This window comes from Thunnus albacares, chromosome 10, assembly GCF_914725855.1.
Source record: "Thunnus albacares chromosome 10, fThuAlb1.1, whole genome shotgun sequence".
Classification (NCBI taxonomy): Eukaryota; Metazoa; Chordata; class Actinopteri; order Scombriformes; family Scombridae; genus Thunnus; species Thunnus albacares.
In genome coordinates this window covers 29,158,037-29,230,125 of record NC_058115.1, presented here as the reverse complement: position 1 = coordinate 29,230,125, position 72,089 = coordinate 29,158,037, and positions in this window count along the sequence as shown.

Here is a 72,089-nt window from a genome sequence, read left to right as displayed (position 1 = left end):
GAATTGTAATAACTGACTATTCATCTATGGCCACCATCACAATTTTAGTTTGTGTAATACTTTGCTTTATGACCAAATACCTGCAAACCTAATGCCATCCCCATCAGCCTCAGTTGTGCTTTGTGTTTAGTGCTAATTAGCAAATGTTAGCATGCTAACACTCTAAAATATGGTAAACATTAAACATGCTAAACATCAGCATGTTAGCCTGCTGATGTTTGTATTTAGCTCAAAGCACTGATTAGAACATCATTAGAGAGGATTGTGTGGATTGCAGCCTGTCTTATTTAAACTTCAGACATTTAATTTGGTTTGCTCTTTGCTCTTTGTTGAAATGAGTGGTATCACCATGATCAAAACAGCTCTCTGAAGGTTGTAGATGTGTATGAGTCTGGGAAGGGATTTAAAAAGATCTTCAAACAATTAGAAATCAACCATTCCACTGTCTGGAAAATAATTTACAAGTAGAGAACGTTTAAAACAACTGCCAACATGGCCTGGTGAGGCCATCCTATCAAGTTCAGCCCAAGAGCAGTCCGCAAGATGCTTCAAGAAGTCTCCAACAATTCTAAAATGTCATCACGGGACCTAAAGGTAGCTCTTGCCACAGTTGATGTCAAAGTACATGCATCTATCATCAGAAAGAGACTGCACAAGTTTGATTTTCATGGGAGGTGTGCAAGGAGGAAACTCTTGCTGTCAAAAACCCCCCCCAAAAAAAACCCATTAGGGCAAGACTAAAGTTTGCCAGAGAACACCTAGACAAAGACCAGGACTTCTGGAACAATATGCTTTGGACAGATGAATCCAAAGTTGAATTATTTGGGCACAGTAACAGACATATTTGCCACAAACCAAAGAAAGCATTTGAGCACAAGAACCTCACACCAACTGTGAAGCACGGGGGTGGAAATGTCATGGTTTGGGGTTGCTTTGATGCAGCAGGGTCTGGCCAGCTCACCAACGTAGAATCAACCATGAATTCTTTATTGTATCAGAGGGTGCTTGAGGAAAATGTGAGTCCATCAGTCCAAAAGTTGAAGTTGAAGCTGAAGCAGATGTGGACCATGCAACATGACAATGACCCAAAATATTCCAGTAAATCCACCAAGGAATGGCTCAAAAGAAAGAAATGGAGAGTTCTCGAATGGCCAAGTCAAAGCCTGGATCTTAATCCTATTGAGATGCTGTAGGGTGATTTGAAACGGGCAGAGCATGTGAGAAACCCCTCAAACATCACACAGCTGAAAGAATTCTGCATGGAGGAGTGGGAAAAACTTTCCCCCAGTCGATGTCAGACTGGTAGACAGTTAAAGAAAAAGCCTAATTGAGGTTATTTCAGACAAAGGGGGCAATACCAGGCATTAGGTCATAGGGTGTCCTAACTTTTTCCCCAGTAGGAATTGCCATCTTTGTTCATTTTTTGTCAAATAAATGATAAAAGTTAAATTTGTCAAATCATTGTTTCTGGATCAATCACATTTATCTATAGATACTGTTTTGTTGAAAGAAGATCAAATATTGCTATGTCCATATTTCTTAAAAAAATAGTAAGTATTTCATGAGGTGTCCTATTTTTTTCCACATAACTGTATATGTTTTGTTGTTAAATGAATGTTGCGCTATTGTAAAATGATCAAATTCAAGTTAACGTTGTAGTGTAACATGTGCTCAGTTTGCATTAGTTATTTCTACATTTGAGCACTGTTGTATTGCCAGCCTTTAGCAATATCATTAATAAATATTACTTCAGTCACAGATGCAACTGGATTATCACTTCAGTGGGAAGAGGAATGCAGCAAAATCAGGCTGGGAGAAGTATATTTGTGGAGTTAAAACACTGATATTATAAATGGTGATGGCAAATAAAGCTAATTCTGACCTACAGGCAGGACTGGAGGGTCAGGTGACTCCCATTCAGGCCTCTAAGAAGTGGGATAACTTGAAAACTAAATGCAAGGTAAAGCAAATCAGATGGCTGGGCAGTGTGGTGGGCTAGTGTCTGTGGATATTATCCTTAGCCACAAAGTTGAATGGCTAGAAACAGACTATGCCATTACTGGTCACTGTGTACTCTGCCTCAACTGTCCTTTCAGTAACATTCTGTTATCCATGTGTTAATAGGAGTTGAAGAATCCACCAATAGGCACAGGCACAGATAGGGGTGAGGCAACAGCAGTTACATGGTCATGGTTTAATGCCATGCATGAGGCACTTGGGGAAAGTCCATCCATTCAGCCTCCCACCCTCGTTGCCTTATGCTCGGTGCCAGACCATGGCCAGACTGCTGCTGGAGCCTCATCAAAACTTCCTCATATCTAATGCAGATAGTGAGGGGGAGTCTGTGCCATCTACCAGCTCTCAGCCACCCACTAAAAGACCAAAGAGGGGTGGGGGCATGTTAGCCTTCCTAAAATCCCTGGCACAAAAAGGAGGAGGCCAGGGATGCTGCTCTATATGAGCAAAATGAGCCCTTCCTTGCCCTTTTTGATGACCTCGTTAAAAAAAGAAGAAGAAAAAAGAAGAGAATGGAATAGTACTGACTAACACATTGTTTCAATCCACAAACAAAAACCTAGCCCACTTTTAAGAGCTGTCCCTGACCACTGCTCTCACCACTGCCTAAATCACTGTACTGTGCAAGCCTCTTCCTCCCACCACCTCTTACAAGATGGCCAATAACAATAGATGTCAGGATCTGCTTTTCAGAACTGTCAACTCAAACACGAGATTTCTGCTGTACATGCAACATAATATATGTTCTTTACTGTGATGCGCATTGAAGTTTTTTCAATACTAGGGCATACCTGGTGAGTAAAACATAGAAATACCCGACTTATTCCTGTGAAATATACAAGCTAAATAGAATGACCACACAGAAAAAGGAGTCTAGGAGTAATGAAACCCATGTAGGCTATAAATGCAGAACATAGTCACCATGTTGTTCTATTTACTAAATACTTCCATTTACATTCAGACACTACATTATTATTATTTTGAATAGTGTGACCAGTTGGATGCCCCTTTACCACTGGAGAGTTAATGAATTAAGTGTTTCTTAGGCATTCGATGGTCTTTGCATCTCTCACAGAAGATAATAAATATGACAAACACTGTGTTAAAGAGGGGGTACATTCTTGATTTATTAATGTGCAAACCAAAATGTTGAAGACAAGTTCTTGAATTATTGACTGAAAACAATATTTAACACAAAAGCCATTTATTCACAAAATGAAATAGTCATGTTCTTGCAGAGGTGAGGGACACTGGTTTGGGGCTGATTAGGGCTGGGTCTGATTAGCAAGAGTGAGCGAAGCCTGTAACCTAAAGCTTGGGATCCCTCTGACCGTAACACTTGTGAATTCTCCTTAACATCGTTCCTTGACCTTGTGACATTTGAGTGGTTAGGAAAAGACGTACTTTTCAACCGCAGACTTCAGAAGTAAATCTGGAAACAAGTCAGATTCTCTAATAAGCATGAGTGTAATTACAAAAACAGGGTTGCCAACTCTGAGTACCTGGATTAAGATTTGATGCCATCAAATCACACGTACATGCATGCACACACGCACTTAATTATGTGCACATATTTGGACTCACTTCCACCCAAAGAAGTACCCACAATTTCACAATATTAGACATGACTGACTGGTGACTGAGGAGGTTTTGGAGGCGGATAATAAAAGAGACACAATATCACTCAAATTCATGCAGGGAGATAGGACACTCGCTACTTTTATGGCAGAGGTGGTCCTGTTTACTAAAGGTTGTTGTAAAAAAAAAACAGGCACCCCCCCCCCTCTTTTCCAGAACACTGCCTATCCCAGAGGCATACATTTCCCTGTCTTGACATCATTTTTCCCACCATGCCACACTCTAAAGCCCAGTTACTGAAGTCAACAACCTTTTAACAGTTTAAGAATACATCATGTTAATAGAGTTGTTGTGTAGTGTTAGTACCTGTATTAAAAGCTCTGCAAGTCCTTTTATAGCAGGTTTCAATCTTGTTCTTTGACTTTTGTTAGTGGGGATGCTCTTTAGTTTACATTTAGATAACAGATTGTGCCTTTAAAAATATTTACCAGAAGAGTAATTCATCTAGATACAGCTGTAAGTTCCTTACCAGTTTTCCTGCTTTTGTTCATGTCTCTCCATCACCTGACACCTGGGCTGCTTCTGTGTTTCTCTTTCCTCCTTAAACTTTTTCTTTATATCTTGTATCAGTTCTTTACTTTCCCCTTGTTTGTAATGGTGTCTTTCAATAACATTACATCCTGCAATTCTTCCTCAATTCTGTCTTCTCTCTTTTGATTCCTTCATTCACTCTGAAAATGTAAACAGCCTTCCTCTTAAAAGTCTAACAGAGCATAAATATATGGTGTTAAGTACAGTAATTGTGAACAGACAGCACACAATGAGAATGCATCAGCAGTCAAGCTATCCAAACTATCAAGCTAATGTTACATTACTATAAAGTAGGCTAAAGCAGCAACACCAGATGAACTGGACGATTAAAACAACACTAATGTCAATTTTAAAAAAAACTTTACCTCCACTTTTTTCTGAGGCGTTTTTGCTAGCTACTTACTTTGTGGTCCTTTGTCTGAAATTATTATTTAATGGAGCACATGTCAGTTAATGTCACAGTTCATCCTCTGAACTCTGATTTGTCTGCCTGACCCAGCTTCAGGAGTTTGTTTGTTTTAAACACCCACGTAGCATGGGTTAGTGGTGGATTGTTGGTTGCTCCTTGTTAACAGTAACAGCTGTCTCCATGTCTCATGAGGATACAATGTTCAAATAGAAAACAAAACTAGTGCTCCTAGCAGCTACAACAGAAACTACGGTATGAAGCCAGTCTCAGCTAAAAGACACTATTTCAGAAATTGAGAGGTGGCTCCACTACAGCCCTGTGTATAACTGTAAAATATTTCTCTTGGTTTAACCATTACTCTATACCAGAAAGACTTTGACCATAATGCATTCAACTGTTCCTCTCCCTGTTGCTGTCGCAGTGATTTGGCATGACGATTGTGTAGCCTACTCTGTCGCTACTGTTGCAGCTGTAAAACTGTGAATAAATTGTTTTTAGCATCACACAACCCCTGTGAAATGACTCTTTTCACTATCAGAATTTGATCCATTCGGTCTGATAATATTTGAAAAGTCTAGAAAAGCTGTCCCCATATTTTATCCCCATTCAAGTTAGCAGAGAGCTAACCAGAAGTTAGCCAGCTTGGCTGGCGGAAGTCTCTGGTACGCATGCTCTGCCCATGAAGCATGCGCAGTATGATTTTATCCGGCCAGCACAGGAATGTCAAACATGACACCAGATTACAAACTCTGGTATACTGTGAAATATAGAGAGATTTATCTGGCAGCGATAGGCTTAATCAGCATCATGTTAACTTGTTTGGCAAAGGCTTGAATGTAACAGACGTTCATTTATATGTAAAAGTTCCGCACTGCAGGTTTAAAGCGCTTTTTAGACCCTTAAAGTACATCTCGCTGAACGGCCTCCTCCAATAATGTCAGCCACACCTGCTAGAGATATTTCATATCAATTACTGGACTGATACGTTACAAGAAAGCTACGGTTTAGATGTCCATGTGTAATACATGTCAAACACATGCACAACACACACATAACGTATGCTCACATGTGAACATACACACACACACACACACACACAAAAACACCTGTCTAGCCATCACTATTCTAATACTTCCAGCTGTACAGCTGCTCAAAGTCTCATTGTCAGCTTCAAGGCTCGCTTTAGTTCCATCCATTGTCAAAATATCAAGAGAGTAATGCAGTGTGGACAGGGTGAAGTGGTGAGGTCACTTTTTCAAAGCTAACACTTGACAAGATTTTATCCTCTGCCATGTAAATTTGACACCTGTTTAATCTGCCATTCACAACTCACAGATCCTACATAATCTCTCTGGAGTGAAGGCAGCACCGTAACGTAACAGCTTCCAGACTCAACCAGTCTCTACTTGGTATTTGTCAACAGCTTGTAATGCCAACCAATTATAGTGTTTCTACGTACTGTATGTTGTTTTCTGTAACCAATGACATTGCAATACACTGTTGTGTCTTGAAACCATCTTAAAGGATATGGCTAGCAATGTTTTATATTTTTCTTATTGTCAACAAATCTCATCTGCAGAGTCAAACCAACAATGAATTGATCTCCTTAAAAGTATTGTGTCCAAAGCCTCATATATCTTATTCCTCCGTTGTTGACCAAAAACTATTGGAGGTACACTGCCTCCCCTGAAATGAAAGCACTTCCACTAACTTAAGAAGAAATACACTTACACTTAATGAATATATAATATCGAGCTTCAACTTAATCACCACATACATTCACTTTGTGGTATTTAAACCAGAGCAGCATGTCATAAAAAGAAAATGGTTTCTTTGGGTTGAGTTGAAGTTGGGTAATGTACAGTAGAAACAAAAGGCTCTATCAGTCACAGTCAGGTGGGGATCGCTGCTGCAGTGCTGGTAAAAAACACCACGCTGAAGTTAGTTTAATCACCATGTTTTACTGAATTAAGTCTGCATTGAGTTGAAGAGCACTTTTGGAGAAACGCAACCTGACGTCATGCTGCGGTGGCGGTTGGAAGGACGGCTAGAAAGTTAGATGGCAAAAAGTGGAGTTTCCAACCGTGAGTGTCATCTTTTTAATCATCAGTTGGGACATTTTTTAAAAACCATAACGTGGTGTTTACTGTTGCCATGACGATAAAGGTTGCCTTACTGTAAGGAAGTACTAACCTCGTTTCAAGTGATCATTTTAACCCAAACCATGATCTTTCACTGGTTTTTGTGCCTAAACCTAACCAGACCACATCATTTTCACACCATAAAACAATTATTTTTTAATGGTTTTGTAACGGTTTTGGAAAGTGGCATATTACGGTTCTATGGGTCGTTCTGGAGTGAAGGTACAAACAACCTACGTGGTCGTTTAATTTGGACGACTTGTTGGTAATTCTACATGACTCTTGGACTTTATGCCTAACTTATTAACCATAAGAATCAATGTTAATAGTGCAGCAGACACTAAATCCTACAGGCTCACAGCTAATACAGACAGAGGTTTTTCTGTAATTTGTCTATTCTACAGACCGTATTCTCCTTGCTCAATGTGGATTCTAATTGCAATATTTGCCTGCCAGAAATTTTAAAACCAGCTGAAGTTTCATTGATAATGAAAGTATCATCAGAGAGCCATGGCTGCTTCAGTGCATTCTGGTTGATTTGTTGGCTCACTAACAGGAGCTCCAGAATTAATTTATTCCCTTTATCTCAATGAATGCCAAGAGTCAAGGGGTTCCACAAGGCAGCCCGTGTACTGCAGCATTTATTTATGTTTTTTGGAAGACTCTGCAGCCATGAGACAATCCATCATGCAAGTTTTATCTGTAGACAGAAGAGTTTGAGGTTAAAAAAAAAAAAAAGTCTCATCCCCCCCTGTTGGCTTTGCACACTACGCCTAAGTAGGCCCACGTTTGGAAAGCACACAAAATCTTGATAATGTGGTTTGGAGCGGTTGACATTGGGTCTATGCAAAAACAATCAGTGTCATTAGTGGGAGATAGTCAAAGCCACTGAGCACCCCCACCCCCTCCCCCCTCCATACAGACCCTGTGAACCTCTTCATTGCGTTTTTCCTAAGACTTTCGTGCTGAGAGACCAGACCCTGGCACATCACAGGCAGAGAGGAAACATTTGAAAGGATGCTGTAATATTAATCAGATGTGGCTCAAATTATATGCGCAAATAAGATCCTAAGTGTTTTGTTTTACCCAGCTCACAGTATCTGAATGGAGGTATTCAGACAACAAACCAAGTGTCAGAAATGTAAATAACAACAGGAAATATTTGTATTGACTCTCAAACAATTTGATATTCTTTCAAAATGGCTGTTTCGTTACCACGCAGTTATTCAGCTGCATTCTGGACCAGCTGGAGAGTTTTTAGATAATAAGGAATTGCAATAATTGAGCCTAGAAGTAACAAATACATGGACTAATTTTTCTGCATCTTTTTGAGACATGATGTGAAAGGGCCATCCTTGAAATTTGTTTTATGTGGGAGTTGAAGGACATATCTTGATCAAAAATAACTCCCAGATTGCTTCCGGTGGTGCTGGAGGCCAGAGTAACGCCATCTAGATCTAGCTATATAATTAGATAATGCGTTTAAGGTGTTAAGGGCCAAGCACAACAACCTCAGTTTTGTAGCAGAAAATTGCAGGTCATCCATGTCTTTATGCCCTTAAGCCATGCTTGGAGTTTAGTGAACTGATTGGTTTCATCTGGCTTCACTGACAAATATAATTGGGTATCATCTGCATAACAATGAAAATTTATGGAGTATTTCCTGATAATATTACCTAAATGAAGCCTATATTAGGTGAATAATATTGGTCCAAGCACAGAACCTTGTGGAACTCTGTGTTTAACTTTTGTGTGCATGGAAGATTCATCGTTAATGTGTACAAACTGAATTCAATCTGATAAATAGGATTTAAAATAGGATTTTGTGGAAAGACTATTAAATGTTCAATTTCGATACCATAAGTCAGAACAAGGTTGAAGGTGTGGTTATGCAGTGAGTGGGTTTTATTTACACTGAGAGAAGCCAGTTGAGTCTAATAATGAGATAAACACAGTGCTAAGGCTATCATTATCGGCATCCACATGAATATTTATGTCACCTACCGTAATTACTTTATCTGTACTAAGGACTGTGTTTGATAAAAACTATGAGAATTCAGATACAAATTCAGAGTATGGGCCAGGAGGATGTTACACCATAATAGAATTGGCTGTAAAGTTTTCCTGGTTGGAAGTGAGAGTTATAATTAAGTTTGGGTCTGGGGTTGATTATTAGGCTTGAGTTGAAAATGGCTGCAACTTCGTTTCCTTGGCCGGTGTCTCAAGGAATGTGAGTATTAATATGACTGGAGGGAGTGGATTCATTTAGGCTAACATATTTTTCATGACACAGCCAGATTTCAATAAGACAAAATAAATCAATATGATAGTCTGATATTAAATTGTTTATTAATACAGCTTTAGATGACAGAGATCTTAGGTTTAAGAGTCCACATTTAATTCTCCTATTTTGTTGTACTATTGCAGTGGTGGTGGTTAATTTTTTATATATAACTCCTTTTCTGTTTACTTTAGATTTAATGGATTTAAGCGGTCGGGGGCCAGACAGTTTCTATGTGGTTTTGGGTGGGTAACTGTTCTTATGGAAGCGCAGGGAATCATGTAGGACTGCAGCTCTGCCTCCTGGTCTCAACTCTGGGTTGTCATGGTTTTGGTCTATTAATAAACTCGGTCATATTTCTAGATATGAGAGCAACTCCATCCAAAGTGGGATGCATGCCGTCTCTCCCATCAGACCAGATCTTCCCTAGAAAGTCTGCCAGTTATCTATAAAGTCCACGTTGTTTGCTGGACACCACCGCGACAGGCAGCTGTTAAATGATGACATGCGGCTATACATGTCATCACTGGTCAGATTAGGCAGGGGCCCAGAGAAAACTATGGAGTCCTACATTGCCTTTGCATATGTACACACCGACTCAACATTAATTTTAGTGACCTCCAATTGGTATAATCGGGAGTCATTACTGCTGACGTGAATAACAATTTTACCATATGTACGCTTACTCTTAGCCAGCAGTTTTAAATTTGTTTTAGTGTCACCCGCTCTGGCCCCAGGAACTGTTAGAAATGTGAACTGGTTGGTGGTAAACCATGGGCTACCTAGGGCTATGCTTCCCTCAGACATTCACCCAGCCACCCTGGCTTCCTGGCTGCTCTGGAACCATCGCGGGCATAGGAGCTATGCTAGCTCAGCACACACCGGCTACTGTGGGCTGGCGAACTAAAGTAGCTAATGATTGTTTTTCATGGTGCAGAGCCGTGCTTCCAATTCACAGAGCCTCGCCTCCAACACTGCAAATAAACCACATTTATTACATGTACTATTATCACTAAAGAAGACAGAGGTATAGCTTAACATCTGACAAACTGAGCAAGAAAGAGCAGGAGAGTGAGAGGGAGGGACGGAAGCCAAAACTAACTGCTAAGCTAAGCAAGATGCTAAGCTAACTGCTGAGCTAAAGTAAAAGTAATGACTAAAGTGTAAAGTAAAGTAACAACTGTGGGATTAGCGTGAAAGTTGCTTGAGCAGAACTAGTGTAAGTTTAAATGTACAGCTGGTGATTATCCGCAGTAATGAAGAATATAGTAAAATTAACTGAGTTGAGAGCAGCAAAAACACTACCAGTAACACAGTCGGCAATGCTTACCGCAGCACATCAGCCGTGACGTGATTGGTCACACTGATCAAAAAGATGTGTTTCATTAACCCAAGACAAATAATTGATACAAAAGTTAAGGATTGTCCCTCTTAACTATAGAGAGCTGAAGTCCTGAGCTAGCCTCTGTTTCACCTGCTTCTGTAACTCGATGTGGTCTTTCTGAGAAAATGAATTGTGTTTCTGGGGTTCACTGAATTCTAAGACAAATTCTCATGCACAGCACCTACTATTAGAACCCTTTGTGATTTCAACAACGTCAACAATTACTATTTGAGCATACAAAAAAGAAAAAGCTACAGTTCCCATGAAGATTTAACAGCCCAAGTACTTGCGTTATCATAACTTGGTTTCATCATCTTTTAATATTCACTAGCACTCACTTGTAAAGTACTTTTCTCAACATTTTGGCTGACCTTTCTGCTGCCTAAAAACTTCTAGACCATTCAGCTCTGCAATAAAAAACAAATAGTGGTATTACAGATGGCAACATAGATATCTAGAGTATCAGAAATAATGCCAAGTTAGCAACAAAGGCTTGTTTCTGCATCCCTCTAATCATTGCATTATTGTGCTAAAAGTCCTGCTCTTGACTCAACTTTTTTTTGTGTTTTCTTGCAAGTAACAAACACTTTACTGTAGATCTGATGTGATTACTTGTGGTAAAATATACAGGTTGGGACAATTTACTTAACATATTAGCTAATGTTGCTGGCAAATGTAAGCAAGCTACCAAAGTCAGGCTGTATTTATTAGCTTGTGTCTGCTACCACCGCTAATAATACTCTTAGAAAAGAATGAGATCACAAGTATCTTTAATTTTGACTCTGCTGTTACATGTGGTTTAATATGTCTGACCATGTTTCACGGACTAGTTCTCTCAATCTGTTCTCTCCAACTGGGGAGAAAGCACGATAAAATTTGAAAAGAGGGCGGCGAGTCAAAGGCCTCAAACTAGGCATGAGCTGTAACCAACAGCTTCTCTAAATATCCGGATGTGTTAACCTTCAGAAGTACATTTGAGTCACTAATTGTGCCTTTCATTATTAGCTAATGTCTGATGTACTACTTACATGTAACAAATGCTCTCATTCAAGTAATTACCACAGATTCAACATGAGATTAAGATTAAATTCCTGGATAAGAAGATCAAAAGTAAAAAAGGGTCAAAAGGTGCAGAGCTGTTGTAAGAAATTATTCTACTTTCCCTGCAGTGATCAGCTACAAGCACAGTAGAATGGAAAAAAAGGGTAGACAAGAAATTCTAAGCAAACAACAACAACAAAAACATACAAATTTATGCAGTTTATGGACTTCAGGAGTCCAAAATATCACTAAAATTAATAACAGGATTAACTAAGGATCAGACGTACTACTGAGGATTATCATTATTTCAAAAATAAGGTAATCAGCTTTCCCCCCGGGGTTATCTGATCTAATTTTGTATTAACTGTTTATTATATCATCAAAAGCAGCTGCTGCTAATGCAAGCCTTTTAATAACTATTTCATTCCTTCTTTGCTCTTTCTTCTCTCCTACCAAAGTAATCCAGCAGGAGCCCTGATTAGAAACGGATGCTTCCTAACTGTTTTTCCCCCCTTTCTCTAAGTTGAGGTCAGCAGAAAATGCAAAGACGTAACACGAAAGACTTCTGACTTGATTAGCTCGCACTGACGGGCTGGACTCGATGCCTGCGTTTTGCTAATTGATCGTACCGCTGTTTTTGTTGTTAATGCCAAGAGAGTTTTGTTTGTTCAGATCACTGCAACTCTCACAATGCCACGTGTGTTCGCTTTGACTCGAGCTTCAGATTGGGCCATGGGAAAATATGGTTCCCCAGAGCTGGTTGAGCTCTGCTGCTCTATGTGTCATGGTGGTTTTAGGGGAAGGAATGTGTGATGTGTATTACATGCAAATATTCTGGTGCACTGACAGAGTTTTTCAGCCTCAAAAAGCCTCTCTCTCTAACAACCCTGCTCAGATTCGATTTTTCTCTCCAGTTACTGGAACATATTATAAGTGGTAGTTATTTATATTTATCACTGTGATTTTACAGTAGTCGTATCCTTGTACCCCGAACAGAGTTTGAAAAGCCATTTAGAGAGCATGATGAGATTTAATGGCCAAGCAAAAGAACTTTTAAAAGATTTCTATGTGAGTTGGGGACTGAAGTGATTGATAACTTGTGAGTGAATAAATAAATGAATGAGTGAGTGCTACGAATGTGTTAGTATGTGAATGAAAATGTGTGGATAAGGTGGACCAGTTGTAAATTGGTGTTGGTCCCTGATTTATCTGACTAAGTTCCTGCTCATCTGTATTTGAATGTTATTTATTCATTTAACATTAGGTGTTTTCAGTTTGCCTACTTTTAAATACAGCTTAATTGATTTGTGATTGATTGTTTTCAAGACTGTTAGCAATTGTTGCCGACTTATTTTTCATAAACATAACATCTTAGTTTTTTTTTTAAAGCCCTGTGAGCCAGATATGTGCTGAGCAGGAAGTTTTACAGGTGAAATGTAAACTTGTAAGCATTTCTGTGTCTCAGTTTCTTCTTAATTATCAACCAACATATATGCATACACCGATATATCTGCAATAAGCTAATATCAGTTGATACATTGGCCCCAGCCATACTGTCAAATTAACTTTTTCCCCTACTGTATGTGTAGCCGCCCACTAATGATTACATGATCGTTAACACTGTGAAACCACATCATGGTTCTGTTTATATTCTGTGTACTGTAGTTAAAGCAGACAAGTTAAAATGCTCTGAACACTGGGGTAAATTTAGCAAAGCGAATGAAAACATAGCTTCAACTTGTTGCGCGTAACAGGGATAAAACTGGCAACCTAATGGAACAATATGCCACATGTTGAGTCGAGCTGAGTGGCCAAACAGCTCCAATACCCAGAATAATGTGACAAGATAACGATCATAACATAAAACAACTCAAAAGTTAGTAGGTAAAGTTAAGTCAATGTTATTGATACATCCCAAATTCACAAATCACCTATTTACCACAAAAGGACTTTTCATTCACTTGTACCACATATGACACCCTATATCATTAGATCCTTAAGTTGGATAAGGAAAAAAAAAAAAAAAAAAACATCCCCCCCCCCAAAAACATTTACATAGACAGGCATGTAATATACTGTATAAATATAATATTAACTTTACAAAGCAACACCTGCATCATCAGTTCAAACACTAATACTCAGCAATTCTTCCTTGTGGTTTTTCCTGCATGCCTTTCACATGCCTTTATCAATGGTCAAGATCACATGAGTATGACATGATCACTTGGCAAAAGAAAGTAAAAATAGAGAGATGTTAAGCACTGGTGTGCCTATTCATAAACTTTAATCTGACTAACATTATGGGAGTACCACCAATAGTAGCACCAGTGAGTGTTATTGCTAATAAGGAAAGTTTGATGACTGCTGAGTGAGTGTCTGAGTGTGTCAGTAACTGACTTGCTGAAATGGCAGGTTTTATCGTTTTAGACAGCTTTCAACTTCACAGTCAACTCCTCTGTGTATTGGACCAACAAGAAATCTGAGCACCATAGCCTGCAGACGACCTACACACACACACATACACACACACAATAAGGCCTATCAAAAGTCGAGGTATAGGGCCTCATCCTGTTACAACTCCTGCCAACAAGAGAGCCAATTCATGCTGGCACCATCAAAGAGAACTACAGCGGCAGGTGAGAGTATTAACATTCTTTGGTTAGAACATGAGGATGTGTTTATTCTCCTCTGCATGTCTAATGACAGCATCTGGAAACCTAAAATCCACTGGAGCAAACTCTGTTCTTCCTATTTCTGTTCAGTCAGTTCTCACATAATTGGGATAGTAACATTTGGCAATGCTTAAAAGTGCGCAGGAACACACCTGTTTGTTTCATTATGTCACAACCGGTCAGGCACTTAACAGCCGTGCAACAGCTAGCCTATATTTTTGTCACTTGTGAGCATTATGCCCTTTTCCATTGAATCACATGAAAAAGATAATGAGCATTACTCAAACAGTAGGGTGTTTTACTCAAAGAAACCATTACGTACAAATAGCCTGTAGTCCGTAGCAACATTAGCAACCATTTGCAACTGATCATAACAAAATCACAAAACAGTTAGATCCTTTCCACCAGTGAAGCAAAAAATATTTGGTCTAAGGGGGCCATTTTATTTCCTCTGTACAATCTCCATTTTAAGACATTACTACACTGTCAGATGTAGTTAGGCTTTGCTTTGAGCTTGTTGGTAGTATGTTAACATGGCTACAGTTAGCATGTTAACTACTACTGGGTGTCAACCACGCTGATATTTACTGTAGCAGGTTAGAATATCAGAACGCTAACTGCTAACATGTTACCATATCAACGTTTAGTATGTAATAGTCTGAAGGCTATATTTATCCTGTCATGCATTGGGCTGGCATGTTAAAAACTACTGGGTGTCAACCATTGACTGTATGTAAATATGGACATCATGACAGCTCCCCAAAAGTGAAGCCAAGACATCTCGATCGCCCCCTGGTGGCTGGCTGCAGGTGGTATTCAGTTGGTTGCAATTTGCAACCTCACTGCTAGATGCCACTAAATCTTACACACTGGTCCTTTAAATGCTGGTGTGGTTGCAGAGAGAGCTTTGAAGTGTACAACTTATAAAATGTAGTACACAAGCGTTCTCTGGAGAAACTGGACTAACCAACAAAACATCAGCTTTTGAATTAGTTGAGAAACCGCACAGATTTGTTTTTATGCAAACAGTCTACATATCTGTTTAAATCTATTTCATATTACTTTGTACAGCTCAGCTGTAACATCATCATCCAATTTCTCACTGTTATTTATGTTTATTGTTCTGCCATATTTAAGGGGTCCCATTCCATATCCATGTCATTCTCTAAATTCTGCTTGACCCTAACCCATTTCTTGCTCAACAATTTAAATCCCTTCATAAATTGGGTTTAGGAGATTAAAGGACAAATTTCATTGTGCGTTGATTAAACAAACAATACTAATGAAATACACCAGTGATTTATACAGCTGCTCTGTTAGAAACAGTATTAATCCCACTTTTAGCTGCACATGAATCGCTTCCAACATCCCGAGTGAGAGAAGCCTGTTGAAATATCTGTCTTAGGGACATACTGTAATGTCCCTAATGTGGCTTAGAGAGCTATTCTGTGGGATTGACAACATTCCAAAGTCTGCAATTAAGGCTCATCTCTTTGCCCGCAAAATACAACATGGGTCAGCAACAACTGTTTTTATGTGCAAGTCATGGTGTGAAGACGTGGCTGGATGATTAAGTCAAGAACAGCATGAAATATTGAAAGAGTCTGCTTCTCACGACAAAAATATACCGTATACTCCCTCAGCATTTTAAAACATTATGTTCTGCCATTAGCTTTGACTAATGGAAGTGATCTGATGTACATAAATGAAACCACATTGCATGGGAACGTTTGTTTTATGGAAACCAGTCTCGCTTATATGGGTTCCCCTGTTTATGGTTGCCCTTGGGGGGCATTTGATGAGTCAGAATTGACTCATGACCCATCCTTGTACAGCTAATGGGCCAATCACATAAGAGCAGTGATTTAGGAAGTATGTAGATCCTTAAAGCAGCTATACCACAATAAAAATGCCAGAGTTACAAGTAAGAATCCTGCAATCAGAGGTACCAACAAAATTTACCCAAGTTCTATATCAAGTAGAGTAGAAGTACACATAAATGATCTTATTGTTATGCTATTAATTATCTGTTTATAGCTGTACTTGTATGTATGTATTCAATCCTTTTCTTTTTTCCTCTCTGACTGGAAAAGTAAATCTGTTTCCTTAAATGTTGTGGAGTATAAAAGTAGTATAAAACGGAAATGGAGTACCTCAACACTGTACTTAAAACTACACTAATCAATATTTTATATTAAAACCCCTGAAAACTTTTTTTTTTAAGTTTTAGTATTTTTCTCTGGCATTAAATGTTCATGTCTAAAAAAGCAACAATCAAATGTAAAGTTTGGAAAAATAACATCTTTAGAGTTTCACACTTTGAACTCAGCTAAAAACTGCTTCATCAAGACTGTAGGTGTGATACAAGTCACAAGTCACACAAATAGCATCACAACTGCCCAACTGAGTCCTGCCGCCTTCAAACCTGTGTCACAGGTAGCGGAGCAGGTGAACCCAAATGCAGAGACTGAGGCAGAATTACTGATTTAAGATCTTTACTTTGAGTTCAGCAATCAGGTAACAGAAGGCTCAGGTAACAGGCTGGCATGAAACAAAGAACATAGACAAGCTGGAACCTCGGAAACTTTCACAATGATCTGACAAACTACTAAGAGAACAGACAGGTGTATATATATATACATACACACAGGGGACTAATCACAAAACAAAGCACAGCTGGAGTGAGCAGGGACCAGACTAAGGAGGGAACATGATAGGGTAACAAGTTGATTAGGAGGGCGTGGCAGGCTAAACACAGGGCAAGGTTGACGAGGCTAACACAGGACAGGTGAGCAGGTGAAAGCAGGCTGGGCAGGGCCACAGGAACACAAGAGGTTACCAACTGACAAGAATAAAACCAAACTAAGGCAAAGATACAATTAAAGAAAACCCTGGACTCAAATGAAAAGCAATACTAAGCTCAAGCATTAACACAAATGACAAATGCAATTATTACAAACAATTTGTAACCCTGAGTACGTTCAAAACACACACACACAGAGCAACACTAAAAAAAACCACACAACACAAAAAGTCCAGAAACAGAGTCCATGACAACCAGTGCAAAAAACACAGACAAAACACACAAAAAACAGACTATCTGTCAAGTGAAATAACCAAAACATTGGCAGAAAATGTGTTTACGTAATACCCAATAGACCATAGTAAGATGATGACTAAGAAAATTGGTTTTAGGGCCTTTAACAATGCATCAACTATATAGAATGTGAAAAGGTATCATTTGTAGTGAAAAACCCACAGAGCATCGTCACCAACTGTGCAACTTCCCTCAGCTCTATAGATTGTTTAGTGTCTTATTTCGTTTAGTCTCACTACTCTCAACCTTGTACAGGAGGCACTTTTTCAGTGAAAAAGTTACAAACAAAACAAAAAACAACAAAAAACAAAAGAAAAAAACCCACTGTAGGCTACCTGTCCAGCACCAAACAGCAAATGGAAAAAGTTAGCAACTAGCTGATGAATATAGTGGAGAATCAGATATTAAAAGAGCTAGAAGGAGACTGAATATTGAGTTAGAGGGACACAAAAGCGACTCCAATTGAATGACAATGTTGCTGTGCCTGCTGGACATGGAAATAAGCAACAAATAAACAACAACATGCTCACCATAAAAACGTAAGGTGATAATTTTGTGAAAAACTTGTTCCACTGCGCCCAAATGGCCAAAAAATAAACGGATGCAGCTGTAAGTACAACACTTGAGTGGATGTACTTAGTTCCTTTCCATCAGTGAATAAGATTATTAAAAGAAGACTCAAGATAAATACAGCTTTTGGCATTACCTTTAATCCTCATACTCCATCAATGGCTATCCATTGTTGGACTGTGAACGAATCACTTAAAAATCACTAAAAAGGATTTGGACACTGAAACTTTCAACAGGCAGGAATGTTTTTCCAGGGGAAGAAAAGGTTAAGACCAATTTCAGGCCTGCGTGTTACTACTGCTTATTTGGCCAAAACATCTGTAATAGCAAGAAATGTAGGCCATGGCAGCTGGGAAGCTAGCGGCCCAGAGGATGCAAGGTATTATAAAGACCTTCCATCTGAAGCTGAGTTGCAACTGATATTGTTGACAAGCATCATTAATGTCCCACTGAGTTTCTCCATGTACAGATCCACTATCCATGTTGCGTTATTGTCTGCAATATGGGGTGCAGTGTTCTTTGACATCTGAATGTTTGAGTACAATGCAAAGCACAAGTGTATTTACAATCAGTGTAATGAAAATATGCTTTAGTATTGTGTCGGAGCCAGTATAAATATGACATGGGTGTGCATCCAAGGCTTTGGTCTGGGTTATTGTACTCAGATGTCTGAAAGAACAGCCTGTTGTTCTCTATAAAAAGAAATATTTGGATTTCCTCAGGTAGCAGATGAGCAAGGGTGTGACTGAAATCTATTTTGACTGATCAAAATACAAGTCAGATTTGTTTAAGAGGCCTCACCTGCAGTATTTTTATACCAGAGAGACAGAAATATCATGTGGATTTTAATGCGTTCGTCAAAACACATCCAAGGAAAACTCCCAATAGAGAAAAATTACTTTTGAGGATGATTCTGGTTTATTGCAACCTTTTTCCTAAGCTGTGGCCATTGTGTTCATCATATAATAACACTGTACTCAAAGTGATTGCTGAGATCTGGGAAAATGGTGACTGTGCTATGACAAAATCTGCCAAGGCAAGAAAACACAAGCAGTCAGACCATCAGACAGCTTGTAAACAAGCCTACAGATTATCCTGATTATCTAAACCAGTTGTTTCTAACCCATTTATGACTCTGAATGTAAAGCAATGGCCACTACTGATCTCCCATTGAGCTGCTCAAAGTTCAGTTGATGTATGATTTTCCCATATTCAATCAATCAGTATTTCTATAGCACTTTTCTACAGGTTGGTGCAATTCAAAGTGCTTTACAGGCAAAACAAATGTAAACAGATAAAGGGAGCCAATCGGCCGGGGGAAACACAGGGAGCAGAGTAGGCTGAGGATGCTGATGCAGGGCAGGTGTGTAGATGAGCAAAGGAGGGAAAAACAGGCTGGGGAGGAGCACAGGAACACAGGAGCGAAACAGTGCAAACAGACAACCAGAAGACACAGAAAACACAAGTAGGCTCAAGGAAGCCTTAAATGCCAGCAGGCCGAACGCAAACAAAAAACACTCACTGCTGCAGAGCCAAGTGGGCTGCAAGATAATCTGAAACATGCAAACTCTTGAAAATCCAAAACATAGATCTGTTCCATTACCCCCAAAAACTGATACACCACCACTTGGAGTGTGAAGTGCATGATAAGCACTAAACGTGGCAGCTCAGAGAAACCAGCCTGAACACATTTTCAAAACAATCTGGTCATTTTACAAACATTCTAATTTTTAACCACATGAAAGCAAAAGTGTTTCAGTATTTCACTTCAGCTCTGTTTGCTCTTCCAATCGAGAACATGTAGTACAAACTAGGCAGTAAAATGTCAGGACAAAGGTTCAATGCAACAAGCAACAGTATCTCAATTAATATTTTATAATATAATTAATATATCTGTCTTTCCAGTTGTAAGAAACAGGGAAAAAGTCTGAGTGCAACTGGTGGACTGGAGGAGGGGAAAATAGATTAAAATAAAACTATATAAAACAGATAAAAGACAATGACAAATAAAACTAAAACTTTTTAAACATGAATACAATACAATAAATGATAGAGAAAAGTCTGAAAAACTGAGTTTTGACTTTCTTTTTTCCTGCCCTCATGATCATTTCACAACTCAAGATTCATCTTGCGAGTGCTTGTTAGGGTCCCGACCCAGAGGTTGGGAACCACTGGCCTATGCAGCTTTATTTGGAGGCTTTCATTGCACAGGAAAAGTGTATGTGTGTGTGTGTGTGTGTGTGTGTGTGTACAACTATGGCAAGCATGGTAAGGAAAAATGGAACCAGCTAATGTCTGTAAAGTGTGCTGGATGTTTACAACAGACAGTATGTGTACAGTCTAATTTTAGCATTTGAAAATAAGTTTGGCCAACCCGGGTCATAGTTTTAAATTTCTATGAACGTGTGATTACTTGAGTTTCTTGCCACATTGGACTTTTCAGCAATTAACTCGGTAAATTAAGTTAGCTAAAGAGTTAAGAAAGTTAAGAAAGAGTTAAAAAAGAGTTAAGACTTATGTTGTTGCAGGTAAAGGTTCATATCATCACCGTTTCATTTGACCCTAACTGTTCTTTTACTGAAGTATTTCAATGTCCAACTATTTGTACTTGTGTCTCCTCCACTCCAGCCGGCAACCAGGCTGACACCATAACACCAGCTTTTATTAGGCCATGCTGTCAAAATGTTGGATGTAACCGGTTAGCTATTTGAAACTGGCCCATGATTGATCGGCAATTCTGTTTCCCTGCAACGAATTCCCCTCGGGTGTTTATGTGATCTGCTTTTTGTTTGGTAGAGCACCACAGCGATCTTCAACTGAGATAGGACTACAGATGTCTGTAATGCATCCATGCAACTTCAGAGGTGATCACAGATTACCTTACAGGCATCTGATGCCACCCAGAGAGAAACCGAGACGGATTTCCACACAAGCACTCAATTTGTGAATCTGCATAATTTGAGTAATGGCATATGCAAATAAAAAAAGAGATTGTAAGTGATGCAAATAGGAAGTAAATAGGTCCAATAAACATGTTGTGCAACCTAACGATTAAACTGTTGGTGACAAAGAGAGAGACGTGCACATTTCTTGCATCAGGTCTATCAGTGGTGATGAGTCATGGAAAGGAGAAAGTCTTAGATGAATAGAAACCAACAGCCTAAAGGAGGTGATCCAATCCCTGATGATTTGCACAAAACCTCTTAATGAGTGTATCTGCATAATTTGAATACTGCTACTTCCAGAGTTTGTACGTGGCAGGAGACGTGGAGCAGAGCAATTTTAAGATGAGCTGGCATGAAACTCACCCCACAGGTTTCAAATGATTAATTCCCAGTCATGTGTTTCTGATCATCTGAATATTTCCACAGCACGGTAAAGAAGAATCCTACCATGACTCAGATGTGCATGCAGCTGTGCGACCAAACACATCAAGGAGAAAACGGGGAGAAAATGGCAAACGTGTACAAAAATGTATTGACTTACGGGATACCCCGCAGAGACACAGCAGCCACAAAGTTATACAGTCAGACCCCCTTCTAATGGAAATACTAAATGTCAAGAGAGTGTGGTCAGTGCCCAGATGATTACTACTGATTTAGCGGTGACCCCCAAGCATATAATGAGTCAGGAAAGAAGCTTGCTAACATGTATTAGTATGTGGTTGCAGGGTGTTTCCAAGTTTGAAAATGTGTTTTCATGGAACAAAGACAAAGACAGTTCCAACAAAGGAGCTGTTTAGTCAAGAGTTCAACTTGCACTTGCAAGACTGGACATTATGATGGTAGTTTTTTGTCTCCCCTGCACACACATGCAAGGAAACATTCATGAGATGAATGCTGTCTGATGAGGTGGAGAAGTTAAAGACTGTAGTTAATGCAAAGCAGAGTATGAACCAACCCTAGATGCTACAAATGTCACATAAAAACAAAGACAAGACATTTTGATGAGGCTCGATGGGTAAAAGAAAATGCAAAGCAGCAGAGACTCCACGTCATCCGCAAACTCAGAGCACTTTCTGTTGCCCCACTACAACATCTCCTGTTTTTACTTTACAAAATCATAATCCTACCCATCCCGCTGTACTGCCCCCCTCCCCCATTTCTTTACCATGTTAACCATCTCCAACAAAAACAAACTTACTAGGATCACACCCAATCTCTCGGACATGAACAACAGAGCCATCCCACTCCTCGCTCCCCTCTATCCACATTTCACACTACTGCCGTCAGGCCGTAGATACAGGACTCTAAAATGGAGAAGAGCTCACTTTATCAGAAGTTTTGTCCCTTCTGCCGTAGCAGCACTGAACAAACTGCCTCGCTGACCAGGTGAATAGATTTATCTGTGTGCGTGAGTGTGTGTGTGAGTGTGCAGATACATACATATGTAGGGAATGAATGTTATGTGTTTATGTATATCGGTATGTTGCAGCATGGTTATCTGTATGTTTCTGTGTATGTACAGGCTGTGAAAACAAATTTCTTGTGGGACAATAAAGACTATCGAGCCAACATAACCAACTTCAGTCTGGTCTGACCTGAGTCGCCGTCTGGTCTCCTCTGCTGACGCGGTGAGTTTTCCCCCCCACACATTCCCACCTGATTATGACTAACATTATGACATTTGCCTCGACTCTTCCCCACTTTTAGAAACTCAAGTTTTCTTTCCCCCTGACATCACAGTGTGCTGCTCTGACTAATTTCTGCAAAGTGAAAGTCATTGTGATCGATCCATCACTGTGGTTTTCCTGCAATATAATATCTGCATATGTGTAGCCACTAAAGCATGATTGAACTATTCTATGATTATGTTTACACACTCAAAGCACTTGGGAAAGCTTAGTGAAATATCATGGTGTTGTTTAAATACTGAAGTCAACAGTGACTCGGAGGACAAGACAGGACAAGTTTACTTTTTTAAACATATAAACAAAAGTACAAACATTCCCTAATCATAACCAATAAGCTAATCACACACAAGACTCCAGATGCAGCTATTACATTTCTCATCAAATTAGCAGTATACTGTACAACCTGATGAGCTGAATGAGATATATCATGACACATCTTGTCTCCTGATTAGTGTAGTCAAAAAATTACATTGTTAACAAATACCTCATTAAATACATGCCACTTGCTGTGTGATCTGTGTAGCATCGCTGTTTTTTCTCAGTGAATTATTTAATATAAAAAGTTAACTTCTTCTGATGTTATTAGGGTCTTTACTTCAATACCTAGCAGGAGACCCTGACAGTAATAGGTGTTCAAAGTTCTTGATTGGTTGGAACTACAATTTAATGAAAATATGGACGGAAGTTCAGAGAAGGCACTGTACTACTTTTAATACCAGCACTTGTGTGAAAGTCACTTCAATCTTTTGTTCATTAAAATGTCACATAATGAAGCTTCAGACAATACTGAGCTGATGATGTGTAGGTGGTTACAGCAGAGAATGTGTGTATGTGTTTATGTGGGTGTTTGTTGGGAGGAGCGTAAAAAATATTTTCACCCATTAAAAGGGGGGCACAACAAAAAGTTTGGGAACCACTGGTCTACAGCTCTATTAAACCAGACCTGGTAACAAATTTAACAAACACAAGGAGAAATCATCATCATCAATCATTGGTAAAAAAAAAAAAAAAAAAAAAAAAAAATCATGGTCTTACTGGTCAAAAATCCAGGAATTTCTTTTAAATGGTGAAGCTGATCTACCCTCACACGGACTACTGTAAGTAGAAGGCAGAGGTCTGAAATGCCATCCTGCTCAGGCAAAATATACAGTAACTCTGTACATTCAGGAATTACACTGAAATCTTTAGAGTCTTTGAGACCCTACATCCCTCCTTCTTAATTTAAAATTCATTTTCGAAGTGTTTCTTATGCTCGGCCGCTGCGATTGATAGCAGCTGTCCAGCAATTCGTACCATATGTGAGGAGTTTTGTATAAATATTGTACCACGGGAAGCCTGCTTTACATTTCAATTACTACATTTATACAGTCAGCAAACATGATACGCAGGAAAAATGGCAGAAACCCGACTCTGCCCGCCATGAGCACAATTGATCAGGAATATATTGTCAGATGTTACAGCGTTGGAGGTCACCACACTGCTCTGGCACACTTTAAAACGTTGATTGGCTATCATTCTGCTCAATGTCCTGCATCTTGTGAGTCCCTTAGCAGTCACAGGAGGCTGTTAAATTAGATTTTGTCAATTTGCAATGCTGCGTGACACAGGGACATTTGGAGCGTTGTTTAATATTGGAGCATTTTCATTTGCAGGAGCAAGGATAAATATTTCAGTAAATGTAAAAATGTTTATATGTCCTCCTGTCATTTTTTGTTTAAAACTTTGTCATGGCTAACAAGAATAAAGAAGAGTTTGATTGCTATCAGACTTTGGAACTGAATACAATCAAAGTACTTTATTTTTCATTTACTACGATTCATTATATTCTCCATGCCTGTGAAACATACTGTACTTGACTGCAGTCTGTACTGAAACAAAAAACATTAACTCGTGGCCAGTGAATTACCTTTGGCACCTTAGGCAAGGTATTAGAAGCCAGAGCTTTCAGAAACACTAGAGCACCTTCAGGAGGGTTTTTGGCATTTAGACCATCTAACTTCTTGGTGGGTATTAGGGGAATTGCAAATATTAAATGAGATGAATGTCCGGTAAGCGTTGTGATTCTCTTACTGTAGTTTTGGATGTTGTTTGCCCATTTTTTCTGCCATTTTACAGTAACAGATGTTCCAGTGTAGCTTTGCCTTCGGTATGAAGGACTGCTGGACACCGACAAGAACCAGGTTGGTAAGACATCAATGACATCATCCTGCACAAAAGATACAGTTACAAACTGGCAGACGAGACAACCTGTAAACCTTACAAAAGGAGAAAACCTGCAGAAGGAATGCTGACTTTAAGGAAATAAATGATGTCACCACAGCCAGACAGCAGTTATTGAGCTGCAGCATGCAGGTACAATATTCTTTAAACATCAAGTTGAATCAAGTTCTACATCACCAGGGGTGGGCTGTATGGATAAAATCTGCTATCAGTGCATGTACAATTTTATACTGCAGTATACATTATGATACAATATATTTTCTGGAAACCCCAACTGATAAATAGTTGGTAGACAACTACAATTTGGCTCCAACATACATCAGTTAGCTGTTAGTTCCATGTAGACCAACTAGGCTAGTAGGTTAGCAAACTCTCTTGAGTGTTTTAAATGTCAATTTATTCTGAAAGAGAACGTAATGTTCTTATTTTTTAACAGTTCTTTCTTAATAGATAGATAGATAGATAGATAGATAGATAGATAGATGTTTTTTCTGTTGTAACTGTGAAGCATATCGTAATGCTATATGAAGAAGGTTTTTTCCTACTTACTTACAATTGACTCCTTACAATTTATTTTTATTTTATTTATTTACTCACTGGTTTGTTTAATTGGTGCACTGCACATCAATATATAATTGCTGTAAATGTGCCAGAGTTAGTCATAAGGTGTTTTTCATCATGTCATAGAGACACCCTAAAAAAAGAAGGGTGCAGAGCAATAACAAAACGAGAATATTAATGTTAGTAAAAATATGCAAGATACAGAAAGCACAGACATAAAAAGCACATACAGTACATATAGAATACATCAATCACATCTCACTCACTAAAAGAAAACCACAACTAAATGACAAGCATGTTTTTTTGCCTTCCATATGTTACACAATTCATGAAAGACGACGAGCTTTGATTGGTTAACGTCCAAGGTGTAGTCTGCCATGTCTTTTGGCCAAGTCACGGCAAGAATTTATGACTCTATAATCACTTAATCTGACACAGTGACCATCTAAAATAATGATCCTGGCATGATACAACTTGAGATTTTAAAAGATTAGTTATCTTGGTAGAAATGGTGAAGCAAAATATATATTGGCTGACAAATCTCTAGTGTCTCACGGTATGTTGTCAAATTTCCAAACCCTGTTTCATTCTCAACCACATCCACAACAAATCAGACGTTTGAATGAATACACTAAAAGATGGCAAGCAGACGAAAGAACATTGATCACTTTGAGTGCTAAAAATGTCTGTGCTACCCCCACTTATGCCTTTTAAATCATAGAATTTACGATCACATATGCTGTGATAACCAGATGTATGTTATAATATGAAAATATCATTTCCAAATGGCATTCATGTGAATCTTATGCCAAAAACTAAATCCAAATGAAAATAATATGATCTGGATACCTGTGCTGCTTCATAAGGATTATTTTAAATTGGAGTAAAAGCAATGTCTGACTGATGACAACCTGTTTACAACCTGGGAGCACATGCTCAAGAGATTGCTGATATTGCCTCCCTGAGTTACACATATGCACTCGAGTTGAGTTCTAGTTACTTCATCCTAATACAGTTAATATTAACAGCTCACTGTGACATCTTCAAGCAAGAGAGTAAGGAAGGCATAGCAAGGTTTTAAATCTATCTGTCTGGTTACAGTTAAAATTTATAAATGAGGACTAATATATCAGTGTTGAAAATGACTGATTGTTTGTTGTAGGTGTAATTTCACAACGCTGTCTCTGTTAAAACACTCTCAATGTTCCGTTGAAGTACAGTAGGCCGTTTCCTCCTTAAAGTCTGCCCAGAGCAGCGAGGGGAAGCTATGCGCACTGCAGCGAAACTCCAACATAAACTCCACAGTTCATATCACTTATCAGCTCGTTGGTAGGAGCATGTTTCTCCACGGGGTTTACCACTTCTTTGTGCAGGGCAGACAATGCTTCCTTGTTGCGCCGGCTGTGCCTGTCAAAATGAGTGAAAGCTTTATGAACGCAATCATAATATTTTCATGTTGCTTTGCAGAAGGGCCGTTTTGGCCTCTTTCAACCTGTGTGGCATTGGTGGTTTTTCATGGGAGTGGAGCTTCTGGTTGGTATGGGTGAAGCCCTCTGGTTCCCAGTGGAGGAGTCGTCTCCATGGGTCACAGTAAGGTTTCTTTTCCGACTTGCAGGCTACCCAGGACCAACGTCAATCCAGGGGATAAACACAGAACGTTTGTCCAGCCAAAGGATGTCAAAGCAAGGCTGACGGTTTCATAAATGCAATAAATTGCTGCAGCAAAACGAAGCAGCAATTCCATTATTAATATGTCCACATGCCTGCTTTGGTGCTCATGTTAAATGATTTGTTGTAATGGGATAAACATGACTGTGAGCCGCTTTCACACAAGGCTTGATTCAGAAACAATCTGTTGTTGTGAACCTCCCAGCAAAGGTTAGTCTGTCTGGCTCATGGCCTTGGCTGATGCACCTGCAACTTTATGACCGGCAGACGGTCACTGTTTTTAAAGGCATATCGCTTTGCCTCCTTGTTATTTCCAGAGAGGTTTATAAGTATCAACATTTAGCAGGAAAAAAAAAAGGTTGTGCTGCATTTATTCATCTTTCAAATGTGATTGATAAACTGTACAACCTCGTGTTTGCTTTTGTTTCACATAAAACATATTCTACTGTATTACAACATCCAAAATAAAAACACCTGTGGAACGAGAGCAACTTCTTTCTTTTCCTGTACTCATAACATAATTTATCACTGATGTCATGTTTAAAAAAAGCTCCTATCTCCAATTTTGGAGTTTTTCTGTTCCTCACTTGAACATAAAACATCCATGGTTGATTAAGTGTTGAATATGTTTCATGGTGCCTAGGCCAGACCACCTCTGTGTGATTTCAAAAATGTTTTTGGCCATAAATGTGAGAACAGCCAGTCTTTTTCTTCATCCCTGAAGCCATAAACTGTTTGAAGCTGCATGACTTTCTCCCGTCAACAGCGTGATGTTGTTTTACCTTGTAGAACCTTTGTAGCTTTAACAGCAGCTCCTCCCTTATCCTCCCTGTCTGGGATGGGTTTGAGAAGAACTTAACCAGTATCCTACAGGTCAGAGACCAGATGGTGAAGGGACTGAAGGACAGTGAGTCTTTGAAAACAACTGAATCCTTATTATACCTGACAGGTCGGGAATAGTTTTGTCCTCTCTCCTTTGACAAATAATGCTTGAAGCATGTGATGATGAAAGTCATTTTAGAGATTTAGGGTGGTAATGCTTTAAAAAAAAGAAAACAGAAAACAAAGGCCAATTTGATTGTATATTTGAAAATTGGAACATGTTGGCGATTTCTTTGTAATGTTTGTTTTTCATTCAGACTGGAGAAAAGCAGTGAGGCTTGTAGAAGACAGAAGACACATGACAGAAAAATCCTTTGCCAATGGGGGAACACATGTACGTCTGGAGCTAGGATTTCATTTTTTGTCGAGGGGTGGATTTTAATGCTGCTGCTTTATCAACATTTAACAACTGTTAACCTCCCAACCAAGTGAGCTGCTGGCAGGAAGTCATGCCGCTCATGCTAACATTTCATGTTCGTAAGGGCTTTTATTTGTATACTGAAGTATTTAATTAATATTCTGAGATTTGAGTCCTACTGATACTAGTGTTGTCACAATATCAGATTTTCACAACACGTTTATCATGGCTAAAAGAATTCACAATAACAATATTATCACCATATTTATAGAAAATTTGAAAAAAAAGCCAAATCAGTCAAATCATCTTTAACTTTGTTTATTGTGTCTTTTGCCTCTTTTCTTACACTCAAAATATGAGTGTAGGGAGGTGGTGAGAGAGTCAGTAAGCACAACTGTAAAAAGTTTGACAGAAGTTTGAATACACTGAAGTATAAGGTTTTTATTTCCGCCTGAATATTTTTTGCAAACAGATGACCAATAGCTGTGACTTATTAGCAGGAAAATACAATAGGACCAAATTTAATAACAATACCACGAAAATGAATATTTTACGTTTTTCTATGAGTCTAGGCGTCTTCCAAAAAAAGGCCATTCAGAGAGACCAAATATCCCTGCTTCAAAGTAACTGAAGCATAAACACATTACAGTGCTTTGTTCCCCTGTTGAAACTAAACTTTGTGCATATAAAAGAGTTAAAACAAGTGCTATGGTAGAAAAGCAGTTCATATAAAAAGTAAATCACAGCTATTTATATTTACATAATTTTCATGTTGTGGCTTTATAAAAAGCAATTAAGCAGCAAATGGTCATCTTCAGAATTTCCTTGGCTATTTGAAGCGCCAGTCATTGACAGAATCTGTTCCTATTGGCTCGGTCTTTACATGAAAGAAGAGGGGCAGGCATCTCCTTTCAAGATGGACTCTCATTGGCTATTGTTGGCTGTGGACAGGACATGGAACCTCCTATTGGGTCAAGTGAGCTGTCAATCAAAAGGTCAGCATGCAGCCACCATTTTGATACCAAGATGTGTCCAACATTTACATGCTAAGTTGAGTTATGATGGAGAATACGTTGGAAGATTAGGACATCTGCTGGCTAATTTGAAATGATGCAACAGCCGTTCGTGGATATTTATTGATGTAAAAATGTTTTTTGGACTAAATATTTTACTGGATTGGATCGACTGAACCTTTGCTAATGTAACAAGACAGTTTTTGTCAGAGTTATATCTGTCAGTTGAATAATATGAGGCTTCATAGGTGAGGAGCGTGAATTTTGTAATTGTTTGTTCGTTGGTGGTCTGACGGGCGTTGATTGTACCTGCTATTGTGATTGTATCTTGAAATGGTTTGCATCAATCGAATCACAAGAATCTTAGCTTTCCAAAGATGTGTCACATGAATATCCACTTAAAGACAGGAGTTATGTACATAGCATAGTGTGACAGCCCATGGATGGGCTGCTGGAACGTTAAGGGGTTTTAAGAGGTGCCGGATTACTTACGTGATATTATCATATGTGTATTATTAACATGATATCAGTATGTAATTTTTTAAATATCACAGTTATCGTCAATACCGGTATATCACAACATTGCTAGCTGACACCAATGGTGACTGGTGGGAACAGCAACTGTATTTTAAAAACAAATGTCCAAGAGTTCCGTTCGAAATCACATGTGTATCAACCACAGGGGGCAGCAGACATGCCTTGAACAGCTAGTCTGTCAGAAATCAGAGCAACTGGTTTATCTGTTTACAGTGCAGCCAAACAAATCTGTGTTGTTGTGTAATATCTGCAAGAGGAAGTTATATAGACATAGAAATGGTTTAAGTCACCACTCTTGACATGCTGATTCAATCACTGACCCTTATGTTTTGATATTTTCTCCATCCATTCTACTGTATGTGGTCACTCCCTTTGTGCTCTTACATTTCTCATAAGTGTTACCTTGAGGTACATTTATGGGCTTCAAATGCTGGTACAGGATATTGTCAAAAGAAGGGGAACAATTTATTGCATCCAAAAGGTTTAGATAAGGTTTTTGGAGGCTGTGATTTGCCCTCATGAGAAGAACTTGTAAAACACTTCAGCCTTCCCAGCATCCTCTAGGAGCTTACTCAGCTTATAGAGACAACAGCCTAGTCTGCTCCGATTCGTCGTAACCCAATCACCCAGTGAGAGGAAATATTTTTGCAGTCTTGCTATCACAGTTGACATTGGCCCTGATCAAAACCAATTGCACTGTGTTACGAGGTTCAAGCAGAGGAAGTGTGTCTCTATTGAAACTTGACGTAGAAAACAGGAGTACTGCTCAGCCGTGAGTGGGTGGCTGTTTTTTCTTAAGGTGTCGCTGGATCTTCCCAAAGCACTTCCATCTTTCTGGTTTGGTTATATATGTGACGGATTGATTTAGCATGTGCTGCTGCTCTGTGATTACAAACACAGTTGCAGAGTTTTGCTTTAGGCTTATGGTGAGAATTTTTAAAAGATTTTCCCCCAATACGGCCTTTTCTTTCCTTATTAATCAGTTGGAAGTACTTGATGACAAGTTCCTGGGTTTTTACGCACTGTCTCATGTCTTAATACAATGGTATCCTATTACAAATGTATTCCTCAAAACCATTTTCCCAAAGAAAATAAATTTGCAATCCAAGACAGCATCCAAGAGCTACAAAATCACATGCTGTTGCTATACAATCGTTTCACTGTGTTTTAATGAGCAGAGCCTCAAACAATAAACTTGTTTCCATCATTTTTGCCTCTTAATTTATGTTTTTAAGTGCAAGTACAGAAAATACTTTTTTCTATCCGTCTGTTTTTCCCTTTCCTTTATTTCCTTACATTCTGTGGTGCAGAAAACAAGACCACTGGGAGAGAAATGTAATCGCCCACATCTTGCTGAAAGTCAGACCTGTATATAACAACTTACAATCCCAGCATGTTTTTTTTTTTTTTTTTTTTTTTTGCTGATTTATCCACCATGTGCACATCCTAGTTCCTGAGACGGCTTTGCATAATATGGTATTTGACAGCCGGATGTGATATGAGGAAGAGGAAATAGGATAAAAAATTCCATTTCAGTCCTGGACTCTGAACTTGGAAGAGCTAATTCTTCTTTTTTTCATCTCCAAATTGCCAGGTGTAAATCCGTATTGGCTTTGGGCCTGACAGGATACAGGGGGGAGGGGCTGGCAAAGTCTGCACAGCTCAAACTCAGCTCCATTGAGAGGGAGTCCTTAAGTGACTTTTGATATGAAGAGTGTCAGTTATATCTCCCTGCTGCAGATGGATGAGGTCTGCTTTGATAGATGAGCACCGAGCACCTGGTCTACTTTTCCAAAAACTCAGGAGAAATAAGCTCAGGAGTTGAATACTTCACGCATTAAAGTCAAAAGTTTTACTTCTGGCTTATGTTTTAATGTCCACCTGGATTCAATGCACAAAACAGTGAAACTTTTTTTTTTTATTAAGACTGCTCTCTTTAGGTGGTTTAAATATGGAAAAGTGAGGAGAAGTGCAAATCGTGCACTTCAACCGTCACAGTTAGAATCTCCTCAACTCTCCTCTATCATACGCAGAACAATCTTACACATCCTTTCAAATAAAGCATAAATATCATGAAATATTTTGAATGTGGTTACCTCTGAAATGCTGATTGGTCCTCTGTCTGTTCAGCCATGTTTACAATCTATCTCTTCTCTAGTCATCATTAACAAACCAAGAATGTAAAATGGAGCCTGGCTAGTGTTTTTTGTTTATTTAAGATTGACAATAAATCTGCCAGTATTCATACACTTTTCCAACGAACATTTTTGAAAAGCAAAGCTTAAATTTGCTCATTAAAGAACTGCAAACGAGATATTCAGCAAAACATTTGTGGACAAACTATGTAATAATGACACTGTAAATTACCTCAAACACACTTTTTCACACTTTTTTTTCCCATTTCTTTACCACAGTTTCTTATTACTTAAGCTGCCTTCACACTGATACTGATATATCTGTGATAAGGTAACATCACCTAATAATACAGGCCCGACTGATTTAACATTCTTGCTTGAGCTGCAACCAAAGATTGTTTTCAGTATTGATTAAGCCAATAATTGCTGCTGATTAAGCCAATAATAGCTGATTAAGTCAATAATCGCTATTTTCAAACACTTTGTAAGATTCCACCTATTTGCAGATTTTATAACATATAATAATTTGTTCTGATTACCAGGAAAAATTACTTTTCTGTAGACCTGTAAGCTGTATGTCAAGATTGCCACATATACGTGTTTAGAAACACACCTTAGGATTTATCCTCCTTTTTTTGCTGTACTCATGGTCTATGCACCTCAGGATCAAAGTTCAACAAATTTGAAATTATACAGGAATGACAAAACATGTTCGAAAATGCACAAGGTGTGTGCAAAAGCTGTTTTTCTGTGATAATGTCAACATGGCTTCAAGTCTTTTTCATTTATAGATTGATTTGTTCATAAAATATGAGAAAATAATGTTCAAGAGCCAATTCGAGAGCCCATGGTGGTGTCAAATTCAAGTTCAATTTGCTTTTTTGAGACACAATTGAAAACCCAAACATATTAAATGTTTTTAACACTTTATTTATGTTTTTTGGTTTATAACCAACATCATGCACCTCCCTTCAATCCCTTCCCTACTCCTCCCTCCCTGATGCTGTATTTCATTCTTGAGTCATTTCTGTGGATCACATCAAGGAAGATTTGTTGCGGCAGATTTTTTTCCAAGATAAACCTGCAAGATACCTAGTGTTAAAAAACACAAAATGCAAGAAAGAAAAAAAGTTGCAGCAAAAATATTGTTTATATAAAATGTCACAGATTGCAACTTACTGAAAGAAGTGAAATCAATATTAGAGTAAAGTCAGTCATATCCAAATACTTTTCCTGTAAAACCCTGACATGCTTTTATTATTATTATTATTAGACTTTAATGGAGTGATAATTCCATAGTCATAAAAACAATGATTTAAGCATCTAAGAAAATAAAAATATCCCTTTGAATATTAAATTAACAAAACTAATACATTTACTGTTTTGCTATGGGAGTGATTTGATAAGACTTTTAACCAGATTTTTCCAAAATGAGGCATGTTTGTCCCCATAGATCTCCCAAGATCCACTGCTTTTGGGAATGTGTGATAGTATCACAACCAAGCACTTTCAGATGGTGGTTGCTGGAATTGCTTCCAAATGGGCGTGGGGTTTCCGGGCCTTATCCCCTTTTCCATACTTGTTTGACTTCTTTTTTTCTCCCCTCTTTTTTCTAAAGAAGGGAAAACCAAACACTGATTGTAAAGCCAGTTGAGGTTATTAGATAACAGGAGTTCCTGTCTTTCTAGTTTGCATTTCCATTATCCTTCGGTTTTATAACTGCACCTCTCTACGTGATCTCGCAGAGTTCAGCTGAGAAATTGAGGCTGGGCCTGAAAGCCGAGCAGGAGTCTGGTAACAATATCAAACAGCCGTGGAGCTGCGAAGGAGCTTTTTGTTCCCAGCTCGGGTGTGACCGTGTTGGCTTGCTCTCCAATCAGTGCGCTACCAGAATGGAACCTTTTCATTGATAGCCAATGCCTTGTGAGGCGCATGCAGGGGTTCTGGCATACGGGTGACATCATCAAAGCTATGTGTGCGTTTTTGTTCCGTTCTGAAAATAAATTTCACCGCACAGGCTCGTTATTTCACAGCCGAACAGCGGAGCTCCTGGTTGTTTTGTTATGGGTGGTTCTCGGGATCGCCTGCCAGGGATATCCGCATGCTCAAAGAAAACACGACTGCAGTCCAGAGGATACGTGGCCAATTCAGGCCGCCGTAGGGTTTTCGGGTAAATAACAAGAACCAAATGTTTATGAGGTACTTCTGTCTTTGTCAAGATTCCACTTGAACATGTCTCTATGAACAATTGATCAGCTATTCGTCATAGGGCATAGACTAAGGGCAAAATAAACACCCGCCTTTGTTGAAAGATATGCACTTACTGTAGAACATCTGTGAAACATTGCACTCATGACAACCTTAACATCCCCACATCTTGATGAATAACTGCTTCAGAACTGCTCCACAAGAACTGAAATGTTCCAAAGTCTTTCAGTTTTTGAATAATTATACAGCCTGGACAGTAAATAAATTGACAGAAATGTCAAATGTTTACACACTAAAATAACATAGTTTGCTTTGCATGCTTTAGGCTTACATTTGTACTTAAGATAACAATTCATATGCAGTTTGTACACTGATATAAACACAAAAAACATTGTTTAAACAGAAACAGTCTGACATTCTGTTAGGCCTATAAGGACTTGGAAGTGCATCAAATCCAGTGCCACTGAGACCAGCAAAAGAGCAGCAGCTACGACGCTGCACTGGTGATTGGAGCTTTCCCTGTTCGATTGAAATTACCTTTCATCGTACTTTGTTAGCTTAGAACTGAGCGGGAACAGCTTTGATGGTGTGGAGAAACTTGGGGAATGTGGGTCAATCCAGCTCACTGAACACCACTGTGGCAGTCCAAGAAGCAAATCCAAAATGAACAGCACTTTGCATGAGACTGAAATGGATATACACAAAGCACTACCAATATGCTTCATAAAAACTCTTAAGAAAACAGTTCTGTGACCTCTTCTTTGAACGAGAACTCCAAAATGTTCAAACCTTTAGTTTGTATCTGCGGTATTCATCGGATTTGATTTGGACGCAAGTCTCCAAACTTTTTAATCTTTCTTTCCGGGGAAGAAGCTTTTAAATCAATGGAATATCTGTCATGGCTCAGAAATGTATAAATCTTGATAGTTATGCCTTCAAGACATTCAGACTACAATTTCAACCATAGAAACAAAAATAACAATTTCTGAGGTTAATTTAGTATTTCTTACATATATATGTTAACACACTCTACTTCATGTCACAGCTGCTCAGTGTAACCAGTCTACGGCTCTCTCAGCACAACTCCACTTCAGCAGTTGGAGATTAAAGATGCCATATGGAAGATTTTCTGAATCATAATTATTAAATTATATTGACACATTCAAGAATATATTATAAAATATCAGGACTCCTTTTATGGCAAGTAGTGAATAGGCCCAGATCAAAAGTACCATTAAATACTCAAAAAAACTCTAATACACCAAAATACATTGTAAATACATTACCTTTATATACTGCAATGATGGTTATTATCAACATTACAGCTAATCTGGCTAAACTGTTAGCTCGTTTACAACCTGTATGACCATCTGACCACTTTTCAGGGAGGTTGCTGCATCCAGGTGTCCGCAATTAATTTTTAGTGAGTACAATGTTATCGTGACTGAGAAAATGGGATTCAAGTTTTACATGTTGTAATAAAACCTGCTTTATCCTTTAAGGTGAGGCTAAAAACTACAAAGGGTAGTTACAGCAGAAATAACAAAACAGAAAAGAAACAAGAGAAGAAGGTGAGAGTAAATCATACAGAAATGCTATCTACTTCAGTGACTGTGGTTGCTGCGTGGAGCTCATGTTTAAAGACAAGTTAATGAGGTGGGATTAAAAAAGGTGGCACTATCGATACACATTTCTGCAACAAGGTAAAAGCTTGAAAAGTTTTCTTAAAGCATTTGAAACAGATGTTTGTAAAAGCATTTATACACTCCCTGACTGTGGTTTCATGCTCACACAGTTATTTCTTCTAATGCGCAAAAGACCATGAACCCAACCCCAGGCCGATAAGGACTGTGAAAGGTGCATTCAATGACCATGAACTGTGTCAAAAATCTATGTAATGAAAAACTCAGTGTTTCCAGGATTTCGTTCATGTGATGGGAGCAGCATGGGGGTCAAGTCTAGATTGATACCAATGATCCCTTGTCTCAAATCAATACATCTGAATAATATCAACAATCATATTTCTTCAGCAACCCATCGAAAAATAACTCATTGGTTCTCATTAGTTTTGACAGTCATTTAATCCTGTCAGGGCCCTCAAACCCCATCATAATCCTTGTTTAATCAACTGGTCTTTACCTTTCCCCAGTCATCAGTGACAGGATTATCATTTAAGGAGACACATCTGTGGCCAATTCAAGATGCTTGCTGTTATGTGAATGACCCCATGAGATGATTCAGGAGATAAACCTGCTGCATTGAAGTCTCCTTGGGGCGTAATCCTCTCAGATCTCTGCTCGGATCCACTAAGACATATCGCATAGCCGCTAATCATTTTCTAAATTGTTTATTGAAAATACTCCCTGTCTGGTAGATAGCAGGTCTGAAGGGAGAGGGGCTTTTCTTTACTTTGAGTCTTGTGCTTGGGGTCATATGGGGCAAGTGTTTCACCGATCATAAATGCAGAACCTTATACTTTAAAAGGACGCAGAGTGCAAATATGTTTGGGCTTGTTAATGGAAACAATTACTGCATTGGCTTCTTTGGTTCACTGACACAAATACCCTTCACAAAACCTGCCTTGTATCAAGTATCTCTCAAAGTGCAATGAAATTGCAACGTATTCCTGCGAGCCCAGTACATTTAACAAATAAACAAACCATGACTGGAAACATTCGGTCATCTAGGAGGCACATGAGCTCAAAGACAGTGATTTGTTTCACTCGGAAAACATTCATTTATTACAAATCTGCCTGATGCAAGTTGTTTGGTTGGGAGATTCCTCCAAGATTCCTTGGTGGTAGCAGTAACAGAAATTTCAGATGTTGACTACAAGTGATTGAAAATGAAATGAACCTCAATAACCTTTCAGCTGGCAACTTGGGCGTTCTTTACATTTATTTTGGGGTCAGCTCAAAGCGGCTGCAAACTGCAGCGTGACAAGAAAAAGGTTGGACTTGCTTTGTGTGTTTTTATTTTGCCAGCACTCATGTTGTAGAGTTTACATGGTGTGATACAGAATCTGCCAACAAGAGCAGCTGCACAAATGTATCTGGTAGAAATGTGTCTTACTGTCGCTGCAAAGAAGGGACTGATTTCTAGGATACAGACAGCTTTGTACAATCCATTATCTCCACCTTATTAAGACAGAGACAATATTTCAAAGTATAAAATCAGAAAGGTCAAAAATTGAACTACGGAGCACCCTGGTAGCTGGATGGTTACTGTGCATGCCACATCCTGGTTCAATTCTAGCCAGGAACCTTTGTTGCATGTCATACCCATCTCTCTCCCCTTGTTTCTTGTCTGCCACTTCACTATCCTTTATCCAATATAAAAGGGAAAAATGCCAAAAACAAAAAAATGGAACTATGACAGTTATCTCTCTCTCTTGGTTTTAATTTTCTGCCATCATGCCTTAAAGCCATTACTCCTGTGTCCTGCCAAAACAGACACGGGAATCGCTGCGTTCATGTGCTGTTTTCCTCACGTCGCCCACATCACAGTATCTCAAATGGTGCACGACTCCCCCCCTGGCTTCTCCCCATCATTTCATACAACATCTGGCGCTGTGGGGCCGGCTCCAAGCTCCGGTGGAGGTCTGTGTCACTGCACGCTGCAACACATCTCTTAGAGGACCCTCCACAAGTCGAAGACGGACTGCGCTGGCAGTGCTGCGTCTGCATCTGAGCAGCCCGCGATGTTCGTCATGCATTAACATCTGTCCACAACTCGGCAGGATGCGAAAGGGCTCCTTTTATAGGGGAGAAGGGTTGGTGCTCTGTTTTGTGTTTCTGTGTATGGTGAGGAATGGGTGCACTCGTGCTTGAAGACTATGAAGCACTGCAGCATGGAAAGAGTTTGCTCCTGCGGTCACATCTTGGTACAAGAACAGTTGTGATTCATGCCTATTTTGCACACGTTTTGGCCGGACTACTGTAACACAGCAAATTCATATTGGTTTAATCTTGTATATCCTTCCCTTTCCTCCTGCGAGCTGTATTCAGTAGTGGAAAGATAAGGCCCAAAAAGCTTTTTTGCCAATAAATTATGTGCACAAATTTTCATTCTTTGGATGTGGGATAGTCAAGTTTACCAAATCATAGGATGTGCGCAATGTCATTTCTTATAAACCACATAAGATTTATGCTGTTTGGTTAGACGACTGCAAAATAAAACCTTCCTGAGGATCAGAAGTACTCCCAATTTCTCTTATGAAATTCTTTCCAGAAGTACTTCTGCAGAAACTACTGCATTGGCAGTTTTTTCACTTAAAGGTGCACTAGTCCATATTTTATATCAATAACAGGTCATATGAGTGCATGTTATGTTGACAGTCCTGTCACCAAACTCTGCAGTTCCCTCAGTTCCTCAGAGCTGCAACTTTACTGTTTTGGTTCATACTGACATATTTCCATCAGGAGTTTGTGGAAACCAAAACACAGCTTAAAGGAGAGTGAATTTTGTATTTGCATTAATCAGATACACAGAGACACAACTCCAAATGAATGTTAATGTGTGTTTGTGTCTGCTGGATGTGTAAACAAGCATGTTTGCTAATGCACTATATCCACTTTATGACATGATAATACTGTATGTCAGTGTTGTCTTGAGCTTGTTGTGTGCCAAATAAGCAAAAAATCAAAATGATTACAAGTTTCAGATTTAAAATGTGTATTTTCTTTTTCCTGACAAGTGGGCACTTCTCTGAATGACTGTTGCCTGATAGGAAAAGCGGAAGTAGCTTAATGTTATAACAAAAGACACAAGGTGTGTGACTTTGACGAGAGAAACTCTTGTTGGTGTTTTTCTCTTTTAACTATGACCAGGATGTTTCCTTAAGCTTAACTCAGTAGTATGAGATAGCCAAACCTAAGTAAACCTTTACCATAGCAGTGGCAGATTATTGGGACTAAGTGTCTCCACAGGCTGTGTAGTGAAAGCAGCATGTTAGCAGATCAGCAGCAGCTTCTGTCCTCCGCCTGTGTCAGCACAGGATGTTTCACAGGCACAGTATTGAATGTAGTCACCCACATTTTGGCAGCACTCAGAGCTTAATATATACTGTACATATGTGCGAAAAACAGAATAAAACAGAAAAGCGTAAAAACAAGTTTCTGGTTGTAGTTATGTGCATATAGTGTGAGTGAAATGTGAGCCGTTATACAGCCTGTGTAGACAGCTGTATTGATTAGATTATAGGCCTATCTGTTCCGTCAGATGTACATGAGACGGACTGAAAATAGTGGCTGAAAAGCTTTCTGTGTAGACAGCGATGCCAGCGGCTCTGTGAGGCTGCACAGACAGTAAAGCCAGCAGTGCTGTGGGCTAAATACCGACATGGCAGCATGCTCACCACGATGATGCCAACATGCTGATGTTTCACAGGTATAATGTTTAACCATGTTCACCATCTTAGTTTAGCACTAAACACAACGTGCAGTTGTGGGGAATGGCAATAGTTCTGCTAGTTTTGCAGTTTTGATATTTAGTCATAAACCAAAGTGTTGGACAAAACGAAAACTTTCCAGACCAGATTTCACAGCAATTCATCCAGAAGTGATACTTCAATAAAAACCAAAATGTCAACGTTTCAATGGTGCTAGAGGAAAAGTTAAGGGATCAGTTTTATTACATCACATTTCATCATGAGGGGGAAATCTATAGTTACTGAGATATTTCAATGGTGGACAGACCAACATCGCAATCCATAGATCCATGCTATGGATGGCCATAGATTCATTGACAAACAACCTCTTGTGTCATTTAGGTTGGAAGACTTCTCGTGCAACTTCATTTGCAATGCCACCAACATCTCTATAGTCCCAAAGTAATAACCCTTGTTAATGAATTCTGAACATTGGCCAGCTTGTTGATCGCATAAAGAACCAGATATGGAAAAATAAAGATGGTAAGCAAGAAGAATATAAAGATGGATAGATGATAGATGTTCACATTTGGTAAAATGCTGCGGTTTCTATGAAAATTTACAAGTGGGGGAGGATTGTCTACCTCACTAGTCCAGTATATTTTTCTCTCTTGGCGCTGTATCTCTCTCTGTGTGTACATGAGAGCAAAAAAAAGAGGTGAAGTCTAGTCTTCAGGGCCTCATACACCTCATTCCAGCACAATTTGTTCCCTCCCCGGATTTAAATCATGGAACTTGGATGTAAATGTCTGCTGCCTGACATGATGTCCAGGCTTTGATGCCGATTCCACAGTGTAACATCCACGGAAGCATTGGCTGCTAAGTAGCTTCCAGGAGATGAAATGAGATGAAGAAGGTTGTCATAACAATTGACAAATTAAAAATGGTGGAAATGATTCTTCTGGCGTATTAAAACATACAATCAGGGTCTAGAAATAATTGCGCTGGATATATGAATGAGGGCATGAAAAGACATACTGATTAAGTTTGTTTAAAAGTTGAAGATGATCCTTGATGTGCTGTTTGTGCAATCAGCCGGACAATTTTCGAAATTAAATAAATGGGAAACCACCGTCAGGACTTTACTGCAGTCTGCTGGATCATTCCTGACACTTGCTAGCTCTCTTAGATTTGAATCAACACCTCCATCATCTCTCCATCTCTGGTGCAGTGGGCCTGTGAAATGCATTGTGGTTTAGGGTCTGGAGGACTGTAGTATGTCAAAACCAGGTGGTACACGTCTTAATGCAACATGGCCCGTCATAAGCATTCCAGTGCAGGACATTGCTCAAAATCGGTCAAGCAACGGAACTATTCAAAACCGAAAGCAATAATTTATGAAGGAGTAAAGTGACATACATTAACTCAGACATGTCTTTATCTTTAAAATATCCTGACTGCTGAGCAGATATGGGGGCATATCACAAGCTGTGTCAGTGTTGGATATGGGAATCCTGATGAATGATTATTTAATGTGGTGGATGGCTCCTGCAGACCAAATCCAAAAGGAGGAATTTCGACTCGCATCTTTCTTTCTCTGCGTCTGACAGCGGGAGCAGTGGGGTAGCCTATCCTGCAAGTGGAAACTTCACCTCATGCAAAGATAAGAAAGAGGAGGGGTAAGAGGGGGAGGGCGGTCTGCAGCTGGAAGACATTACGAGTACCAGTCATCCTCGCTGGAAAAGAAATAGACAAGGAAGAAAAAGAAGAAACAAGAAAATAAGACCTTCAGATATCCTCAGATGTTATTTATTAGAGAGGAGAAGCCCCCCCCCCCCTCCCCTCCCCTCATTATTGGATGTACTTGCCTGGAGACTGAACTGTGCTGGATTCAGTCCTGTTTATGATGTGCTCTGACTCAATAAAGATTTAACAAATGCTTTCCTTCATTATCACTGTTTCATCACGGTAATCATGTCACGGCCAAAGGTGATCAGACCCCGAGGATTTGGAATACAGAACCTCCTGTTTTTAGAAATGCTATTTATAAAAACTGCGTTAAACAGTTTGTTACCTTTTACACATCTTGCAGCTGCGATAATCCCCCAGAGGTTATTGCATTTCTGGCATTTACTTTTATTTCTGGTCACTTTAATGTTTAAAAGGAATGGTACTTGTACATAAGTTGTTTTATTCTCCTTTTATCATTCTTTGAGACACTGAGGTTCAAAGTTCAGTTCTTGGCCTTAGAAACGGCAGATGAAAAATCAACTTAGCCAAAAAAATAGTGGAAATTCAGTGACAACAGTCCTTGTGATGAGATTGTTTTCTCAGCTCTTTAAAGGGGACATATCATCGGCTTTTTGTGATTTCCTGTCATTTATATACTGTTATAATACCAGATGTCTTAAACATGGTCAGAGTTCCAAAACTTGAGGTGAACATATGTAAAAAAAATAAATAAAAAAATGCCGCCTTTAAGGGGAAGACATAAAAAAAACAGGGCTTCAGTCTGCACTCAGTACGCAAAGAAAAAGATGTGAAATCCTACTACTGTTGTTTTTTTACGTAGCCTCCAGAGCCAGTAGAAGTCTGCAGTGGGGCAGCTTCCAGGAGCTAACCAATCAGAACAGAGTGGGCTACTCAGGAGGGGGGTCCTGTTTCAGACTGAGGGGCTGCATAAGGAGCCAGTATAAGTTAAATAAGGAGTTTTTTGAACTGTAAATCATGTAAAGATATACCAGCAGTTGGAAATGAAACCTGGAAATCTGCATTTTATGTCCTCTTTAAGACAGTTTTTGTTTTTTATTATCGTGTCCATGCCTAAACTAGTTAGAACCATTTTTCATAATGTTATTCATTGTGTTACTCCTGTTATTGTGAACGTATGCTCTATGTTTGTTTACAGCCGGAGGAGCTCATTGACCTTTATGTGTATGGATGCAAAAGTGACATAAATTGCACCAGAGACAAAATGAATCTTACTGAATTAACTGACCAACATGTTACTAGGTGACACGAAGACCCCATTTACACGTGGCGTTATTATGCAATCTGTATCTGGATATCTATGAATAAACACATGTTAAGTGAAAGTATAAATGCAAGCAGAATGCCATTGGCTCTTATTGTGATTGGATATCAGCCAGGTTTAAATTTATTATGTACAGTTTGGCTCAGCAAGCTGACACGTCACCAAACTCTGCCTCTTCCTGCTATCTCAAGCAAGCGAGGCAAAAGCTACAGATGAACCCTTTCCCAAGAAAAGAAAGATAAGCACAGCCCATAAAGCAGCCTCACTTCACATGACCTCAGACGCACCATAGCATGAAAGTAGGCTGAAGAATTGTGATGATGAGATGGCTTATTAATACCAGGTGTAAATACAAAAGCCCATGATCAGATGTCATTATCCATTTGACATATCCATATACAGATCCCATGTTGATATCGCTGACTGACTGCTCAGGGCAAAGTTAGTGTGTCACAGCACACAGAAAACTCAAAGGGAGAACAATGATATACTTAATATGATTGACAAAGACAGGCCATATTAGAAAACATGAATCCAAGGACTATGAATGAGTCACGTTTAAACAGCCCAGAGAGACTCTTGAGCAAAGCATTCGGCCTCCCCACTGCACCAGTAAAGGTGCACATTGGCCGACAATAGAAACTGTGGTTACGCTGGGTTGTTCCCATGTGTGAAAGCATGTAATTATGCATATATGAAGCTGGGTTTTGCTGAAAAAAGCGCAACTCTTTTCTCAGGAGAAGTAAAAGTAAAATGCATAAAACTGACCACATGATTTTAAAGTATAAGTATACAGTGTGTGCCTACAGTACAGTACAAAACAAAAGTGAATGTACACAAAAAAAAAGAAACACTCATAGTACGAGCACTGAAAATAAACTAAACTAAACTTAAAGTGGAAAATTAAAACAATGAAAAAATAGAGATTGAGTATTTTAATTTACAGTAGATATGAAAAAAGTTATGCTATAGATTTCATGCTGTCCCCAAAATGCCAAAGCAATGACATGCTCAGTAACTCCTGTATCACAAATGTAGACCATTTACAGACAGTGTCCATTCTTCCATGGCAGAGAGGAATGGCAGAAATGTCTGAATGTCTTCATTTATAACCAGAAAAGCTTTATATCCCACTGTGAAAAGTGCGACCAAAGATTACCAGCCTCAATAATAATTCATCTGAATTTGACTGGAACTGAACTTGTTGCCCCCCCTCCCTGCCCTCCCCAGTCCTCTGGAAAGCACAGTGTTTCCACACTTCTCTCACCATATGAAGCTCTTATTATACGGGTTATCCAGATGTACCCACAAGGCACTGGGAGAGGAAGTGTAACAGCCACGCTGTGATGATGAGGAAACATGCGTGGGTGCGACGACGCTCTGGTGTGGCAGCTCATATACTCTGTAACATTTTATAACGTTGAAGCCTTGTTCGCGGTGGAGCCGGCAGCTTCATTTCCTCACAGCCGAGCACACATACTTGAAATCATGCTTATTAGATGTGGGGAAAGGACCTCGTGAAAAAAAAAACTCACTTAGTTTTTATGTGGTAGGACATTAAAGCGAGGCTGAAACCTTGACCGGTGTGTTGATTGTTAATGTATGTAAAGAAAAAAGAATCTGAAGTGTTTCATTCTGAAGGGTTTTCATTGCAAAACATAAAACAAACTTGACTAAGAACATTTACTCAAATATTGTATGTGAATACAGTTCTGAGGTACTGGTGCTTTGAGTGGTATACCACTGGTGTACCACTGAATGGTTCTATACCCTTAAAATATGAGTACAGTATTGCTTAAAACGTGATTTTTGGCCATGTGAGGGCAGTAGAACAAGCTAAAAAAAACATTTGATATATTATGACCTTTAATTGACCTTTTATGACCTGGTTGTGATTCTCTATTCTTTTTCTCAGTATTATTGTTAAAGTTAACACGATATTACACATCTAATTGTTTTAATGTGATGCGCAGTAACAACATTAAAGCCAATGTAATACAAGGCCAGTAGACTTGTCATCATGGATTATTATTACATTTTTGGTTAATGTGGAGACTTGGTAACATAAACATCATTACATAATTGTCAGTAAACTGTTACAAATAATTTATGTTCAGCTTTTCTGCAACCATGTTTACCCAAACCTGTACTCATAAGTTCTATATGTCACATTCAACACTTAAGCACTGGTAGTGTATAATATGTGGGAAAAACATCACATCAGAATTGTTTAGAATAAAACTTTATTTAACAAAAGGAGCATGTGAAGGATTACACTGATATCCAGCAGCCACAGCCCAACTCCTGGATGCTTCTGTCTGCTTCTGGCTGATTCTCCCATCAACACACCAACACAAGCACCATCACGCTGTCTGTCCTGGTTGGGCAGACTGAGAGGATGATATTCATGTAAGGAACAGTTGTTGGATGTCCTGCGGCTTCTGCTTCAGTCTTCATCAAACTTCACTCTCTTCAGGCGTCTCATGTTGCTGCCATGGTCTTCATCACTTACTGTGATGCAGCTCTGGCCCTCACTGCAGGCTGAGGGCCTGTTGATGGACAGAAGTAAAACACAAGATGTTCCAAAGTTTACATATTACATAACTGTTCATGAGTAAATATATTCTAAAATATCCTTCATTAAGCTGTGAAGTGGGTCCTAAGTGTTGTTACATCACTGCTTATCAACAGTAAGTGTCACATCACAAACATTTAAGAACTTCATATTTGTTAGGAAGCTGTACTACTCTGGTGGATTGTATAACATTGATGGATGTGAATTCAGAGTAAACTGCTGAGCATAAAAAGCAGTAAAAAAGTAAAGCATTACCGTGAGACAAAAAGGCAGACATGTATGAGTTACTAACAAGCAGTCAATAACAGCAAACTGAGAGCTGATTGCTAAATAAAACAAGAGGGATTAGCTAACGCCAAATATTGGCCAGTTAGCTTGAGTGTGTTACAGGTTCAGAATGAAGCTCTGGGTCCAAACTGGTGCAAAATATTTAATCACCAGGGTTACCTGTGCAAAACATATTTAAAACAGTAATGAGCATGTTAGGCGTATTCATATCATTGTGTCGTTAGCTCAGCTTGTATCAGCTCTACTATCTCTGAACTGTGAACTTCACTGTAATAGCTTCAGTTTACAGCCTTGCTTTAAACTTTTCAAAGGACTTCACTTACTTTAAACACCCTGTAAACAATGCTACAAACATCTACATGTGTAAGCTGCACCTGAACATTTTCTACACAACAGAAACAATATTGAGCATAGGATATCATAAACATATTTTCTCATCTGCATGAGTAACACTCTTATGTTCTACAGATAACTCTTACTCAGCTTAACTCATGGAAAACATCACATTACACCTTTAAACTCTTTACTGAATAAGCAGTCCAACTAGCCCTGTTACCTTTTATATCTGTTGGCCGGGAAATACAATAAACTTCGCTCTCCAGCCTACTTTTCCACAGGCTCACACGTTTAACTTGGCTAGCTAACTTCCTGTATTCTAGATTCTGAAACAAATCATTTTGCGGGTTTGTGATGCTCAAAAAATGTATCCGCTGAGATGTCTACAGATGTCTCTTTCACAATGTAGGTCTATGGGTAAAAGTCTTTTTGGGCCCAATAGCATCATGTGATGTGATTATACATGCTAATTGCTAATGCTAATATTAGCCTGTGAAACGCTGATGCCCAATAGCTAGTCCAATTTGCTATTGTTTCCAGCACATACATACATCCCGGGAATCCCTATTCTGACTTTTGTTACTCTTCTTAGTAAAAAGTCCTTAATCCATCTATATATTCAACCTTTGATACCTAATTTACAAAGACTGATTAATAATCCTTCTCCCCACATCTTGCTTTTCTAATTTCATGTTCGAAACATAAAGCCACTCTTGTTATTGTTATATCCTTTATGTTCTATATAATATGTTAACCTTTCATTTATCATGTTCTGCATTATTTTGCAGATGTTGGATGTTAAAGCAATTGGCCTATAATTCCCTGGGCTTGTGCAATCTCTTCTTGGTTTGCGTATTGGAACTACAACAGCCTCCTTTCAGCTTTGTGGCAATTTCCCACCCTTCCAAACAAAAATTATATAGTTCCAATAAAATATCCTTGGATGATTCACTAACATGGTTTATCATTATATAACAGATCTGATCCTTGCCTGGTGCTGACATCTTGGTTTTCTTGAGCAAGCGGTTCAGTTCTGTCTTTGTAAATGGCCTGTTTAGTAGGTCATTGGTGGCTTTCTCGTGCTATAATAGCTCTTTATTCTCAGCTTTCCCCCTCTTTATTAATACTGTCTGAACTGTAAATTTTAACAAGTTTTTGCCAGCATTTCTGCTTTCTCTCCATCTGTCACTTGTTTCACCATCATTTAATTCTGGATAGCTATACTCTCGTTTAATCCCATTCATTCTTTTTATTATTCTCCAAATTTGATCATTTTTTGACTCCCTTCCCACTGAGTTACAATACTTCTTTCTTTGCATTTTTTATGATTCTCCTTACATTTGTTTGCAACCTTTTATATTCAGTCAGAAAACAGATTCCTTTTTAACATTTTAAAAGCTTTATTTCAAGACTTAATTGCTTCATCACATTCCTTTATCCACTATGGTACACTCTTCTTTTTGTTCTTAACTCCTTTCTTCTGCTTAGATTGCTTTGTAGCCTCTAGAATAGCTTCGAAAAAAGAAACATTTAAATTATCAACATCTTCATTGTCAATTTTTTGCATTTCTTGTAATCTTCCAAACTCAAGCCTATTTCTGACACTAGTGTAAGATCTATAGCTGATTCTGTGCCTGTTCTGATATTAATTCTTGTCCCACCACCATCATTTAGGCACACTAGATATTTCATTACATCACCATCCCAGTGTCATCATTACAATTACCCCATAATGTGCTATGGGCATTAAAATCTCCAAACCATATCACTCTCCCTCCTAAATTGAAAGCCTGTTACATGGATTGTAAAAGTTAACAATTTTGATTTGTTCTTCTGTTGTCCAAATTTCAATTATTAAATATTTTAACTCTGTTTCTTTCCTCAAAACTCTATATTGTGTTCCTTGCTTTAAAAAATATTATACACCCTCCACCACTGCCCCCCTCCCCTCTATCTCTGTGGGTACTATCATAGCCTTTAATAACAAAGTTTAATGTTAGCCAGGTTTCTCGAACACATTTGATTACTGGTTTCTTTTTAAGATCTTTAACGAATCCTTTAAACTCTTTGCTATTAAACTTCTTGCATTCCATTGTAGATTAATCAGATTGTCTTATCACCTGGGCCTCCTGGCTTCCCATCTGCTTCAAGTCTTTTATTGATATGCTCCCAGGATACACCTTTTATACCCAAAAACTTCTCAGCTCCCCCTCACAATTATTTTAATTTTCTCTGTTTTATGTTTGACTTGATCGGTACAATTGATTACATAGGCTAAATCATCTTATCCACTGTCAGTGCTGTGTTTTTCTCTGTTTCTCTGTTTGACTTACCTCTGATCTTAGAAAACTGGTTAACTTTGTCAGTTTCATCCCTTCCCTTTTGTCCTTGTACCCTCTTCACTGCCTCTGCATAGCTTACGTTGTTTAACTGCTTTCACTTGCTCACTTTCCACCACGACTTCACAACCACCATATGTTGTATGGGTTGGCCACCACAATTATGTTTATCCTGCACATTATCTCTACACTCTTCAACTCCCACATTGGGGACATCTCTACTCTCCTTTACAAACCGCTGCTATATGCCCATATCTCTGGCATTTGTAACAGCAAAGCGGAGGAGGGATATAAGGCCTAACTCGGAAGCTCATACATCCAATTTTAACTTTTTCCTCCTCCTGAAACTCTACAACAGACAAGCTATCAACCCTTTCACAATTAATTGTTTTTAGCAATCTCTTTATTCTGTACCCCCCATAAATACTCCATTTGAGTTTTTCCAAGTCTTCATCTACAGGTATATCTGTTATCACTCCCTGTGTCACTTTAATCTCACCCAACAAGCTTTCATCTCTCAAAATCTTAGACATTTCCACCTCTCTTAGCTTCTTTTTCAATTCCCTAGACAATACTGTCAGACTTAGATTGACATGCTTATCTTCCTTATCTTCTGACTTTAAGGATTATTTTAAATTCCTTTCTCAACCTTTTCTGTGAACAACTCTACTGTCCTCATCTGAACTGTTCTCCTCCAAGCTTCTTTTATTGCCTTGGCTTACTTCATCTCACCTGTTTTTTTCCTTACCTCATCCTCTAACACTAGAAACTGGAGTCCAGTAAAAAAAAAAAAAAAAATCCATGTCATCATCTTCATCTACTACCTGAGTTGCCATCTTGATCCAGTCACAAACCAGTTTATTCCAACTGCCAAGTTCAAAGTCAAGAAAATCGTCGTCAGAAGCCAAAAAATATATCAATTTTGTTTTAAATCTATTTTGAATCAACCACTTTCCCTTGTGTTAAGGTCAGCTCCACCCTCTCACCCAGATATGGTCACATCTGACTCAAAAAGACCAAGATGGTGACGACAAAAATGCAAATTTGAGGCTTCAAAATGGGAATCCACAAACCAATGGGTGATGTCACAGTGGCTACGTCCATTTTTTTTTTTTTTTTTTTTTAACAGTCATGTAGATTTAAAAGGAATCGTTTGCATCTGTCTGGTTTGTCCCAGCTGACCGATCCTGCTTTAGACTGATGTAAGGACCACACACTTGTTTAACATACAGACACAGAAATAAATAAATGTAGAAATGCAGAAATATCCCAAATAAAAGTTGACGTATGGACATGTAAAAATAAATACAAGACGTTAATTTAATTATGTCCTTTTTCATTACCAAAATATATTTATTTATTTATGCTTATGTCATTTTTTTGCGCTCCATAAACATTGACTTAAAAACTACAAACTAACTATGTATAATCCGTTTAAAACAAGGGTGTGTCTCATCTGTTTACTGCATCTCATTTCTGGAATGAAACTTCTCTATTGTTTCTTCCGGATGACTTGCAGAATGACATGTGTAACCATAATTAGATGATCGCATAGAGAATAGCGTGCTTTGTCATCACCTACTTAACTGACCCAAACACTGTGGATTTAACGTCATTAGATCATCCCCTGGAAGTACTCCATCCCTCTAGTGTGGTGTCATAAATACAGATCTGATGGTGAGCGTGATAAATTGCGGTGCAAAAGGCGGCCCCACCTTTCTCCAGTATTTATTGCAGCAAACAATGAGGACACATGTAGATAAATTCAACAACTTACACATCATAACAGTCCTCATGAAGGCTGTGGTTTGTACAGTTCCAATTCCCCAGCAGAGTTCGGTGTGACTGCTGCCAAATTTTTACCGTCATACTTTGAGGGGACCGAGAAAGGGTCAACATTTCAAGAAGCTCTGTGAAAGGTTTGGGGGATAAGGCACATTTGGGAGTCTGCTTTATGACAGTAATGTAAGCACAGTACGAGTCAGATTTTATGATTTCTGATGTCATGTACTTTTGTTATGACTATGGACGCTTGTGCCATACAGAACTCTTTTCACAGACCACATTCTCTCTAAACTTAGAGAAAAATCATATGGATGTTCTAGACCAGGAGCCAAACCAAAATGGTATGATTTAATAGCTACAGTAGGAACAGAAAGGTAGGGCCATCAGTGGAGTTTTCATTAGGCATGAGTGTCCTCGAATAGACTAGAATATGAATTTGTTGTCCAGAAAGGTGGAAAATGGTCTTTGGCCCGATTGATTGTCAATAACTTCCTGTAAATACACTGCATTAGCTTGGAGATGGACTAATATGCAAGTATTTAATAATTTGAAATTGTCTGAGCTGATATACTGAGCAATATTAGCGCTTATCACACATCTATCGAATATTTTGTATGTCAGTCGATAAGTTTCTGCAGGGGAGAAAAGTCAAATATTTTTGGTTCTGTTTTCAAATAAAGTCAGAGAGCACTGACAAGTCAATTTTTCAAATGTGAAATGCCATATATTGCACATATATTGGACACAGTTCTTTAAAAAAATCAATTTAAGGGGTCTTTTATAGGAAATGTTTGTTGAACTGTCAACTTTTTAACTCTCTCAAACATAGATATCAGTATAAAAAATCCAGTATTTTTTGAGCTAAACATCTATTTCTGCTATAATGACTACTTTGCAGATCAAGATTGTAAAATGTGATTCACGACAGCACATAAAGTTATTGAAAATAGCTCAACCAGCTGGATAGCACTTAGAAAGGGGCCATCCTGTTCTCACCTTGCTGATGAGAACAGTACCATTGGTTGAAATAAACTGCTTTAGCACAAAAATAATTAGTAGATGAATTGATTAATTGAAGAAAAATAATAGTAGTAAATAGTAGCAACTATTTGGATAACTAGAAAATCACTTAAGCCTGTGTCCAGCTTTTGAAGTGTGAGGATTTTCTTCATTTAATGTGGTAAACCGAAAATCTTTGGGTTTTGGATTGTTGGTTGGACAAAACAAATCAAGTCATCTTGGACTCTATAAAATTTGATGGTCAATTATTTTCATGATAGATTAATCTGTCAATTATTTCCTTGATTAATTGTTTACTTGTCTGGTCTATAAAATATCAGAAAATGGTTTAAAAAAAAAGAAAAAGTATATCAGTGTTTCCCATAGTGCCCATAGTGACGTCCTCAAGTGTCTTGTTTTGTCCCGATCAACAGTCCACAACCCAAAGGTATTCAATCTAATGTCATAGAGGATCAAAGAAACCAGAAAATATTCACATTTGAGAAGCTAAAATCTGAGAATTTGGACATTTTTTTCTTTAAAAAAATTATTCAAAATGATTAATAAATTATGAAAATAGTTGGTGATTAATTCTCTGTTGATTGACTAATCAGTTAATTGATTAATCCTTGCAGGCCTAAGTTGTACCACGATGAACTCCTATACTTGACTTTTATGGACTTGTTCAAATCAAACCACATGATGTAAGATAAAACATACCATCTGATCACTCCAACCAGACTGCTTTAAACTCTAAACAGCCCCGATAAAGATCAGTTTTGTTAAGAAAAAAACGAGGACAAGCTCTCGATCTGGATGCCATATATTTTGCTGTGGGTGGGCTGGTGGCTTCATGCAAAATTACATGCATTCTGGACAGCTGTCACTCACTGTGGACCTGTAACACGGCTTTTATAGGCTGGTCTGACATAGCAGTTTGTTAAAACTCCCATCTGGATCAAACCACTTCCTGTTGTTGGCCTCAGGCAGACTAGGCCTATAGATTGTGATCTTGGATTATATGGTTTCCCCGTCATTATGTGAAAATATTGGGTACTAAGACTTACACATCCAAGATAGGAAAAATGCTAAAAAGGGAAACTGTTTTGGACACAGCGCCTACATAAAGCAGGGTAGACAGAATAAATATGTACTGTGGATGGAATTACTGTAAAGCAAACCCAAAAACATTTTGTTCAAGTCTATTTTTATCCATCTTTCAAATATGGTTAAGAGGCTCTCTACAGCTGTGCATTTTCTGTATGAACATGAGTTTTGCACGCAACCACAACAAAATGCACGCGGCTGTATCAACATTAATGAACAATAAAGAGTTTTTCTGTATGCGTGTAAGTAAGAGCAATGAGCAGTTCAGTCTCTTGTAACTGTACTGCCTTGATCTGGTTTCTGTTGCTCGCAGGATAGAGGAGTCACTCACTGCAGCACGCCCTGTTAACGCGCCAAACAAAGAGCGAAGACTACACCAAAGAGATCTAGTACAGTATGACTGCATTTTGTTATAGAGGGGCTAAACAAGGCTCACTCATCACATCTATAAAACATTATGTTTTTGTTTGACACACAGTGCTGGGAAACGCGACTTCCCGTCTCTTGAAATGGGATTGCTCAACAACCAATTTATTACCATCTAATCCTGAAGATTTCTGTCTTGGCATGGCGTTTCTCTCAAACAAACAGACAGAAAAGGGCGGACTTGGGGTACGGGCCCTTAATCATTCACTCTCCCACTGATTCATCTCGTGAAAATGGGGCTTCTTCCTCTGTTCTCCCCTCACTGTTTAGTTCTTTTAAGGGACAAGCAACGAGTCTGTAATTAGGGAATTGACTTTGAGGTTTTGAATAGAATAGCAGAAGGATGCAGTCACGCTGCATTCAAGAACTTTCTCATGTTTAAGGGGATTACTGACAACAAGAAGGACTGCATGTGTGAAGGACATATACTTTACACAAACGTTAATTTGATAGCACAGAAAATTATTAAATTGAGGAAAGACATATTATGGTGTTGTTAAGGAGTGAGGGAACTCAAATGAGAGGGAAAAACAGCACAAACGTCATACCAAGGTGACCTTTCTTGACCTTGGAAATGGTAGTTTGACAAAGCAGTCTCAACTGTGAACACCTGTTGACATGCGTGCTCAGTGGCACGTTTGGAACTTTTTAAACCCGTTTTGGTTCATAATTAATCATGAAAGTTCTTTGTTGACCTCAGAAAGACAAGTTTGACAAAGAAATCTAAAGTAAAAGTGCTACGGATGAAATCATAACAGCTACTGAGTTGAACTGAACCCGTTGATTAAGACCTCATGATGAAAGCTCCTGAAGAAGCCAGTACTGTGCTGTAAGTGGACCATGAGTTGGGATTGTTATGTTAAATTGGTAAAATTCACAGTGAGCGGGGAATGTTTTTATCATCAACAAGTTAATTACAGAGGTTTTTCTTAATGCCTATGTATAGCACATCCATCATTAGACAATACATATTCTTATTAGTATAGATATTAATAAATATTGCTAATATTTTTTTGCTTATGACAAAAGACTCAAAAGAGGAGAGTTCTGTACTTATGATTAAACTTAAACTGAGCTTTTCTATGTGTGCATCTATCATACTGTCAACTGCCAATAGGCCTTTTTCCAAACTGCGGACATTTTGACTCGTCATGGTAGGAAAAGCACAGGCACCCTCATCTCACCAAAAGGCGAGACATGACACGCTAATGTCCTTAAAAGTGGCGTGCTATTTATACGCCATCCCATGAGATCACTTATAACATTAAAAATGGCTCAGTTGTCTTCAACTGTCCCAGCGAACCAGCATGCACAAATAAAGCTAAATACTATCACATGCCATCACAACCATTGGCATTTACACCTGTGTTACTGTGTCAAAATGTGTTTTGGTCACATTGTTTTTGACGTGAGCTTCCAGCATTTTATTGAGGTATCAAACTGAGGCCTTAATATCAGAAAGTATATCCAGTATCAGTTTATTAAATTATCTTGATGTTAACAGAACCATCACTGCATAAGGGCTACGTTGGATTTCAGAGTAAAAAGTTTCACTAACAACAAGACTATTGGATAAATTGAGTGGGTATTTTCAGTTTTAGTGTTTTAATTTCTTTTGTGTGTTGTCGGACAGTGTTTCCTTCGTTTCATTACACCTACATGAAGCTGCCAGTGCAAAGATACCCTCTCTATTTGGCTGAAACTGCTTAAGCTTCATATTAGCTTTAATTGCACTTTGGTCTTTTTGCACAAAACAAGAACTGTGGATTTTATCTCTCTTTTTTTTCAGTATCGCTCTACGAAGGTATCGCTTCAGGGCCAGTATGAAGAGCAGGAATGATGTCTGATGAACTTTTTCAACGTGCATATCTGAACCTGTCCATAATCTGAACCTGATCCTTTGAAAACTTTCCGCTGTATTTTTTCTTGACAAGTGCTAACAGCAGAACTGTTACAGGAGTGAGAAAACTTTACTGGTCCCCGCTGTCATGCGGTACTTATTGCCTAGACTAATAAGCATAGAGGGGTGATCCAACACAATCAGGTTGATGAGCTTGTTGTGAATAATAGCCCTCAGTTCACTTGTAGCATACGAGCTAACAACTACATCTGACAGAATCCAGACTGAGAGGAAAAACTTGGAGTGGAGGGACTTCATGAGGAGTAGCCAGGCAGTAAAAACGGAGCATATGTATGTATTGGCCAACCTTGATTTAGTCTCATACCCATTACATACTGCTTAAGGGCTCTCTTGGGTCAAGTCAGCAAAGCACAGAACACAGTGTTTGGTCAAAAAATACAAAATGCATAAAAATCAGTTGGAAGCTGAAACAATAATTTGAGTTAATTTTGCTGAAAAAATGTTGCTAAATTAACATGTTGGATGCAACTCCAATAATTGCCATCCAAGCATAAGATATTTTTGGCTCTTGTAGGAGTTTTTAATAAAGTGTATGTCTAGTATGTTTTTCTATTTTGTTTATCATGTTCATGCAAATCCCCCATAAGAGACTGTATTGGATCTGAACTTTAAATGGAACTTGAAGTTGACTTTTCTCAATTATTCATTAATGTGGCAATAAATATTAAAGCCAATAACTGTAAGCCAAGGATCCATATTTCCATTTTTCTTTTCCTTTCTTGGGCTGCTCTGAATGATGAACAGCGTCCTTCTAAAGTAAAATATCGTTTACACAGTGCTCGCATAAAACGAGAGCTGGATTGAAAGTTAAACTCTTAGTCGAACATTATTGAAGATGATAGTGATCGTTGGCCCGTTACTTGCAATATGGCAACATTTTGGTCAAACGCTGAGCAGGAGAACAGAATGAAACCCTTGTGTATGCATGTTTGTAAAAAACATGTGAAATAAATTTTGACCACAATGAAATTAAATGACCTGTAGATTTCTTATCACACCACTGTGAGTAGAGCTTGTTCTCCATCCTCTCCAATGACGACTTTTTAAATGCTTTTCCGCAACATTTTCCTCATCGTTTAACAGTTTTTCCACCTTTATCGCTCTTTGAGGAAATCACTTGTAGGAGACAAGTAATTCTCTGACAGTGAAAAATACCCAGAGAAACATGAGACACCTCAACTCACATCTGCATCCCCGTATAACCCAGCATCCTCCTTGATTCTATACAGTAGCTTGTATATCACACAGGTTTTATAGAGTTGAGCCCTGTGTGGGCGGGTGCGACGGTATCCAGTTAGTACAGTGATAAACTTCGCAGCCAAGGGCAGAAAGTTCGCCACTCGGATTGGTGGCCTGCGAGACATTACTTATCATTGCTCTGGTGAATAACAGACCTTGTCCTTTAATGTGGGTTGTGTGATCACGCCAAGCTGCACAAAGCAGCCGTTCAACCCACAGCAAAGTGTGGTTTCAGAGGAATCCCTTTACCCCCTACCCTAAAGCCTACCCTCAACCCCCCCCCCCCCCCCCCCTTCTCTCCTGGATGCTGGCTTGCCATTTCTTGGGGTACTGCAGATGTGGAGTTAGCAGCTGGCACAAGATACAGTATTCGTACTTTGTGGCTGCGAAGCCTCACTGTGGCAATCAGGGGTGCATTGGACTGGACTGCAGACACTAAGTGGGCTGCTGCCAGTGCTTTGAACTGTGAAAATAAATACCGAATAGGGCTACGTTGTGCTAGCCAGGCCTTGAGTCCTATAGTCATCTGTCTTGGTGTACACACCGGTGGGAGTGTTTGCCTTGGACTTAAGCCACCGCATGTGGTAGCAGCAGGATTTTTTTCGCACTGGATCACACTTTTTGAGGGCGCATTTAATAAAACTGGCTGCAGAGTATGAGGGGCAAGAATTCAGACTCATTTTGCACATGTGATAACTTTCCCTCATCTCTGCTCTCTGCCCCTGTCAAGGATGAGATCTGCACAAACAGCCAGAGTATCTCGGTGTCTGCTAGAGACGTTTGTTTCAGAGCTGAAAGAGAGATCACTGGGGTGAGAGGATGTGGGCCACTCAGAGGAAGAAGGCAAACGAAGCACCTGGGACAGGTTGATTTGGATGTTTGGACGTTGAAGGGGAACTTGTCCAGTGGCCAACGCTCTGTTTCTTCACAGAGATGAGGGGAACTGACAGTGCTGTGCAGTCCGCTGCACAGTAGTTTAAAGAAGAGAGCGAGAACAGGAGATTGGACGTCAGAATAAACTGTCCGGGGGCGTTTGGAGGGTTGTGCACTTATAGGTCCCCTGTTGTCATATATTGCTTTAATCTGCTGCAGTGTGAACCAAATCCAATAATCATAGCATATTGAAAAACAGCATGTGTTAGGGGATTAAAATCTGTGTCTCTAACAAGGAGTCATGTAGTGTTTGGGTTTAACGAGTTACAGGGAGGATTATAGGGTATGCCATGCACTAAATACCCTGCTCTTAGTTTTGATTGGAATATCTCCCTGCACTCACATGTCAGTTTATTCAGTTTGGTAGCTCTCAACAGGCTGAGAAACTCTCTAGCATGTCATATTAAGTGCATACCTGAGTTTGTATGAAGGCCTTGATTTATGACAGTGTGCCATGCTATTGCTCTTTCCCTCTGCTCATTCTACATTCATCCAAAAATGGGGTTTGCTGAGTATGCATGCACTTTTTAATTCTACATTTTATGCTGAAAGACATCCACAGTCGGGAGTCAGCCAGTACAACCACATTCCTCTACTGCTGGCCACTAAACAGCTTTGCCGAAGCAATTGGAGTAATCCTCGACCCAAGTCCTCACAACTGGATTCATTTGAATTTAAAATGCAGCTGGAAGTGTTGGCAGCTTACATGGTTAAGTTCCATGCTAGTGTTGAAACTACAGCAGAGTTGCAGAGTTGTTTATCAGGTGATTTTCTGTCCAACTCAGCTTTTTTCACTTCCCTCTTAATCATCCCTTTTTGGTCTGCTTCTCTGTATCGTGGAAACATCATAAAACCTTTTAATTGTGCAGCGCAGTGTTTTTGTTTAATTATGGAATAAGCATTTTGGAAATTCTTCAGCACTTCTAATCTAAAAATACAAAAAGTGAAATATGCACCATTATCCCACTTAGGGTAGTTATTGTGGTCTAACAGCATAAAATACAGCAAAAACATGAAATACAAAACACTCAGCGCCACAACTAACTGTCACGCTAACCGTCCCACATGCATGAACGCCCTCTGCAATTTGAGCCGCAGAGTTGTACCCACTTTTTTCAAGGACATGAACCTCATTCAGTGTAGCAGGAACAGCGGTTCTGTTTTGGATGTTTCCATCCCAAAACACAGACCCCAAAAACTATGATCTGTCTGCGCTACTGCAAATAGCATACCAGCATAGAGCTTAAATGTCACTTGAGGACTCTGCTTTCACCGTCATGCCAAGAAAAGCCATCGAGTTCAATCAAACGCTGATAGGAAACAGATCAGATCCTAATTGTAGAAGTTCACATCAAGATCCTGGTGACATTTTTGGTACGAAGATGCGGCGGGCTGCTTTGAGAAATTTGCCGTTTTTGCTTTGGTGCGCAGATCTTGATCCAGAATCTGATTATGACAGCTGGCATCCCTTTTTCCAGACTTTGCTCTTCCCCATCTGTCTGGAATCCAAATTTATCTTGTTTTATCCATGTGCCATCTCCTGCTGTGGATGAAAACTGAAACATATTGGATAAAACTGGCAAGATAAGTATATGACTACCAGTCCATCTTTCTGAGAAACAGGTGCGGCATTAGTTTTACGGGCGTCTTTGTATATACTTTTGAAGGAGGATTGTTAAGTGCTTCTTGTGTCCGCTGTTAAAAGAATTCATGGCAACCCATCACAAAAGGACAAAATGCTCATATCTCTGACATGAAGGTATTATGATAGGGATAAAAGCACCAGATGTTGATAATAAATCTAGATAATGTCAACTGTGTTTCAGCAGGGGAATTTCATTAGTCTGATTTTGGTAGTGCCAAAGGGAACATGTGCACATACAAACAAAAAAAATGAATAGAAGTGTTCATACGGATAAAATACCAACCATTTTGACCCAAGTGACATACAGAGTACAATGAGTGCATACATCGTCTTAGAAAGTCTGGCCAAAGCGGGAACAAAAGCCTAAAACCTGCCACGTTTTTACCCTAAAGACTAAGATGTACGTGCAGAGCTGGACTGTATTGTCTCTTGTGGCTGTTTTGACTCACAGTTGCCTTGGTTTCTGCCAGTATTGGCTATTGACTCAACGTACTGCATTGTCAAGAATCTAATCTAACACAGAGGTCATGCAGACAGATCTAAATCTAGCATATTTGGATAATGAAATCCACATTATGGACAGTTGGTTATTAAGTCTGCAGGTTACTATTGGTGTGTAAAATTAAACAAGATGTTCACAAATAAAAGGCAGTAAACAACCGTATATTAAGCTGTAGGAGATACATGTTCTAATTTTTAGCGACGGTGCTCCAGAGTTAGCCTTTTGGTCGATTCTGTGTGGAACATGTTCATTGTTTTGGTCTTTGATGCTTTAAAACACTTCCAGTTTGCGCTGGTCTGGTTTGGTACTGGTCTTGACGAGGGCTGTGCCAGTACCAAATTTCCACACCATGATTATTGTAGGTAAAAATATCATTATGAACAGTATTATCACAATAATCAAAGTGTCCTTAAATCTTACTATTAGTGCTAAAATATTGTTAAATCACCTGGGATCTTCTGTTTATTGCAGCGTTGTTGGACTCTGTATAAGAAATAACTTTGTCGTTAAGTGTCATCTGCTAAGTATTAATAGTCAAATTCATCATCACAAGGCAGAGAAATTTGGAAACTCACACATAACATAAAAACAGTCATACTGGGATCTTGCAGGCCACTAGTGCTGACACACACACTCTCTACATCACTTCTAAAAAAAAAAATACTAGAGCTGTAGCTGACCAGTGAGTAAGAACATGATGTGTGTGAGTTTGTTTGGCAGTTAAAATGCAGCTCTCTCTCTCTCTCTCTCTTTCTCTGTGTTACAACGTTAAAACTAAACACCTGTAAGTTAGCCACACTTCAGTGGGTCGAAGGCTCATGTTAATATAGAAAGTCATGGCCAGAATAGCTAGAGCTTGACAGACAGGAGCCTGGTTCTCTGTGCTGTGGTTATTCTGCCTCGTTTGACCAGAAGAAAGCTTCTTCCTTGTAGCTAAACAAAATAAAACTGTTAATGACAGCAGTGAAAGCAGGAGTGCTGCTCTGTGTTCACAGAACATGACGACAATCATGGTAATGGAAATAGTTGGCAGTATTGATACCGTCATAACATTTTACCACAGTATAAAATGGTGTACAGCACATCTCACGTCTTGACTTGGTCTCAGTCCCTTTTAAACCAAGTCTTGGAATTTACTTGGACTTGGCGTTGGTGGTCTTGACTTCAGATCTGCATATTTAAGTGTACTTAAAAACAGGACAAAACAAGCTGCTGTCTTCAAGAAGAGGAACCCAATGTGGTTTTCATATTCACTCACTTAGTGACTTCATACAGTGATTGGGGACACACTTAATGCGGTTCATTACAAACAGCGATGGCTGGAAGAGGGGATGGATTGAGAAACCTGATTCTGGCATAGCAGTAGTTTACCAAACCCTCTTGTCTGTTTAGAATTGAATCAGCAAGCAGCTGTTCCCGTGTTGGGTGACTATTCTTCAGCAGACCGTGGTTGTTTTGCATGCAGGGTACCGAGTGCCAGGCAACGTTTGGCTGAACTCATAGTGCCGCTAACCCTCTGCCACGCACGTGTCTTTGATTCCTGTGTTAGGCTTGAATAGCAACATCTTCTTGACATCGCAGATGTTGGTTATTAATAGCACATGTTTGTCATCTTTTTTTTTTTCACCCCATATCCTAATAGCTCTTGAACTACCATTTTTTTTATCACTTACGTTTCCTTACTTTCTTGGAGGAACATCTGAGAAAGTGTTAAATGATTTAGTGCCTTGTTTGACTGAAGCTCACATGAAAAAGGGGGTATAATGTTGTCCTTGTGTGAAAGTTACGCCTCTCTCAATGATGACTAATGCCCGTGTTACAAATGTTTTTCAAGTTTTGCTTAACAATTAATTACAATGACAAATGATAGGATGTCGGAGGGTCTTTATGGCACTGCCTGAAAGGCTCCGCAGACATGTTTAACTTGATTTTTTTGTCAAATTGCTTGATTTTGATGTCTTTCTTCTGTCTTTGCTCATTTGTAAACATTGGATGACAACAGGTAGGACTTTTAGGGTATTATTTAAGCTTGTCGTGTAGTTTCATATTCACACAGTTTGGGGCTCTTATTCTTGGGCTGAAAGATGTTTGTTATTCTAAGGAGAGCTGGGGCATATTTTTCTTATTATCATTATCCTACTGGTTGTGTTTACAGCTTTTGCATAATTGGCATGAGGTATGGTTACTTGAGACACCGGCAATCTTAGAAACTCATACACACTGTCTGCTTCAGTCTTTGTCAGGGGGTCGACGCACACGACTGTATTTAGTGTAATGACAGCAGTACATAAGTAACTATGGCGCACTTATTTACTTGGGTTGAAATTAGACATTTTCCAGAGGAAGAAAAGAGCGGGAGAAATCATACAAAAGATTCAAAACACATGCTTCACTGAGTAGCTCAGCAGAGAGAGATTTCATACACTGACAGTTGAAGTGGTTCAGAAGAATCATTTCCATTTGTCTGAAAGGTCTGAGCTATATAATTGAGGGTTTGTGGACACACACTACAATATGATCAGGATGATGGCCAATACATCCCAATAGATTAGGTAAAGAGGTTAATACAATGTCCAAATATATATAGAAAAACAAGGGAGTGAATGAGATAAAACTGCAGCTGTTTTGGAGAGTTAAGTCACACCGGCGTCAAGGCATCACCTAACATAGGACTAACATAGAAAACCACAGGTAAAGGTGTTTGATGCGCATCATACGCTGTTGGCTGCACTGCCATGGGAAAGGAATCGCTTGCGACCCAGGAAGAATGAATATGATTATGAACTAGGCTTCACCATGCACCGCTTTTAATTATTTGCAGCTGTCGCTGAGGCAAACAAAACTGAAGTTAGCACGATCCTGCGTCAAGCGCATGTGTGTCTGTGATTTGCAGTGCGGACCACCCCCGAAAATAAAAAAAACCTCTTATATATACAGTACCAGTGAGAAGGACACACCATCCCATTTCCTCGGATAAGAAAGTGTGTCCAAACTTTTGACTGGTACTGTGTTTATATATCTATCTATCTATATATATATATACATATATACATATATACAGTGAGGTTCAAAACTTTTGGACCCCACTATGTGAATAGTCTATACTACATGGTCTATGCCTCATTTTATACTGCTCACTAGTATCCTGGTTGTGATTGGGGAAGAGGACTTATCCAGGTTTCTGAGCCCAGAATACTCCAAAAACCTGTTTTGAGAAATCTGGGTATGCTAGATCGAGTACTCTGACAAGAGCGGCATGCACACAGCTTATCCAGCTTTCTAATTATTTTATGCCATGTCATCAACATAAGTTATGTGATAGTCAGTAATGTGAAAAAAAGGTTGAAAGGGCACCATAAATGTCTGTACAAAATTTTAGAGAGAACCATTTAATAGGTGTTGAGATATTTAACTCTGAAGCAAAGTGGTGGACCGATTAACTGACACTGGAATCCTTAGAGTCATGTTGCTAGTACGGCTAAAAATGTGAAAGAACTGTACCTTTCTAATTCACTTGTACTTTGTTTTTCGGGCAAGAAATCCAATGAATGGTGGCTACGGTCTTTGTAGTATATCTAATGTAGACTGGATATCAAAATATGCAATAGCTTTAAAGTTGCGTGCCTCCTTTTTTTCATATCATTTTTGGAAGAAATATTAGCCACCATTCAAAGGCTCTCTTGTCCTTTTTTGCCAAACAAAGCAATGCAGTCAATCTTCCAGCTATGGAAAATGGATTAAGTCTTAATCTTTTTTCTTTAACCAGTGATGGTAACAGGGGAGAAAAAAACTTGGCCATACTCTGCACCTCTGCAAGGTCGCAGAACCAAAAAAAGGATGTAAATCAGTGGGATCTCAGCGGTGCAGCAGTCTGTGACAATGCTATTTAAAACTATTGTATGAAACCACCATGATCAGAGGCAGAGTAGAGTGGAGTGCTTGGAGTCTTTTCCCCCGATGCTTTAGTTTTAATGATTGAGCTCAATCTCTTTTGACACTGTTGTTCTGACTGCAAGAGTACAGGCCACACATAGTTCCTGTTTACATCGTCATTTACAGCACTGTTCTACCAGAAACCAGGTGAGTGAAGTTCAGGTCAATTTCATCCTATGTGTAACAGCCCTATGTAAGCGAGAAGCAAAAAAGGGAAAGATGTAGGTATTCCATTTCCTGTTTATACAAACTTATGCGGAGTCTTTTCATTTTCCCACAAACCCTTAGTTTTCTTCAAGGCCATTGGTTTTCTTCACTTCCTGTCGCTCTAAGAAGCTCAATCCTTGACTGCAGCCTGACTAGCTGCAGCAGTCACAGGATTATTATCTGTATCTCTCACAAATTAAATTTGCTGAAAGGAACCGTCTGACAAATTAAGTTGGAAGCAGCTGGCATTGTGATGAGGACACTGGCTTCCTGCCCTCATTGGTTTGAATGGGTTTCCGCTACAAGCTCAGGGTGGGCTGTCCTACTGGTAATAAAGCAAAGAGGGACTAGGGGTGAGAGGAGGTCACCGACAGTTGGAGGAAACGGGGCTCTCGCGAAACAAATGGAAAATATGTCTGTGCTTAAAATCAGCATTTAAGGCAACAGCCAAACTATTGTTTCAGGCTGTCTTTGTCTTTTTCTGTCTTCTTTTTTTAGAACGAGAAAACCGACTCTTGCGCTGTTGTTTTGTGTCTCATAGCCCGAGTTCTCAATGCTTTTCCAGCCGCTCAACACACTGCTGCACCTCACACTCTCAGGGATGTTAGAACAACATTGGTGGAGTTATATCTGCCGCCATGCGTGAGCCCTGTGCTGTAGGTCGCCAAAGCCTGCTGTGAATCAAGGGGCTTGATCAGGTAGTTATATAGGCTTAGCTAAATTAAAAGCCAAATATACTCTCAGAAAGAGTAAATGGCTTTATCTGAAGCCAAATCCCATGAACTCATTATTCAGAAAACGCATGCCTGCCTGCATGCGATGCCATAAGGACACACGCGCTGTACTCTCCTCTGTATGTGTGCGTGGTACCCCCTCGTACAAAAATAAAGCTTCTAGTCGCTCTGTTGAATAGAAGTTGTGTGCTCATGCTCACTGGGGATTTCCTGTGGTCTAGTCTCCCAATATTGCAGGCTGAGATAAATCCTGATCAGGAGCCCCTTACAATGAAACATGTGAAATCCTCGGCACGCTGGCTTAGTCTCAGAGAACTGTGTCAAAAACATATTGTTTGGCTCCAGCAAAGATGGCAATAAAGACAGAGCATTATTCTAGTCATATAGTAGAGACGCATCACGTGCGATAGGAAACACCTGGTGCATGCAGGCTCCCTAGAGAGAGAGGATAAGGCGAAGAGTGGAGTCAGGGTCAACAGGTGGATGGGAATGCACTCCAGAAACTGCCACAGACGGTTGCGTGTTAATGATAGACAAGTGTTTTTTCTGTTCTGAGTGACTCTCATCTGAAATCAGTCACTTCTGGTTCTCATTCCACCTGAGTAGTTAACCCTTCCACGCGTGACTTGCACAAAGGGGGCCTCACACAGATTTAGTTAATGGTTCTTTTCTGCTGTCTCTGTGAAATCAGTGCTTATTTGGTTTCAAAGAGGCAGAATTAGTCGGTGTTCCCATGAATAGGAAATAGGAAAGATGTGGCTTAACCCCTACTTTGCAGGAATATAATGTGTTTGTCTTTCTTCTCACACAAGTTTTGTGGGCTTACAAAGAAAATGTATAACTACTTCTGGGAGGTTTATTTTGAATAATCAGATTGAAAGTTAAAAATTGAGGTATTTTCTCATTTATGTGACAAACTGGCAGGACAACACTTTATCTATGAAGCACAGTAGTGACATCTTTCCACCAGATCTTGTTAGGTTAATTAAATGTCATTTGGCGGCCAGCTTTACAGCAAACTCTACTGACACATGCAGTTTGAGGTTTATTAAGATAGCTAACAGTAGCATTATTTACTGTATGAAGCTTAAGTGTAATTTGCTAGCAGTATCAGCCTCTCTCTCCTTTGGCACATTATTTCCAACAACATAGGTACTTTAGAGGCTGAACTACACAAGTCACTCTTTTTGTGCTACATCACATTTTTGAGGTGATGTAACACCACATCACCTCAAGAAGATAGTACTAGTTTCAAGAGTTTCGAGAGTATCAAGAGTATCACTTCCTTTCTTTCACAACACTTAAGTAAAATCTCAAAAAGAAAAATTCATCTTGAGACAATTTTTGCTTTCCATAACAACTCTTATTTGAGAGCCTATTCATTTGGCCACAAAAAATGATCACGAGAATAGTTTAGTTTGAAATCAAATTAAATTTTACAGTTTACATGTAATTTTCATAAAAGCTTAAACCAGATATTATATGCTTTTTGTGATTTTCTATTACTAGTGCAGTGCACATTCAAAACATGCCTGTTCAGAACGGCCTGATTGCTTTGCCTCCGGCCGCTATTTCAACATGAAAGAGACTAATATTCTATTATACACAGATGATATAAATAATAGCGTAATAAATAATAGTACTCTAACAGTGAATACATGTTCTTTTCAAGTAAAATAAAGGCTGCATGTTAAAATAAAATAAAGTGGATCAATCATCTTGGGTTCATTCCTTTTTTCCATGTCTATGTCAGTTCGGATTTGGGTGGGTATGTTTGCTCCGAAGATTTGTGCTTCATCTGCAGTGGCGCTTCACAATCACCACAGTCTTCAAGCATATGAGACAAACTGGTTTTGAACTGTCCTTGGCGGTATGTTTTGTTCCGTTTTACATGCTTAACTACAGTCATTGTGTATTGGGCTCTGAGCACTTCCAAACACGGGTGACCTACGCTCAATATGATTGACTATTAGAGTATTAGCCTATTATTTATATCATCATGTACCTGAAGGCCCGTGTAGAAACAACTATTCACTCACTGCTGATCTGCTTGACGTGCTGGACTGGCACATTTTAAGAGCGTCCATTCTTGATTAAAAGCTCTGTTTTTGCTGTCTACTCTCTTTTTAGAGCACTTTTCTCTGACTCGTGTCACTGCTCTCTCTGACATGCTCGACTCAGTCGGCAGAGCCCTGAAGCTCCGCCCTGCCCATGCACAGAGCAGAACGACTCAATGATTGCTGGTTTATTCAAAGTTTATTAATATCAAACGTATCGCGTGTCCAAATTGCACCAAATTTGACACTGCACTACATATGTTGCCCAGCCATACACCCGCCAAGTGTGGAGTCAATTGGATAAACGTATCAAGAGATACGTGAAGGACATACACACAGACATACAGACATATAGACAGATTCCTTCCTTTAGTAGACAGATTTATATACTGTTATACATTTATATGTTAAACATGGTCAAAGTTGCAAAATTTAAGATGAACTAATGTAAAAATGCTGTATGCCTTTGTTACCAAAGTCGCTGCTAAGATTGTTCCATGGGTTGTTTACATTGTCCACTCATATTTCAGATCGGATTTTGTACAGATGTATTTCTTGTATTTATACTTCGAGAAGAAAACGAGAAAAAGAAGCAAAATCCGACTACTATTTTTTGCTTTTGTAGCCTCTGAAACCACCATCAGTATGTGGAGGGGAGGCTTAGGGAAGCTAACCAATCAGAACAGAGTGGGCTCATCGGGAGGGGGGGCTTAAAGAGACAGATGCTAATACAGCCTGTTTCAGACAAGCTGAACTGAGGGGCTGCATAAAAGGCCAGTATAAGATCAGTAAGGAGTTTTTTTTTTAACTGTAAATCATGTAAAGAGCCCGTAAAGCCCCACATTATAAATAGAGATCTGGAAATTTGCATAATATTATATCAGTAAAACTGAACTAATTTGAAAATGCATCATATACTGTATATAGTAAAGAATTTATAGGCCTACAAGTAAAAAGCAAAACTCAACCAGTGGCTTTAATATTCCCTTGCTGTAGCCTCCTTACTGACTTGATTTATGTAAAAAAAAAAAAAAGAAGAAAAAAGAGGAGTCACTCTCAATAATAATGTGATTATAAGGCACAGCACAGAAGACACATTGTGGTTCAGGGTATCTTGCACGATAGACTCTATCGACTTAACCATAACACATCTTCGGATGTGGCTACTGTCTCTGAGAAATATTCAATGGAACCACAAACACAACATGTGATTTAATGTGAAGCAGGAGAGGTCAGACGGCATACTGCGTGCATTTCTGATCCCCCCCCCCACACACACACACACCCCCCACACCCCAAGCTCCATCCCCAAAGCGATATAAAACAAACCTGTTGAAATGTTAACGGCACATGACTTTCTGTACACAGACTTGGTTGAGCCTCCACAGTGGGCTACTGTGCTGCATGGCGGAGGGACGCAGTGGGACACTGCACTCCTGGGAGTTTTTCAGACCATCCAAACTATATTTCTTCTGTGCTGGGTCACTCGAGCGTGAGCTGATGGAGTTTCATGGAGGGCCTTGTTATCCCTGCTGTTATTAATCTTTGCTTTGAACTGAAAAATGATGTCGAGGCTGAAAGGCACATGTTTGCTTTTGTATGCCACATGTCAGATGTTTCAACACGTACTGTACATTGGGCATTTTATGGTCACTGAAGAGTTGGTGGAGCTGAGGTTGCACCGTTTTTGGCTTCACGGTGTTGTTTGGGGGCTTTGAATAATTGAAAGTATTCCACAATTTAAAGAAAACACACATCCATCTGAGGCTTGATTTACATAAAAACATCTAGCTAAGAAATTCATTTCCACTCTGGTCCAACATCGTCGCACTAAAGCATGAGAACTAGAGCTGAAACTAGTAATTGATTAATCCAATTGCCAATCAACAGAAAATTATTCAGCAACTATTTTGGTAAATGATATACCATTTAAGTAATTTTTTCTAACTAAAATGCCGAACATTCATTGTTTCCAGCTTCACTATTGTGAAGATATGCTGCTTTTTTGTCATACATTGAAGTAAACTGAATATTTTTGGGAGTTTTTTTCTGTTGATCAGAAAAAAACAAGCAATCTAAAAATGTCACCGTGGGCTTTAGGAAATTGTGATGAGCATTTTTCACTATATTGTGACATTTTATAAACCAAATTAATTGATATATCGATTAGTTCACTTTACATCCAGTAGTCATAAAATATGCTTTCTCCTCTGGCTGTGGACATTTATATATACGTATATTAATTAGAATCTGGGTGTGTTAGTCTATTTTTTGATGGTTTTTGTTCGTCCTATTTATTTCTATTGATGTTTTGGACAATTCTTAGGGTTGTCTTTAAGATGCTGATGTTAGATATTGATCTTGTGACACACTTCATCTGTTTTATGTTAGTCTGTTGCTGCTGCCTCTCTTGGCCGAGACGATGTTGAAAAGCAGATTTTTATGTTCAGTGAAGCTTTCTTGCTTGAATAAAGTTCAAATTTAGCATTTTACAAGTCTTTGCACTTCAGTTCAGCCTAATGAGTTTCACAAGTCTAATCTTGTCACACTAAAGACTTTTTTTTCCAAACTCCAAAAAACACTACCACCTTATAATAACACACTGAATCAATGAATTGACTTTTACTATTACCCCAGATGACACCCACAGAACCTAAATGGAAGGTTTGCATGTCAGGAGCAGCTGGTGGTTTACAGTGAGACACCTGTGCGGATTAAGCTCCGGTGTCCAGTTGAGTTTAGTTTTCCCAGTGGCCCCGAGCCGAGACTGATAAATGACGCCCGGCTCTCTCGACGCATAGCTTAGTGACACACATCTCACAGACGTGCTGCTCTGATTTCACAGTAGAAGTGACCTGGATAGACACGGATTCAAAATAGAGCGATTAGGTCATGTAGCCGATTTAGGAACCAGAACAATTGTGGTTTGAATATGGACTCGACTCAGATGTTTCACAGTCTCAAGACTTTTTTAAACTCTGACTTGTCTCAGTCAAAGTTATTATTGCCTACTGTATTACCACCTATCACAATTAAGTTTCAAAGCCTCAATAGTGAGCTGGGAAAAGATATGGGGGCTACAGGTTGCTAATGGTTGCTACAACAAAAGTGCATCTTTAAATGAATGCCTGAATACCACAAATTTTAGAGAAATTAAAGGATTTTAGACAAAGTAGCGCTGAAACAATTACTTATCAGTTAATTATCATTTCATATATCATGACAAATGAATATATAACAAAAATGCCAAATATTCGCTGGTTTCGGCATCTGAAATGTGAAGATTTGCTGCTTTCCTCTGTCTATGATTATTGTAAATAAAACATCTTTAGAATTTGGAATATTGGTCGACGAAAACAAGCAACTGATTTAGTTCTGGAGTTGTGGGAAACTTGGGATAGATTATTTTTAACATTTCATAAATTAAATGAAATTGTAGCCCTAATGCAAAACAAATGCTCTTGGGAGTTTAAAAATATTTTAAAAAGAATTTTAAAAAACAACAATTTAATCCAAAGTATGTTTTGTTTTTTGTTTTTTTTTCCCTTCCTTTGGATGCCATATGTTGTACATAAATAAAAACTGACTTGTATTTGTTGTGTGGACCCAATAAGCTTGCAACCAATTAGGTTCAACAGACTTCAAATGTAAATAAGGGCATAGAAGAGTAGTATGCTACTAAAAAAAAACACAAAAAATATGCAAAAAAAAAAAAGACATCTTTCAGGATTACTGCCATTCATTCATCCTACTGTAAATCAGCTCAGCATTTATGACCATTTCTTTTTGCTCTAACCTCTAATTGGATACACGACAATGGAAAGCAACAGGAAATATGGAAAGAGGGAATGGGGTTGACATGCAACAGAAGTCCCCGACCAGACTTGAACCCAGATCTTTATGGTTTCATTGCCTGCGTTTTAAACCACAGAGCCACCAGGCAGCAGGACATCGCTTTTGATGGGTTTTTTTTGGTGGAAAGAAACAATGTTTGTCTTTGATGACTTTGTGCTGTGGCACCAATAATAAATAATAAACCACGGGGGCGGCATCTTCACATGACCCATACAGGAAGAGCTTGGGGAAGAAAAAAGTGGAACAAAGCACACTGTTGGGCCGGTTTTTACATTCTCTTCCAAAAAACATTTGTACATGGTTGCTGAAACAAATCTACACATCCTTTTCAATTTTGTGTGCCTGACATGACGTTTACCATGTCGCCTATTACATGTTTGGCAATCAGTCCAGTCGAAAGACAACTCAAACAGGGTGAAACAGGCGTGTCTCCAAAGATTTCATGAAATGTAAATCATATCCTACATTGCAAAGTAAACGTCTGCAGCATTAGGTTTTACGTCGTTATGTCATTTGGTGGTTGAATGGAACTGATAACGATAACAGACAGTAATGGACAACAATTTAACCTGAGTCAGTATGTCAACACATCATTTTGTAGTGACCACAACTGTGTCAAAAAGTGGTGCTTAGTTTACTGATGTGTAGTGACACCTGGCAGGCTATATGTACGCAGTAGTTCTTTTTGTGTCCCCAAAGATCCTCAATGTCAAGACAGTTTGTTATTGGTCAGTGGTAAAATTTTGAAAGTCAAAACTCAAAGTTTGACTTTACATGAAAGCACCCTGTCATTTTATTTAATCTGTAACAGTGAATCCACTAGTTGCCATGATTCCATTGAAATGAATTGATTTGAGCCCAAAACTTTTAAATGCTGGTACGACTGAGCTCTCAAAACAGTATACAGTTTGAGCTAAGATAGTAGTTCGTGTTAATGGGTTGCTAAGTTTGACTCTCAGGGATGTCAGAATTAAACCTGCATTAAGTGTTTTTTTAACACTGACATTACATTTTAGGTTGATATCTTTGAACTTGTTAGCAAACAGTTGCTTTTTTCCACATCCAGCAGTTATGGAGCAACATTATCATTCATTTGGAGTCGTTTTTCTGTCCACCTGGTGAATGTAAGTCCAATATTCACTCATTTTTAGCTCTGTTTTTGGTCTCCACCAACTCCTGAGGGTAATATCTGACTCTTTAATTACTAAATGCTCCACTATGTTCACCATCTAGTTACTAACTGTGTCTGTTTGTCATTTGTCTCTGAAAACAGCTGTGTGCTGCGGCTGAAAACAACACTATGAGGGAAAGAAAAATGGTAAAGTTGCAGCCGGACAGCCAAACAATGAGCTGAAACTTGCTATAAAGCTCCATAAAGCCAAGGGGAGCTGCACTGATAATTCTCTGTAGGTTCATCACTACAAGTGATGCAGCTGACATTACACATCGTCATTTGATACATTGTTGTTATGAAAAATGTCAATTATATCAGCTTTCAGAGAGCCATGAAGGACCTCATTATTCATAATGATGAAGATATCAGTCAATACAAGTATATATCTCTGAAAATTCTTCTCTTTCATTTCATACTGTTAGCCAGCTGTCTAGCTTTGCATAGGAAATACACTGTAAGCTTTGTATACCAACCCTAAAATTGACTCTAACGCTAACAAAATTAGTTTCACTGGCATTAGTCACAGTATTACTTTCACATGATGAAAATGCGCTGCTGTCACATTCTGTAATCCTATAACCGAGAAATAAAATAACCTATTCTTTACATTGTTTTTCCATAATGCATAATCTTTGTTTCTGTGCCTCAGACAATTTCACAATAATTTTCCTTGACTGTGGGGTTAAACTGGTAAGCACAGACTTCTTTGTAGTGCTAGCAGGCATTACGGATGCCTTGCAGCAACACAATCCAGTCAGCTATAGAGAGACTATAGAGAAGTATGAAAAAGAGTAAAGAGGAGTAAAAGGAATTTGGAATAAGTCCCTTGACTGGTTGCATTACAGTAAAAGGAGTTAAATGAATAGTTAGGGATGACACATGTGTGCTATGTGAACAATTTTCTCCCGAGTCCCCGTTCAAGGCTGATAAACTGTAAAAGGAGACGTGAGACGGTATGTGTCTGCAGCAGTAGCAGCCACAACCGAGAGTCTCACAACATAAATCGAGTTGGTGATGATGTCAGTAGATTCCTGCGAGAGCAGAAAGCATAAATGAAAAATTACACAGCATGAGAGCAGCCCCAAGAGTATATTCCTTGTGTAACGTCTTAATTTCATGTTTCCAATGTGAAAAGACACAGAAAACCATCCTCCAGGGTTTGGTCCTGCTGGATCTCCTGTTCCAGGATCGAGTTAGAGCACATCTGTTTCATATGCAGTCCAAAGACTGTGGCAAATCATGGCTCGTTATGATTTGAAATTAAATTTATAGTAGACATTGTTTATTATGTATTCTGAATGTTTACGATACAGGCATAAATACAACCGGAGTTGTCCTTAATTCTAAAATAAATGATGACCAAAGAAGTCCTGTTGTGCCAGAATAAGAGTACATAAATTACAAATCAGAAAACTGTTTTTGTGAAACTGAACTGGGGCTATTTTTGTCCCACAGCATTGTCTGCATTACATCAGCTAAATTCTTAAGTGTGGCAGACTATCCAAGTTTTCAAAAAATGGAGCATCTACTCTAAAATAATTAAAGTAAAACTCTAGGTTGTATGGAAAGTTATCTTGAGGCAGTAACTTACAAAACAGGACATTTCAGAGGATGTAATCATCTGTGCTTTGAGCAAG